The sequence below is a fragment of the Rhizophagus irregularis genome, chromosome 6 (genome assembly GCF_026210795.1).
Source record: "Rhizophagus irregularis chromosome 6, complete sequence".
NCBI classification, from domain to species: Eukaryota; Fungi; Glomeromycota; class Glomeromycetes; order Glomerales; family Glomeraceae; genus Rhizophagus; species Rhizophagus irregularis.
In genome coordinates this window covers 2,284,653-2,354,282 of record NC_089434.1, presented here as the reverse complement: position 1 = coordinate 2,354,282, position 69,630 = coordinate 2,284,653, and the positions used below count along the sequence as shown (strand labels likewise).

The 69,630-nt window shown below is 31.2% G+C and overlaps 17 protein-coding genes across 17 annotated transcripts; 3 read left to right on the top strand and 14 right to left on the bottom strand.

Annotated features, from left to right (window-relative positions):
* Window positions 1-4,903: 4,903 nt before the first annotated feature.
* Window positions 4,904-5,924, bottom strand: OCT59_026252 (uncharacterized protein; the record flags this gene model as incomplete). Its single annotated transcript, XM_066143052.1, has 2 exons — window positions 4,904-5,017; window positions 5,097-5,924. 2 exons carry the CDS (start codon window positions 5,922-5,924, stop codon window positions 4,904-4,906), a joined length of 942 nt encoding a protein of 313 aa, XP_065992609.1.
* Window positions 5,925-22,023: 16,099 nt separating this feature from the next.
* Window positions 22,024-22,384, bottom strand: OCT59_026251 (uncharacterized protein; the record flags this gene model as incomplete). The annotated part of the gene is made up of 2 exons (XM_025330215.2): window positions 22,024-22,080; window positions 22,187-22,384. The coding sequence occupies 2 exons, from the start codon at window positions 22,382-22,384 to the stop codon at window positions 22,024-22,026; spliced, it is 255 nt and encodes an 84-aa protein (XP_025182205.2).
* Window positions 22,385-23,422: 1,038 nt separating this feature from the next.
* On the bottom strand, window positions 23,423-24,340 carry OCT59_026250 (uncharacterized protein; the record flags this gene model as incomplete). Its single annotated transcript, XM_066143051.1, has 3 exons — window positions 23,423-23,613; window positions 23,683-23,936; window positions 24,117-24,340. 3 exons carry the CDS (start codon window positions 24,338-24,340, stop codon window positions 23,423-23,425), a joined length of 669 nt encoding a protein of 222 aa, XP_065992608.1.
* Window positions 24,341-24,939: 599 nt separating this feature from the next.
* OCT59_026249 (uncharacterized protein) lies at window positions 24,940-25,362 on the bottom strand (the record flags this gene model as incomplete). Its single annotated transcript, XM_066143050.1, has 2 exons — window positions 24,940-25,065; window positions 25,138-25,362. 2 exons carry the CDS (start codon window positions 25,360-25,362, stop codon window positions 24,940-24,942), a joined length of 351 nt encoding a protein of 116 aa, XP_065992607.1.
* Window positions 25,363-25,754: 392 nt separating this feature from the next.
* Window positions 25,755-26,338, bottom strand: OCT59_026248 (uncharacterized protein; the record flags this gene model as incomplete). Its single annotated transcript, XM_025331789.2, has 2 exons — window positions 25,755-25,815; window positions 25,911-26,338. 2 exons carry the CDS (start codon window positions 26,336-26,338, stop codon window positions 25,755-25,757), a joined length of 489 nt encoding a protein of 162 aa, XP_025182207.2.
* Window positions 26,339-31,319: 4,981 nt separating this feature from the next.
* Window positions 31,320-31,802, top strand: OCT59_026247 (uncharacterized protein; the record flags this gene model as incomplete). Its single annotated transcript, XM_025325199.1, has 1 exon — window positions 31,320-31,802. The coding sequence occupies one exon, from the start codon at window positions 31,320-31,322 to the stop codon at window positions 31,800-31,802; it is 483 nt and encodes a 160-aa protein (XP_025182210.1).
* Window positions 31,803-31,855: 53 nt separating this feature from the next.
* OCT59_026246 (uncharacterized protein) lies at window positions 31,856-32,086 on the bottom strand (the record flags this gene model as incomplete). Its single annotated transcript, XM_066143049.1, has 1 exon — window positions 31,856-32,086. The coding sequence occupies one exon, from the start codon at window positions 32,084-32,086 to the stop codon at window positions 31,856-31,858; it is 231 nt and encodes a 76-aa protein (XP_065992606.1).
* Window positions 32,087-32,125: 39 nt separating this feature from the next.
* Window positions 32,126-33,673, bottom strand: OCT59_026245 (uncharacterized protein; the record flags this gene model as incomplete). The annotated part of the gene is made up of 3 exons (XM_066143048.1): window positions 32,126-32,896; window positions 33,047-33,097; window positions 33,305-33,673. The coding sequence occupies 3 exons, from the start codon at window positions 33,671-33,673 to the stop codon at window positions 32,126-32,128; spliced, it is 1,191 nt and encodes a 396-aa protein (XP_065992605.1).
* Window positions 33,674-33,842: 169 nt separating this feature from the next.
* On the bottom strand, window positions 33,843-34,967 carry OCT59_026244 (uncharacterized protein; the record flags this gene model as incomplete). Its single annotated transcript, XM_066143047.1, has 3 exons — window positions 33,843-34,182; window positions 34,345-34,775; window positions 34,857-34,967. The coding sequence occupies 3 exons, from the start codon at window positions 34,965-34,967 to the stop codon at window positions 33,843-33,845; spliced, it is 882 nt and encodes a 293-aa protein (XP_065992604.1).
* Window positions 34,968-38,890: 3,923 nt separating this feature from the next.
* OCT59_026243 (uncharacterized protein) lies at window positions 38,891-39,351 on the bottom strand (the record flags this gene model as incomplete). The annotated part of the gene is made up of 2 exons (XM_066143046.1): window positions 38,891-39,135; window positions 39,210-39,351. 2 exons carry the CDS (start codon window positions 39,349-39,351, stop codon window positions 38,891-38,893), a joined length of 387 nt encoding a protein of 128 aa, XP_065992603.1.
* Window positions 39,352-39,430: 79 nt separating this feature from the next.
* OCT59_026242 (uncharacterized protein) lies at window positions 39,431-39,718 on the bottom strand (the record flags this gene model as incomplete). Its single annotated transcript, XM_066143045.1, has 1 exon — window positions 39,431-39,718. One exon carries the CDS (start codon window positions 39,716-39,718, stop codon window positions 39,431-39,433), a length of 288 nt encoding a protein of 95 aa, XP_065992602.1.
* A 4,207-nt stretch (window positions 39,719-43,925) lies between these two features.
* OCT59_026241 (uncharacterized protein) lies at window positions 43,926-47,168 on the bottom strand. The gene is made up of 10 exons (XM_025315705.2): window positions 46,645-47,168; window positions 46,238-46,582; window positions 45,966-46,175; window positions 45,707-45,883; window positions 45,414-45,640; window positions 45,178-45,331; window positions 45,001-45,105; window positions 44,808-44,921; window positions 44,327-44,733; window positions 43,926-44,246 (listed from the first exon to the last, which is right to left on the bottom strand). Exons 1-10 carry the CDS (start codon window positions 46,981-46,983, stop codon window positions 44,045-44,047), a joined length of 2,280 nt encoding a protein of 759 aa, XP_025182214.1. The 5' UTR covers window positions 46,984-47,168; the 3' UTR covers window positions 43,926-44,044.
* Window positions 47,169-47,815: 647 nt separating this feature from the next.
* Window positions 47,816-52,497, top strand: OCT59_026240 (uncharacterized protein; the record flags this gene model as incomplete). The annotated part of the gene is made up of 18 exons (XM_066143044.1): window positions 47,816-47,983; window positions 48,155-48,233; window positions 48,304-48,392; window positions 48,486-48,688; window positions 48,765-49,010; window positions 49,287-49,298; window positions 49,492-49,501; window positions 49,580-49,589; window positions 49,842-49,893; window positions 50,066-50,206; window positions 50,274-50,383; window positions 50,452-50,750; window positions 50,826-50,924; window positions 51,010-51,093; window positions 51,156-51,258; window positions 51,341-51,459; window positions 51,543-51,800; window positions 51,872-52,497. The coding sequence occupies 18 exons, from the start codon at window positions 47,816-47,818 to the stop codon at window positions 52,148-52,150; spliced, it is 2,361 nt and encodes a 786-aa protein (XP_065992601.1). The 3' UTR covers window positions 52,151-52,497.
* Window positions 52,498-52,730: 233 nt separating this feature from the next.
* On the bottom strand, window positions 52,731-53,033 carry OCT59_026239 (uncharacterized protein; the record flags this gene model as incomplete). The annotated part of the gene is made up of 2 exons (XM_066143043.1): window positions 52,731-52,964; window positions 53,028-53,033. 2 exons carry the CDS (start codon window positions 53,031-53,033, stop codon window positions 52,731-52,733), a joined length of 240 nt encoding a protein of 79 aa, XP_065992600.1.
* A 5,721-nt stretch (window positions 53,034-58,754) lies between these two features.
* OCT59_026238 (uncharacterized protein) lies at window positions 58,755-59,590 on the bottom strand (the record flags this gene model as incomplete). Its single annotated transcript, XM_066143042.1, has 7 exons — window positions 58,755-58,780; window positions 58,863-58,896; window positions 58,984-59,007; window positions 59,101-59,134; window positions 59,218-59,251; window positions 59,338-59,371; window positions 59,567-59,590. The coding sequence occupies 7 exons, from the start codon at window positions 59,588-59,590 to the stop codon at window positions 58,755-58,757; spliced, it is 210 nt and encodes a 69-aa protein (XP_065992599.1).
* Window positions 59,591-65,809: 6,219 nt separating this feature from the next.
* Window positions 65,810-67,335, top strand: OCT59_026237 (uncharacterized protein). The gene is made up of 5 exons (XM_066143041.1): window positions 65,810-65,911; window positions 65,982-66,063; window positions 66,143-66,336; window positions 66,411-66,515; window positions 66,587-67,335. Exons 1-5 carry the CDS (start codon window positions 65,849-65,851, stop codon window positions 66,947-66,949), a joined length of 807 nt encoding a protein of 268 aa, XP_065992598.1. The 5' UTR covers window positions 65,810-65,848; the 3' UTR covers window positions 66,950-67,335.
* A 1,487-nt stretch (window positions 67,336-68,822) lies between these two features.
* On the bottom strand, window positions 68,823-69,038 carry OCT59_026236 (uncharacterized protein; the record flags this gene model as incomplete). Its single annotated transcript, XM_066143040.1, has 1 exon — window positions 68,823-69,038. The coding sequence occupies one exon, from the start codon at window positions 69,036-69,038 to the stop codon at window positions 68,823-68,825; it is 216 nt and encodes a 71-aa protein (XP_065992597.1).
* Between the last annotated feature and the right edge of the window lie 592 nt (window positions 69,039-69,630).

Genomic DNA, 69,630 nt, shown 5'->3' with positions numbered 1-69,630 from the left:
TATCATATAAAAGATGGTATCATAATAAATATTTTCAAACAATAAAAATAATTATTTTATGTCAGAGTTTGTATTACCATCTTTAAACGCAAATATATCAAGATTCACTGATCTGTTTTCTATAATTTTAGGCTCGTTGGAAAGCCCTTGTTCTGGACTTTATAGGCGAAAAAAGAGCTCGCTGATTGAATCATTAGATCCGAAGATATTTACATTTAAAGTTGAGGTACGAATTTTTTAACATGCTTAAATGCAAATATCTTGGGATCCACTGATCCATTTTTTATAAATTTAGGCTCTTTGGAAAGCCTTTGATCTGGTCTATATGAACGAAAAAAGAGCTTGCCAATTGGATTACTGGATCTGGAGATATTTACGTTTTAAGTTGAGATACAAATTTTTAATATATATAGTAAGTGCTAAGAATTATATTAATTTAAAAGAAATATTTACCAAAATATAGTATAATAACATTAAATAAAAAATTTTTTAATACTCATTTCCAATTTACTGTATATTATATAGTATAAGGGTTGATCACCCTTGGCTCATTGGTTAGTCCGTGAGTCCCCTCGTGAAGCCTGAGTATAATGGGGTCGTAGGTTCGATTCTGCCGATCACAGAAATTAAAAGAATTTTACTGCGGACACTACTACCAATAGTGTGAAGGTACTAAAGATGTTAGCCTTAATTATTTTTAAAAAATTTTGAATTACGGCTATAAGATTTTTATAGCCTTAATTAATTACAGCATATAAAAATTTTGTATTACGACACTTTTTTGAATTACGGCTAACATCTTTAGAAAGTACAGGGATTAGTGTAGGCTGGACTGCATCATGGTGAATTAGTATGTACCAGTCGGCGGCATATTTCAACAAAGGGTCATGGTGTCCTCCTAGCGTTCCCTATGAGGCCATTGGGAAGCCTATTGTCCTGTCTGGATGGTCACCGCTTGCATACCATCTGGGTGAGCCTCTTGTCTTGGTGGTCACTCTACGATACCATTAAGGATGTGGTAAACTTTACTGTAGGGGTTTACTACGCTAGATGGTCCTCATAGATGGTAAAGTCTCAAGTGCAATGTCTTAGCAGTAGTTTACCTTCTAATAGGTTTAGACTGATTGGAGACGTTCGTAGGCTCAGGTATATAAGGTTCAAGGTGAGGTCAATTCCTCAGTGAATTTGACGTACTGGTGGGTGATCCCTAGGTAACTGGGTTGGTTACTTATAATAAAGGGGTGATCCCAGTACCCTTTAGCAGCTTACTGTCCTGATAGTCACTACTATTACTACTGGGGGATTTACAATTATGGTGGGCTGGTATGGTAATCGCGGCCTGTAGTGAGCTTTGAGTGAGGCCATATTAGTAGTCTTAGTATTGCAGTACCTCTAAAAATTTGGCTAACCATGCGTGGAAGGACTTACTAGATGTCCTCTTTCCGTTATATTTGCCGTACGTGGGTGGTTGCTGCTTCTGACGGGCGCTAGTGGGTAGTATAACTGTGTTAGAAAGCTCTACTTTGCTTACGATCTATCCGTTGTGTGGGTATAAGCTTGAGTCGTCTTGGCAGTGTGATATATAGGGGGTAAGGAGGATGTACATCCGGTTACTTCTAAATAATTAGAGTAGGTGCTTAGTTAGCTGTCGCTCAACGGTAAGAGTGCATTTTCGCAACTTTAAGTTGTAGTGCTTCCTTCATGTAGGCTCAGTGAACCGGCTATGCTGATGTCTCCTAAAACATATAAAAAAAAAAAAAAAAAGTATATTATATAGTATTTTGTATAATAAAAATATAGTAAAATTAATATTTTAATTAAAGGTAGACAAGATTTATTTAAAGATTTAAATTCAGATTACGTACTACCATCTTGTATTACTTTATCTAACTGACTATTAAATGATGAAGTTACACGTGTTAATCAGAAAATTGAATCTGAGTTAAAGGTGACAGATGGTTTAACTTTAAGTAAGAAAATTTATAGGTTTTTTTTATTTATTATTTAAAAAAATTTTGATAACTAACTTTAACAATTTATTGATTAGCATTAGATGGTTGGACATCCAAACACAGTGAATCCCTTTATAATTATATTGTAGTGACTCCTGAATGAAAAGAATATTTAGTTGCATTACACAACTATTCTATAGAATCATATACAGGAGAATTTCTTGCTTCAGAAATTTAGTGTAGATAAATTTGCTGCTATAATAACCGATAATGCCTCTAAATTGCCGAGTTATTAGGAAAAAAAGTAGAAGAAAAATATAATCATATTTGAGATATATGATGCATAGCTCATGCAATTAATTTAATAGCAGCTGATTTTGTAAAGCTTGACAATATTAAGGATTTGATATCAAATTGTGAAAAAATTACAAGATTTTTTAATAATTCACATTAAGCTTCTGCAATTTTATCTTAAAGCCTAAATAATATGAAAATTAATACTGAAGGATTGTAAACATGGTGTAAAACCAAATGGGCTCATTATATGCAACAACAGATTCAATTTTACGTGCTCGTCCTGTTTTTGACTGGGTAAAATTTATTATTACTTGTTTTATTAAAATAGTATTTATTTTTTAAATATTAACAAAATTTAATTATATATAGATATTATTAGAACATCATAATATAATTTCAAATTCTGATATTTACTCTTTGATGCAAGATGAAGAGTTTTTCACAACCTGTTATCAGATTCGTTCAGTTTGGACTCCTATTAAGGAATGCATCAATATACTTGAAGCAAAATCAGCTTCTTTAGCTGATTGTTTTATTTAAATGATTAAATTGGCTGTTGCTATATTTTGATTTCCTTCTTCAAATCCTTATAAATCTGCAGCAATTCAAATATTCAATCATTGCTATCTTAAATTTTAGTATCCTGCATATCTTCTATGTTATTATCTTTATCCTTATTATCAAAATACAGCATTTATTTATTAATAATTACTGTTTTTTTTTTGAAAAACAAATTATTAAAATAATTTTTTTTTAGGTTTTGGTATTAATGATGATGGATTCAGAGATGCAGCAATTACTGCTACAACTCTTTGGCAAAGTTTGGGTTAGTCTGAAAAAGAATGCAAGTAACTTCTCACTCAATTTAGGCATTTTGACCAAAAATTAAAACCCTATGATCTGGATTATGTATTGAATTTTAATTGAAATGCAAGATGTCATATATAGCATTTTTTTAATCTTATAGAATTTCACCAAAGTTCAGGCGTATCTTCACAAGCAGACTGTGAACGAAATTTTTCCATGCTTAAATGGATAATTGGAGATAGACGTGTAAGACTTGATATTAAAAAACTAGAAGGTATATCAAAAATTCGTTCTTATCATCTAGCAAGTATTAAAAATAAACTGTCATATTATATATGAAAAAGATTTGAGTAGTGCAGAATTGAGAGAAATTGCTAATATTTCTGCGGTTGGTAATATTATTTCTTTAAATGATAAAGATGATGACATCACTGATAATATATTATTAGAGGGAAGAAGAGAAATGGAAATACAGACATGTACTAATTTAGTATTGGAAGATTTTATTGATCTTTCACAAACATTTGATAATATAGAAACTGTAAATTTAGAAAATAATGATAATGTAGATAAAAGAAATGGAAATATGAATTTTGATCCTATTACTTGAAGTTTTGGAAACTGATCAATAATCACTGATCTAATATTGTATTAATCATAAATCATAATAATAAATAATAAACAATTATAATGAAATTTATATTTTCATATATCACATCAATTTTTTTAGTTACGTCATATGTTATAAATCATTATTTTAGAAATTATGTCAAATATACTCTAAGTTACATCTAATATATGTCTATGATGTGATGTAACTTGATGTTATGTCACGTCATTAAGTTTGCACCCTTACTCATTAGATTCATCTCATTAAGACCTATCGAATGATAACAAGATCATTTCTCTAGGATCGATAGATACGATTCTAGCACTAATTTCTTAAAATATATTTAGCATCGATTATTTCGTGATATATCAAAGCTAGAAAAATGATCTTACCACCATTTGACGCATCTTGATGAGATGATTTTAATGAGCTATTGCTCATTTTTATTATTTCAATTTTCACATTTTTTTTAAAATAAAATAGAATCGAATCGAACTGAACGGTTCCAGTTTTAAACCCGAACTGAAAACCAAACTGAATTTTTAGTCAGTTTCAAATCAGTTCCCAGTTCAACCCAGAACTGTTCAGAACTTTAGTCAGGTTTAACATTTTTAACTAAAAAAACATTTTTTTATATTTCTTTTAATGAGAAATACCAGATTAGAGTTCTGAACAGGTTGATCAAATTCAAGTAACCTGACAGATTGACCTGAATTTATCAGGTTAGGTTTAGCAATTGCAATTCAGCATCAGTTCAGGTTATAACATCTTATAACCTAAATGACCTGTTGACCTGAAACTATGATTTTATATAATATGAATGAGTTATGGTATTATAAAGTTATAATTCACTTTTTAATTTGATTTTATAATAAAAGTGAGTTGCGATATTGAGATTCACTTTTATATTGATTTTGTATATAAAAAGTGAATTGCGGTATCAGAATTCACTTTTTTATATTGATTTTATATATAAAAAGTGAATTGCGGTATCAGAATTCACTTTTTTATATTGATTTTATATATAAAAAGTGAATTGCGGTATCGGAATTCACTTTTTTATATTGATTTTATATACATTTCATGCATAGCGCCTTTGGCCAATTTTACTAGGCAGATTATATAGCAATTCATTTCGCAAAAAAATAAAGTATAAGTTATGGTTGGCCTTGACATAGTCGAGAGATATATAATGCTAATGATCAGTTGAAAGATATTGCGAAGTGCCTTAAGCCAGTTAGACAACCGTGATTACTCTCCCATCCCTTAATCTCAACATAGTGCCTTTTGGCTGTTTTGCATACTGAGACGAGATAAATATTCCGCCTGTATCACTTTTGCAATTCGATAACTGATAAGAAGTTAGTGAAATCATTTCGAAGTTAAGAAAATGAAATATAAATTACTAAAATTTGAAAGCATTTTATTACGATATAGTTGCATTGTATTTTATTTCTTGCTATGGCCAATCTATCAGATAATTGGCACCTCTTATGCTTTGAATAACTTATATAATCATAAAATTGATCTAGTGGAATATTAAAAGGTCTATATAATCCATCAATAGAATACCATATATCCAAGTTTACAGTGCAACGAGTATCTCTACTAGGCATACTAAGAAACTTCTTTTCTCTAGGAGTGTTATCATTTCTAACTGCCTCCCAAACTTGTTTTGCTAGTAAAACAGGCCTCTTCCTATAATTTCTATAAGCTTTTTGAATAAGCCGAGCACTTCCATCTGGGGTTTTAGCTTTGGAGCATTCATTATTCCAATGGTATTTCATCAAGTCCTCAGATTTAATCTCATATCCATATCTGCGCCATCCACTGAAATATGTTTTTTTTGGTTTTATATCAGTAATCTTTACCAATTTCCAGCAATCAAACCAAATAGCCATATTACTCTTATTGATTCTGGGCTGATGATAGTCAGAATTAACCATCTTGCCATTCCCAAATCCTGCAAATAAGCAATGTCGGTAATATACACTAAATCTCTGATTGGCTAATAATTTTTGTAATCGAATTCTGACATTTACAGCCCATGCAACTAGAGACTGACCTGGTTTCACAACTGATAATGTATCATACTCCCACTCTATTCCGATTATTTTTTTGAGGTCAGTACCATAACAGTAATTTACAATATATGCGCTAACATATTTCATATCGTATCCAGGATGATTATTAATAGGTTTAGGCACAATCTTATTAAACCACTCATCTAAAATAATATTAGAAGATAATCCGGACATATTTCTTGTTCACTTAAATGAACGAATTATAACGATTTATAGCAATTTATTGATTTATAGCATTTTTAGCAACTTTTTAGTATCTTATACTAATGGATAACATGTTTCAAATTTGCCGGTTAAGCAGTTTTAATGATTTATAGCAGTTTTATCGATTTGTAGCCGATTTAGAGAGACTACATACTACTAAACCCAAATTCGATTGGGATCATCTCTCAAGCTAAGCTAATCTTATATTTACATGCGTCTTCCACAAGTCAAAAAACGATCTATCTCACACATATCGGGTACCTATATATCGGTGACTAATTAGGTACATATCGGGCATTTTTACATATTAACAACATATCGGGTACCCGATTTGTCACATAATGCGCAAATTTCAAATATGGTTAAAAAAATGTAAATTACCAAGTGTCCGATATCCAAACTATTAGTCACCGATCCGTTATCTAATATATATCGGTCACCGATATTTGTACGATCTTTAAAAAAATTTGTGTGTTTATTTAATATTATCGTAGTATAGAAAATAGCTACTGATTTTCGCCTATTTGGTATTGGCTTTGTACGCTTTGTACTTTGTAAAAATGTAATACAGTGTACGAAAAAAGATAATTGCTATGGAGTGCTTGATTCAACTTCATACGGAGTTTTTCCAAATCATGAATACTTATAAATAGATGATGTTTATTTACTTTTTTAGGAAATATTGAATGATAAGATTATTATATAAGCAAGCCAACTCTCAGTGATCATAGTAATACAAGAGTGCGGCCAGAGAATACCTAAACTTCAAACCCGTTATCAAAAGCATATACAAATTATTCAAATTACTGCGATTTTCTGAAATCCACTTATTGTAATTAAATTTCTCATAGCAAAAAAATAAATACGTTCACCTTTTTTTCTTTGTAAACTATTACACTGAATTTGCAAAATGGCGTATAAGGTGTATTGTACTATTACCATATTAGGAATCTTTCCATATAGCCAGGATACCTGAAAAAAAAATAAATTTTAGGGAGATATTTTTTTTACCCAAATCGTAATAAAATTGTAATACAAACTAATTCCATATAAATGATGAATTTTATTTCTCCAACATCTTTAGTTCAATCGTTACTGATAAGGGTGATTATTGGTATCTTTGATTCTAGCGATCACTTCTAATGGAAGTTTGATAACCGGAGGCGATCGATTCAGTCATATTGAATTTGGATCCTATCTTTCAATTTAATTAATCTTTAAAGAAATACGTAAGCCAAAATGCCTGCGCTGATCCCTGTTCTTTTGGAGTTTATAGGATGACGATGAAGATCGGCTATTGCCCAAGTATACTCTTTATTGATTAATTTCTTTGAAAGACGTTTTCGTCGATGTGCTTGTACGATAACAATGTTGCCTCTATAATTCTGGGCTGAATTAGAGGAAAAAGTCCTGATTGCACCTCACCCATTTTGTCGTCAGGCACAGTCTGAAACTTCCGTTTGTAAACTTTTATTTCCATACCAACTGCGTGGGTTTAGGGTATATTTTATTCCCTAACCCTTAGACCTACTTGTTAGGTTAGGTAGGTTGCATTGCACTCTGTAGCCTACCTTTTTAATGAGTTTTATGGCCACGTTTGCTCATTTAAAAATGAATTAAACAGGTTGCCATATCATTAAACACATCGCAGCCATTTGGTGATGAAGCTATACTTGTCTAATAAGGGTTCGTCCTGTCTGGCAATTTATGGTGGATTCAAATGGATCAAATTACAAACAATAATAATTTAGTCAAATGAGAATTCCAGGAAGGAACGAGGATGCTTTGTCTAATTGAAAATATTTTTTTTATTTTATTTTATTTTTTATATTTTTATTTTTATTTTATTTTATTTTTTTATTTTTTATTTTTCTATTTGAGATTATTCATCGTATCCTATGTTCATTCATAAATGGTATTTTTGAATATACTTATCCTTATTATCATAGCGAGTTTTCTTAAAGCGTACCTGTGGCACCTCATCTGACTTGGGAAGTGTCGCTGAATCTAAAGCAAGGTACCTGGTTAATCCTCAACTTTGGGTTATGAGTTATGATTTAAGCATATAGTAATTTAATTTGACTTACATACCAAAAACAAAAATTTGTGTATATTTTCATTTTAATTTTTTTGAAAAAATAATATTATCGTATTTAGCTCATTAATCTAATTTATCGTATGTTAATATAGAAAATTTTATTAATCAGTTTTTGATATCTTATTAAATACCTTATCCGTAATTAAATTGTTACTGTAATAAAGTAATCAGTACCGTAACTTGTTTATTAATAAAAAATAAACTGTAATCTATAGCTTTATCAAACCATGATATTTTTAATTTAATCAATCAATTTTTAAAAAAATTAAATGAAAATGTTGAATTCTGATTTTTATTAAAGTCTGATTAGTATTTTTTACGATAAACCTATTTAGGCAAAAGTGTAATAATTGTAAAATTTATTTTTTTGATTTTCTATTTTTTGATTTAGATTTATTTTTCTTTTTTTTCCTTTTGTTGTTATTTTTGTTATTTACGACGTTATTATCAACATCATCATCAGCACCATTGTTGTCTTGAATAATACTTTCATCAGTATCATAATCATAAACTGGGATATTTTTGGTTAAATGGTTGAATTTTTCAAGTGCTTCTCTATTTAAACACCAGCTTGGTGCGCTGGCAGGTGGCACACTAGCTGTTTCTGTTTTGTCTAGAACTCTTTTACATTTTAAGTTTGGTGGTTTTTTTCTTAATAACTCTACCGTTGGATCAATACGATCATGTAATAAACGTTGAAACTTAAATAAAGAAATTAAACTATAAATTAGTGTTTATACTTTGATAAAAAATAATAAAATATACATACAGCAGGAGATCTCCACCATCTTTCATAAATATATATCGAATTTTTTTTTGTGACTACTTTTTCTTCATCATTTTCATCAACTTCATCATCTTCGTCGGTTTCCTCCCATTTTTCGGAATGGTAGCCTGAATCTTTTAAAATTTGAACTAGATCCTTTTCAGGATATCGGCAAATGTACTTATCTTTATTTTGTATTAGGTAATTGGCCGCGTTTATTATTCTTTTTTTTTCTAACAATGTTAATTATAAAGCACAATATAATTAATTTAAAAAAAAACTAAATTTAATAGCTTCTGTTAATTAAATAATTTACATCCTGCATCCTTGAATTCTTCATTGCTCTTCTTTTGTTACGTTTTATTTGGGCTTCCCCTTGCTTTCTAATATTACTAACGCGATGGCGAGATCGCTAACGTCCATATAACATCTTTAATAAATCACTATTTGAGACTTTATATTTTTTATTTACAAGTTTGTAAAGTGGTGAAAGCAACTTGGTGACTATGTTATCTTTTTGCTCAGCCCATGTGAGCTCATAGTTAATACTGTATACGTCTTTTAGCTCGGAGTCACTCCAAATAAACACTTCTTTCTGTAAAATAATAGATAAATGTAAATAGGATAAAAGCAGAAATAATATATAAAATAATCAAATACTTGCTTTTATCGTGTTATAACAACTTTTAGAAAAGGAAGAAGAAGAAGAGGAGGAGGAGGAGGAGGATGATGAAGATGATGATTCATCACTAGATGATACATTATCACTATTCATTGTTACGAAGTATAAAATCTTTTTGTTATTTTGTAAAATAAAAAAATCCCGTATAAAGTAGAGATTTCAGAACGCGAGAAAAGTTGATTGTGTGCAAATTTATAATAATTTCGGAGATTTCAGGATGCAGATCAAGGCTCAGAGGTAGCAACGCGTTTGCACAATTTTCACCAGGTAAAAGTAACGCGCTCATAAAATTCTTGTGCAATTCTTTTGTATGATAAGGATTATTAAAAGCTCGTTTCTGAACGTCTTGATTACTAACTATTAAAAGTGATAGAATAAAAAATATATTTTATACATTTTAATAAAAATGAGTAATAAAAAATGTAACTCTGTATCTGAATTAATAAAGAGTAATAAAAAACGTAAAGTTGAAACCTCTGAAACCTTTGTGGCTGATTTAATAAAGCCCAAAAAAAAGTATTTGTATATTTGCAATTGTGCTCGTTGCAAAGGTGCAGAAGTTGATTCTCATACTCAAGAGAAACATATGTATGATGATAGTTTGTGGGAATCGAGATCAAAAGATTCTAGAAAAAATCAGGAAAATACCATCATGATAAAAAAGAAAAAAACATCATCTGTTAATAATACATATATAAATACAGAAATAAAATTGAACATATCAAAAAAGCGAGAAAGAAATAATTACTCCGGTACATCTAGTCCGGATCAGGACTCTTCCCATCCTGGTCCCTCTTTCCAATATATTGAAGAAAATATAACATTATTTTCATCAAAACCTTCATGTTTTCGTATTTCAGCACCTACAATTGATGAAAATAATGATGAAATCAATTATTTTGGTGAGAATTATAATGTAGATAATATAAATGAGGGGGAAGAGAATGATGATGTAAATAATATGGATGAGGAAGAGAATGATGATGTGGATGAGGGAGAGGAGAATGATGATGTAAATAATATGGATGGGGAAGAGAATGATGATGTGAATGAAGGAGAGGAGAATGATGATGTAGATAATATGGATGAGGAAGAGAATGATGATGTGGATAAAGGAGAGGAGAATGATGATGTAGAAGATTTTTTCGCATCTCCTAAGATTGACAATGACAATGAAGAAGCATTTATAGTGGAAAGCTTAAGTGATTCTATTAATACTGAGATTATAATATGGCTATTTAAATTTCAACAAAGATTTCGATTGCCTGATATTGCACTTGAATTCTTAATAAAATTTTTTTCATATAATTCTTATGCGCTTTGATAAGTTGCAATTTGAAAATTTTCCTACCTCATTATATATGGCAAAAATATGGTTAAACATTTTTCAACCGAAAATGCAATTAGCTGCATGTACCGATTGCCATAAATTGCATAATGTTAAAGATATTATTGCATATAAGGAAGAAGGAAAAGTTGCTATAATGAATTGCCCGTATAAAGAGTATCCAAATAATCCAATATCAAGTCGTAATCACCAATGCAATAATCCACTTTCCATTCTCAAAAAAATAAAAATGCAACAATTGCGGTACTCACATGCTTTATCCTAAGCCAAACATTCGTCAGCAATTGAGCATTTTATATCAACGACCAGATTTTGAGAACATGTTAAAATTATCAGGGACTCAAAAAAACGAAAATAATATCTATTCAGATATTTACAATGGTAAGGTATGGAAAAATTTTCCATTTGATGGTAGTACCTTTTTTACAACAGAGACTGCCACAACCCATCTAGGTCCTTCCTTAATCTTGATTGGTTCCAACCATTCTCCTACACGTAGCATAGTACTGGCGCTATTTATGCGTCTATTTGCAATCTTCCAAGGTCAGGAAAGGAATAAGCCCAAAAATATTATATATTTGGGTTTCTTACCGGATTAAAAGAGCAGGGTTGGAACGCATTAATCATTATCTAGCTCCTATTGTAGATGAGTTATTAGAACTTTGGAAGGGGTGGAAAGTACCAAAAACTCACCAATTTTCCAATGGTTTAGAAATAAAAGTTGCGTTAATTGTTGGATCGTCTGATACTCCAGCTACACGAAAGTTATTTGGCCTCGTTGATCTGCAGTAATGAAATGCTATAGGTGTGATAAACGTATCACTTATAGCAAGGAATTTAGAAAAACTCATTACGAAGGAATGCAAGATTATAATGAATGGGTAACAAAGTCTGCAGATCTTTTATTACATAGGCAATATGCTCATGAATGGTTGCAATGTAACTCAAAGTCCTCCAGAGAAGCACATTTTAAAGTACATGGTATAAGATACTGAAGTTAGTTTGCCTACCATACATGGATCCTATACGATTTGCCTGTAAGATCCTATGCATTGTCTTTTCCTCGGTGTTGCAAAATGGATAATCAAATCCATTTTTGTAAACCAAAAAAATTAACTATGGAACAACTTCGTGTAGCACAAAACAGAATGGATAATATTGATTTACCTTCTGACATTGGTAGAATTCCTCCAAAGATTGCAATCGGAAATGATGGATTTTCTAACAAAACTGCGATCAATGGAAGACCTTTATTATGATTTATTCTACATCTATATTATGGGATATGCTAGATGATAATGATAGAAAGATCTTAGGGCATTTTGTTCGAGCTTGTAATCTTTTAGTAGCAAGATTTATTACAGATGATGATTTGAAGGAGGCGCAAGAGAGGTTAAAAGATATGGCCTACCTTATAGAATATACATATGGACTAGAATTTATAACAAGCAATATACATCTCGCACTTCATATCCCTGATTGCTGTTGTGATTATGGTCCTATATATAGTTTTTGGCTTTTCCCGTTTGAAAGACTTAATGGATATATAGGTAAATTTACTTCAGTGTTTTTCAATTGTCTTTAGTACCTTTATTAAAAAAATTCCTGTTATTTAGGATCATATCCTAATAGTAACCGACAAATAAAACCCGAATTAATGAAAATTGTTCTTAAAAACACTTTGGTGGATTATCACTTATCATGTAAATGGACATCTGGCCTTCTAGATGAATCTCTCCATCTTCTTGTACTAAAAAAAGCTGTAGGAAGTTTAGCAATCACAGCAGAAAGAGAGGAACTGCAGCATTTTCTATTCATGAGACATAATACGTCTATGATTTCCAAAATATATGGCACTGAACCATTACCTGGCCAAATGCTTAACCCATCATATATCAATGTCGTTATGCCTTTGGAGTTGCGAGGATTTCTATGTGAATGGTATGCAATATTATATGAAAGGGAAAAAGAAGATGTGTTAGGATTTATGGATTTGCATATGAATCAGCATGCAAGACTACAAATTGGCGCCGAAATATTTGGATCTATGATTTCTGGTCGCCATGATAAAAATGCGAATATATTTGCAAAATGGAAAGCAGCTAATGATGATTCAGTTGACACTTATCCGGGTGAAGTCCAATATTATTTCAAGCATGCCCTTAGATTTCCAGAAGGAACGAAAACTCACCTCCTAGCATATGTCAAGTGGTATAAACCTGCACCTTCTTCTAGTATTCGGTTTAAACTTAGTTTTATGGAGCCAGAAATATCAAATACCGAATTATGGAAAGCCGAATACTTTCAAGAAGGTTGTGATTCCCTGTTAGCGGTTCATAGGATATTATGTCGAGCTACAAAATTTAGAAATATTACGGTAGGAAAACAAAAATATTTGTCGATTATACCTTTGAATAGAATATTTAACTTGTAGTATGCCACACCAAATAAAGAAAATGATGACACATTTGATTTCCATTTCAAGCTTAGTGATAATCGTGTATAATATAAGCAAGAAGATAGTATGTCTCGTGACTTTCATCAAATGAAAAATTATTAATCGCGTATTATATAAGCATAATTTTTGCTCAACGAATTCGTTTAACGCGCTCAACATTAATTCAACATTTGAAAATTAACATTAAATCAATCTGAGATGTAAAATTAATAAAATTAATTAATTTTTTTTCGCATTAGTAAGTCGTAATAAATAAATGTTAATTTTTACGTAAGAATAATACCGGGCTTAATTTACAAAATTTTTAATTACTTTTAATGGCTAATTTTTTTTTTGTACGATGGAAAACAATGGAAGATTGACATTTTAATCACTTTTAATGGACAAGAGACGGAGTTTTACGAATTCTATATTTTGTGAATTTTATGATATAATATCATGAATCAACGAAATCATTTTGAAATGGTGTTACATTAAAAATTGTACTAATAATTAAAAAATGAAATAATGTAATATCATGATAATTGAATGGCATAATTAGAATTGTTACAAGAACTTTCTTGCATTTTTTTGATAATCAATACTAATTAATAATCAATACATATTTTTTTTTATAATCAATACATTTTTTTTTATCAAATATGTTTCCAAATATTCTAAACAATTTTTTAACAAAATTTCAAACAATGTCCTCATCTTCAACTGATTCAACCACCGTCAATGATACCAATACCATCAATGTCAATACTACCTCCATTTTCAACACTATAACTTATTCTTTCGGCCGGGTGGAGTGGTCGGATGACCAAATCGCTGCTTTGATTGAGCAGCAGAGGTCAAGAAACTTCGAGTACCATTATCAAATTGCAGGAAGAAGTAGAAAAAATTTCTGGAATTCTGTTGCGAATAAAGTAAATGAGAGGTGTAGGAGCAATTATTCGGGCAAACAGTGCCAAACAAAATTCAATGGATTAGTGACCAGTTATCACGTGAGTTAAATATTAATAAAAATTTGTTGTAATAGTAATTTTAATACTTATTTAACACTTAATACTTTAGGATCAATTATTAGTGATTGCAAACGATCTGAGAGGGGCAAGAAGCAGTGCTGGTGCCATTTTTTTTGAAGTCATAAATACACGGTTTTGGGAGAAATCAGGTAAGAACTTTTAAATCTAACAACATTACATAATCAACAAAATGATTATATTAAAGAGGTAAATTGTTTTATTTAATATGATTTAATATGTTTCTAGATGATCAGTTTGTACAGGCTTCAATTGGTGTTAATATAACTCAACGCAGACGAAACAGAAGGAATGGTATGTAAAGTATAAAAGTTTAATCAAATTATAAATTTTTATTGATTTTCTTAATTATTTTATAGCACGTAGGAGCCAGAATACTCAAAATACGAATACTCTAAATACAGAAGATCGAAATGGTAAGTACAAAATTTATTAATTTTTTTTTTCTTTTTTAGTCGTAAATACAAAATTTATTAATTTCTTTTCCTTTTTTAGTCGATAATGATGAATGAGTTTTTTATTTTCATTCACAGAATAATAATTCACATTCCGATATCCTTCAAAATTATAATAAATACATAAAATAATAGCATGTTTGTAATTATTATATTAAATAAAAAAGTCTTCAAATAATGCTAAACTTAATGATTTGATGCAAGAATCAAATAATACTTAATAATTAATACATGACTATCATCAAAATTTTCAGCGCCGCTAAAAATTAAAGCCTTTTCTATAAGATCCTTAAATGATATCCAATGCTCTTAAAAATTGTTTTCATTATGCTAATTAATTTATTGGTCCCTTTCAATTACTGATCATCTGGCAGACTGCCATACACCAATTTTTTTTCACATGTGGTTTATCCATAGTGCACAAATAATAGTGCACATTTTCGTGCACAAAAAATTTTATTCCGTGCACAAAAAAATTTGATATGCATCGTATATATATTCGTATTAGATAAACGATATGATAATCTAATTTTTCTTTTTTTTTAAGCGTAATAAGAATGGAAGATATCACAAAATATCTAAATAATTATACTCCTCAAGAGAAAAAAACTGACAAACCAACAAAAAAAGAAGTCGAAATGATAAAAATACAGAGGTTATTCAAATTAGTGATGTTAAAGATAATGAAATTAATAGTGAAGGAGAATTAAATGAGATTATTTAAGGCGAAAAATAAAAATAAAAAAAAATAAATATTTACGTTTAGAAAAAGATAACTTTAAATGGAATCCATCTTGGCCTTTCAAATATCCATGGTTATATTGTGAAAAAAGAAATGGAAAAGAAGTTATGTTTTGTAAAATATGCAAAAATGCAAATAGTTCTAGTGTGTGGACAACTACTGGTTTGGAGTGGTTAAAGGAAGATTGTATTGAAAGGCATATAAAAGCAATTAATGCAAAAAATTCAGATCAGTTGACAATTAAAGAAGGCTTTATGCAATAAATGAACCATAATCAAGCATTAATTATTTGTTGTATGCGTAATGTATATTATTTAACACAATGTAATATAGCACTTAATAATTATGGATCTCTTTGTGATTTAATTACATATCAAATTAATTATCAATATCAAACTGGGGATGAAAATTTTATCCAAAATCTTCGTCCACCTCTTCTTCAAAATCATTCTGAAATTACAACTTCATCATCTTCAACTAATAATTATACACTTTATAAAAATGCAGTTGCAGAAAGAGAATTACTTTTTTCTATATTTACTATTGTTGAAGAAAGCGTTGTTGCTGAGGTTAAAGAATCATCATGTTAGAGTTTACTTATTGATGAAAGCAATACAAATGTTATATCTGAAAAAACTATTGCATTAGTTTCGAAACATTTAGTAAATGGTGGACCTATTTTCGTTTTCTTGGATTGACACAAATAACAGATGCATCGGCTGATGGAATTATGAATGTAATAAACCTTTTTATAACTCAAAAAGAACTGGATATAACGAAATTAAGACATTTTGGTAGTGACGGAGCTGCAACCATGACAGGTAATTATTAAATAATAATTAATTAATCAAAAATATATAATTTAATAATATATATATATATATATATTTTATCATTTTACTTAGGCATTCGTAATGGTGTTGCAACTCAACTAAAAAAACTTAATAATTTTATTACATTAACACATTGTATTGCACATCGCTTACACTTAGCTTCAGAAGAAGCTGCAAATGAAACACCATATTTCGCACATTATAAAACTATAATTAAAGGAATTTATTCTTATTTTTCTAATTCATATAAGCAAATGTATGAATTAAAAAAAATCAAAGAAGATATGGAAGTTTCTGATTTAACAATTCTTAATGTATGTGATACGCGATGGCTATCATGGTCTAATGTAATTAACAATTTTCACCAAATAATTGAACCCATTCAAAAAGCATTACAACGTGATGTTAATTCATCTAATACGGCTAAATTCTTATTTAACGCAATGTGGATACCGAATTTCTTATTATTATGAAATTTTTTGCTGATATTTTTTTTTATTTTAAAAAAAATTATATTGGTTTTTCAATTTGATTATATTTCTTTATGATCACAACTCAAAATGGCATATGAATCTATAACTGCAAATTTTATTGGATCTGCAGATGTCTTACCGAAGTATGGTACCCATTTGCGAAAGTTAATAGATGAGTTAGAATTACACCCTGAAGATTTGCCAGGCTAGTTTATTTTTAACTTATTTATTAAATTAATTACTAATAAATTTTTGCTCAATTATGTTTGTTAATTAGATTTTATTAAACATTATGCTGAAAAAGTTATTACAAATTTGTGAAAAAGATTTCCTAATGAAAATTTATATTATTCTTTACGAATTTTTGATCCTCATGAAATGCCGCTTGATAAAAATGCATAAAAATGCTTTACAAAACTATGTGAAGAAGAGCTTTCGGATCTTATACATTTTTATGGAAAGAAAAAAAGAATTAATAATGATGAGCATTCATTAATTGATGACGAAGAAGTTAAGAAAGAATGGGATTTGGCTAAAAATCTAATTGCGTCATATAGATTTGCCAAAGGATGTAAATTTACTGAATGTTGGTATAAGATCTTTAATACTACTTATTTCCGAAACCAATTCCCTAATCTTATTATTCTTATTGATTTGTCATTAATTATACCTTTTTCTAACACTGTGGTGGAACGTGTATTTTCTAGGCAAAATTTAATCAAAACAAACTGACATTTGAAACAGAGTGCATATTGATACTCTTAATATGCATTTACATGTTTCTTTAAATGGCCCTCAAAATTTTGAAAATTTCAATTATTTAGCAGCTTACAATCATTGGGCTTCTAAAGATCGGGCAATTTAATAATTATAGTGATTTATTTTTCATTTTTTTGGAACATTTTAGTGTAATTAATTATATTTTATAAATAAAATCTATAATATAATTAGGAATTTAGGATTTAAAAGTTAGGACGTTGAGATCCCCCATTTCCCTCTGTCATCAATTTACAGAGTTGCCACATCGAACGGGCATTCTCGTGGTCGAACGAACGAATGAACGAATGAACGAACAATTGAACAAACGAACAAATAATTAACAACAATATATAACAACATTCTTGGTTCACGACATAAATAGCGTTAGTAATATAAAACGTTGAACAATATAAAATAAAATTTAACTTCTCTAAATTTTCCCCAAATTATATCCACTTTTACCTTTAATTTCAAACTTCGATAGCTCTCGCTACGAATTATTACTTTTCAAAAATGTATATTTAATTCATCTTAAAATTTCCATTTTTCAATTAAAATTAATTAAGCAACATTAATTAAAGTTTAGGGCGAACCTATTACCTTTAATTAATATTAAACTTTATTAACAAATAATTAAATGAAACTTATATTTTTATTGAGTTTTGTGAATGAGAACTGTGGAATTACTTTGAATTCCGTTCTCTATTTATACAAATTTACACTACTTTCTATTCTATCTATATACTATCTTTGATATTCTTTTTACATATTATCTTTGAACTATCTTTCTAATATACTATCTATATTTTAAATACGCTATCTTTTAATATGCTATCTTTTATATATATATATTATCTTTTATAATATCTTTGTATTATCTTTTTATATTATCTTTTATATTATTTTATGTTCTTTAATCTTTCTGACATTATTTTATATGTTCTTTCAATCCGCTTTATGTGTTTTGCTTATAATCTATCTTTTGTGGCTTATAATTATTCTTTCTAATCGTTCTTATTGTTAAAGATTCTAAGCCGCAATTGATTGACTCTATTTATCCTATTGGTTCTTTGTCAATCATTCAATAAATATTACATCATGTAGATCATTACTCTTCCTAAATGTTTATCCTTTTCGGCTAATTATTTATCCATCTACGCCAATTCATAATTAATTTGTTCATTCTTAACATTTGGCAATTACGTTTGGTAGTTGAATTTTATCATCTTTTCATGCTTGATATTCGACCGTTTACAACGTTTTATATTATAAATTAATATAGTGCACATTTTTGTGTACAAAAATTTTTAAAAATTGAGTTCGTGACGTGCACAAAAAAAAATTCTTATGTGCACATGTGCACATTTTTTTTTCCAGATTTTATACACTGGTTGGAAGGTTGGAAACGTATTTTTTGTAAAATAATTTTTATCTTTTGTATAGGTCACTAAAATCACATGACATTTATGCATGTATATTAATAACCAATTAAAATCGCTTTGATTACATACATGTGATATCTAAAATTAATGCGCGATTTTTTTTGTTTATTTTCAAAAATACACTTTTCTCTTCTTACTTATCTTTTATTAACGCTTTACGGTTCGTCTCTTTTTTTCTCTTTTATCCAAGTATACTTTACTTATCTTTTACAATATTAACAATACTTTGGCACTTTAGTTTATATATTTAATATAGTAAGACGTACTTATCTACCATATACAAAAGAAAAGAATAAAAAAAAGGAAAAAATGTACCCCTACCCACATACAAAAAAGAGAAAAGTCTTTTTTAAATAAATAGTGGAACTGTTAAGCAAGGTATGAAAATAGGATATACGCGTATTTTTCATATTTTTCTTTACAATAGTGGTTTGAGTCTTTCTTTGTGGTATAAGTGTGAATATATTTTTCAACTGCCATGTATCTATTGTTTGTTAAATATATTTGCTTTCTTTGTTAGACTGTGGTATTACAATATGAAGTGTGAATATATTTTTCAACTGCCATGTATCTATTGCTTGTTAAATATATTTGCAATTTCTTTTGTAATATTTGCTTTAGCCTGGAAAAAAATGTTATGAAATAGGGCTGGATATTTTATGACATTTTCTGCCTTCCAATTACTTTGTCCGGGAGTAGCCTGACAATTTGTCGTTGTCCGTCAGTTGTAGCAACCAGCATTTTTTTACGATTTTAAGAAACAAAACTTTTTCAAAAATTTAATAAAGAAAGAACTAACTTAAAAATATTATTTTATTATTCTTTACAAAACACTGGCGCTGGAGTTATTTTTTCTCTCACTTATTAAATCCCAACATGTCCAAAGACTAATCATGTAGTATGCTGTGATTTGGAACCACCTGAGATTTTTGACTACCTAGAGATGAAGTTGTAGGGTACTTGTACCTGATAGGCTAGCCTCCTCTGACTTAGGGTCTCATTAATCGGGAGACGAGGTGGTTCCTAAGTACCTTCCACATCAAGGGCAGACATTTTTTGATACTGTGCGTCAAGATGGTAATCCTATATCTGCGAATTCAAGAAAAAAAACTCTAAATCAAAAGAATTTGGAAGCAACACATATCAAGGTAATTTAAGCATTCTTTTTAAAAAAATTTAATCAAAAATTAATTTGGTTTATATATAGTAAACTCAAGAAAAAGAAGATCTAATCATATATCTTCAGAAGAATATGAGAGTAACGCACATCAAGGTAATTTAAATATTTATTTTTTTTATTTATTAAAGAAAAATAATTAACAAGATCTATTTTCTTTTTAAACAGCAAACTTCAAAAAAGAGGTGAAATAAATACAAAGGTATATTTTTTACTAATTTTTATTTATATTATACACTTCTTTTCTTTTTTTCTAACCTACTAACGTTTGTTTTTACTAATATATTTTACTACTAAACATACTAATAACATTTTCTATTACTAACCATTTTTTACTAACATTTTTTTAATACTATTCTTTTTCTTTTACGAATACATTATTCATATTAATATCTTTATTACTAAAATACTATTTCTTTCTTTTAAATATTAAACAGATAAAAATAAGCGCTATTTGTAGATAACAGATATCTAATTATTTATATAGCTATATAGAATAATATATTTTTTTGTAATCTTTTTTATTAGTTTAATTGAAAATAATAAAATTTGTGTAATAAAATTTTACTTTAGCCCGAATTAAAATTAAAAATTAATTTGAAATTATAATTTTGCCCAGATTAAATTATAATATTATATGAAAAAATTATCTATCGTATTGTCAGATAAATGTACGATATGTATCCTATATTTACCCGATATCTATATAACATGTGTCCGATATTATACCGACCAATATCTATACGATATTTATACGACACGTATAAGAGATGCTGCCCGATATTATACTACCCGATATATGTGTAATATGTGCACAATATCTATAATATATATCACCGAACTTCTGCATAAACATTACAGATATCAGGTACCCGATATGTGTGTAATTGTTGCATATCGTATACATATCATATACATATCCTACATATATCTGGTACTCGATATGCAACCGATAGCCTCGATTTTGACCTGTGTTCGGCTAAATCAGTTTGTGGCATGATGTACTGTATATCGTATCACATGACATCTCCACCAGCTCCCTCAATAGTTCTAGGGTTTCGATAAATCACGAGATGGTTGGTTGGCCAATCAGATTTAAGCTACTATTAAACGCGCTTTTAATGAATATAGTCTTATTCGAGAGTATTTATGTTATCTCAAAGATCAAGGAGGCACGAAACACTCACGACGCACATAACACTCTTAAAAAATCAAAGTAAAGCTCTTTATTATATTTTTCAAAGTACATTCATGGTATAATAGCACAGTATAGAAAAAATGCACTGATTAATGAAACAATAACAGTGGTGTGCGGAAGAGCCTAGCAAAGCACCTGGTTCAAAGAACCCCTCTGGCTAATGTAGTTATTGTATATTACCCCTCACATTTGATGATTCTTGAGCAGTGGCAATATCATAAAATGGTGGTAGATAAAGTGATAAGGACAGTTCTTCATGCGTGGAAGTTCTTCTCTGGCCAACTAACTGCTCTGTATCAGAAATATCCATTTCATCGTTGGTGGTTAATGAGCTAATAGGCGGAATTGCTGAGTGTCTTCGTTTAACGGGTGGCGATTATTTTCGACTTCTTCGTCCAATAGATGGTGATTGACTTCGACTAATAGATGAACTTCGACTTAATCGTCTTTTAGAGGATTTCAATTCGCGTTCAACTTCTCTGGTAGACGGTACAGGCATAATATTTCCACTTCCTCTACTTCATCTTCAGTTAAAAGTATTAATACTGCGGACCCTATCGAATTCATCTTCAGGTCTCTCCCAAAAATATGTACGAAATTCATCAAAATATTATACACCCAGCCGACTTCTACTAGATTTACGACCAGACATAAAATCACACATAGCCTAACAATAATATGATCAATATTAGAACTGGACACGTAGTGACCACATACAGGAGGGGACAGGTGGATTTATCCACCACATAGTTCTCAATACAGTGATAACTTACATTATAATCCTGGACAAGATTTGAGAATTTTTCTTTACATTGGTGGCCGTTGAATGATGTCCCATTCTTTTGATTGATTTTATCAGCAATACTATTCCAGAAGATTTTCCGATTTCTTCTAAGGTTATGAAACTCATCGTTTCTGGTTCTACATTCGTCAATAAGAGTACGAATTTGTGGATCAGTCCATTCAGCCATTTTTCAACAACAGAATTTTTTTTGAGATGGGGTGTTGGACGTGAGCATGAATCATAGGTTGTTTATATAGTCTGCCTTTAGCGCTTTCAGCAGATCATTGTTATATAAAAGGGGGTTTTCATTTGGTATAACTGGAGATCAACTGCACATCAACTGTACATCAACTATAGTTCAACCTGAGTTCAACCAGACTTCACATTTTTCGTTTTTGTTCCACTATTTGTAGCTTCCTTTACCTATCAATCTGCGGAAGATAACATATCAAACTTGTTTGCCCTGGTACCTTTTCTACTCTCGAATAAATATGAGAAAAAAGTGTGGTTAATGAGAGTTTACTTTCTGAAGCGCAGTCTCAACCCGACTTCAACCAGAGTTCAATCAGACTTCAAACCAATAATATCTATTTACAAGTAATTATGTACCTGGACCCCTTATTTTGTCATCGTACTAATCCCAATATGTTAAATAAAAATGTACCGTTTGTCCAGAGATCTGTGAAGCGCCTAGCAAAGCGCCTTAATAGCAGATTAATAATTATGTTAAATCGAAATCTTATGAATTACGGCTTCAGGTGTTGTCAAAAATTATACTAATGAAGAAAGGTGGTGTTTATCCATCCCATCATTAATAAGCTAATTAAATAATGTAGATCTGCAAATGGCTGATTCAAATCAATCCACAAATGGAGATTATGCCAGAACATTTTGGAAAAAAAGTGAATATCACTACCAGATTAATTATTGATCTGACACCACGATCTGACCCCAAAGATTTGCAAAATATCTGACGGCATCTTGGCCTGGCTTCATTGTTACAAAAATAGCACTCTGTTGATCGGCTATTATTACGAAAATAACACATCTGGATTTAAAAATAAAATCACTGCGGAAACAGTTGCAAAGCGTCTGCGTAGTGAAGTATAGAGATGACGTATTACTGCGCAATGCTGATATATAAGCCACCCACGTGATTCAAAAAAAGAAAGAAACTATAAAACAATCTAGCCTATACGAATATGCAATTCATCCAATAATTCTCTTAGGCGGTTACCAGAGAGATGATAGGGCTCATCGTTGGGGAGGTTTTTCTTTTATATCTTCCGCCACAGTAGTAATAACCTCTATCACGTTCACTATATTCATTATATCCACCGTAATCATTATATCCATCATCATTTGAATCGTCTGGCATCTCTTTTTCAGAATCATTGGGATCAGAGTCATCATCGTCTGAAGTGGTGATGTTCACTTTAGTGGGATTCGCCTCATTGAAAAACATATTTTCATCAAATCACGAACCCTCCTTTTCCTTGGAATTATCAGATGAATTAGAGGGATGGGCTAATGAAATAAGTGCAGTTGATTCCTTTGAAGACAAGACTTCCAATACATTATTCTGATCGGGAGTATTTTCAGACAAATTTTTTCTGGGACATAATGTCTCAGAAATTTTAGTTACATGATCAGTTACTAGAGATATTTTTTCTGAAGATACTCCATAATCTATAACCTTTTGAATTTGCTCATTAGTAAGCTCTGAAATAGAAGTCGCACTATAAGATTTAATATACTTGATTTTATCTAGCCCCACTTGTTCGATAAATTTATAGACTTTCTCGGCTCTCTGGATTTTTTTGCGCAAACTATCTCATGATACATCTCGAAGTTGTAACCCCGTTTCTTGGGATCTCTATTTACGAAGCAAATTAAGCTGTTTTGTAATGGAATCATACAGTAAGCCTCTTGCCTTCTTTTCACCGAATTTACCTCCCCTACTTTCTATAATTTCATTGAGCTGAATTATGAAATCTTTCGCATAGAGGCACCAGCATAAAATTTCTTCCTGATTAGCTCGATTGGTTTTATCTTCAGCATCAAAAGCTTTATCGCATAACTGAGCTAGATATTGTGAGGCCTCATCAATGCTGGATTTATCAGAGGTAATTTTTCTGGACATAATGTCTCAGAAATTTCGGTCAACGTGATTTTCGTTCTATTAATAGCTCTCGTGAATACGGCTCCGAAGCAAATAAATTCTGCTTAAAAGCTGTTCACAATTCTTCCCACCTTCTTGCACTTTGAATCCAGTTCACTACCTATCTTCTCTTTTGGAGTAGTGTTACAATCCGCGGATAATCCGTCATCCGTCATCCGCCACTTTCGGATATCCGTGATCCGTCTTATCCGTATGTACGGATATCCGACATGACGGATATCCGTGTGACGATAACCTCGGATATCCGTTGAATTTTAAATTGGGCCGAATTCATAGTGCTAGCCCGAATTATGTTGTGTAACATTTGTGTAACACAAAGTTGAAAAAAAAATTTTTTTATCATTCTGGCCAGCATTACAGATTTGACCAGAATTATGTAGTAAAAATCGGATTATCCAGATGATCCGTTTAATTCGGATGGGATCGGATGGGATCCGTCAATCTATCACGGATATCCGTGATCCGTCCTATCCGTATGTACGGATATCCGAAATGACGGATATCCGAAAATGACGAATATTCGACGACGGATACGGATGGGGGATTGACGGATTGGAACACTATTTTGGAGGTACTTCCCCGCCATCTGAATTAGCTGATACTTCTGATGATGCGCTATTGCATGGCTGAGTAATCGAGTCAAGAACTTGAGGCCTCTGATCCCTTTGGGACCCTATTGGAAGAGACTTTTGGGTTTGGCCGGAGGCGCTAAAGTAAAGTTTTTTTTCCTGATTTCTCTGCCTAATCTCATTACTAACCTTTTTCTTATGCACCTCACCCAAGAAAGCATCTGTTTCCTTGTCTTCAGGTAATGAAGTATCCACCAATGGTTTCTTGTGATGCGTTACCATTAGCACCTGATCTACAACCAAATTGAAATTAGATGAACTGTTGTTAGAAGAATTATAATTTGCCGTTAAGGCGCTTTGCAGAGTCTGCTTCTGTTCCACTTTCGTGATTCTATCTTCAAACTCAGATTCCATCTCCTCGATTCTGGCCTTGAGTTTGGCATTCTCAGCATCACGCCTCTCGTTATATTCCTTATTCGCTCTTAGAAACTCGATATTACTGTGCTTAAGTTCAGCTATTTCAGCATCAGACACTGAGAGCTTGATTCTAAGACCGGAATTCTCAGCCTCAAGTTCAGTGATACGCTGTTTCGATAATTCAAGCTCAGATGACATGATCTATATATAACTAATACACTGTATATAAACATTTAAAATAAAAATATGTAGGCCATTTTGGCTGATCGTGAACATTGTTCACGGTTTTGCCAAGAAATTTTTTTATTATTACATGCAAAAAAATAAATACAAAGGTTCAGGACTTTGCCCGAGATACATGGCGTCTATGCTATAGCTAATCCTACAGTCTAACTAACCACCTGACATTTACGTGACTTGGAAATTCGCCCCTCCTTCTTTACAAAATGTCTGTAAAATACATGATTATTAATTATAAGAAATTAGCCGTTAAGGCGCTTCGCAAGATTGCAAGAAATAGGAATTTGTGAAATAATAAATCTTACGTATTATATCTATCTAGCAAGTTAGAGTATTTGAGCTGTTCCTCCTCGAAAAGCTTTCTCTTCTTTTTTGTGTCCTCCCGACTTGCCATACCGAAGTCAATCAGATAGACGCCACCATCATCATTAATTAAGATGTTTTCCTTCCGAATGTCATTGTGGAGGATGCCATGCTTGTGGATCGCTTCTAATCCCTTAATAGCCCTTGTCTTTTGCCGTTTCTTTATTTTTTGCTCGCTCAACGAAGTGCTGACAATGGTCATGCCGATAACGAAGCTCATACCTCTTCCATAATATCCATAACAGATCAGCTTTGGGATATACTTGCCTTGAATATCAGCTAGATCTTTATAAATCTCGACTTCTTTTTGCATTTCTTCCAGGACATACGATGGAGCCTTCGATAAGTCTACACTCTTCAAAGCAATCATTTCACCATGAAATTCGCATAGGAGCGTTTTTCCACTTAGTATGCTCTTAAACTTGAAGTCTGCAAAGCTAAACTTTTGCTAATTTACTGGGACGTTAGAAGATGATTGTTGATTCGAAAAGGTGCTGGAAGCCTGATTAGTTAATGAAGAGCTGGATGATAATTTTGAGTTTGATTGAAGAGTATGTGAATCATTGTCCCCTTGAGCTGGCACTAGTACTTGAAGTTTAGGAGAGTTGGGATTCTCTTTCGCCTGTCGAGTTAGATAAGCATATGCCTTGAGTACGGGTGGAGATTCGGATTCTAGTGAAAGGGTTTTTGAGATCCAGAGCTTCGTGTGTTCTCAGCATAGAAACCAGTGATTATCGTAGGTAGTAAGAATATCGTATCTAAGTTCGTTTTCTCCCATATAATTATAAATTTGTTGAACTACAGTCAACTCTCTATAAATGCACCCCTTGGGACCAGCTATAAGCGTGCACTTATAAAGGGTGTGCATTTATAAAAAAAAATTTTTTTTTTAGATTTTACATTACAGAAACACTAAAAATCAGAAAAAATGCATTATATTATATGTTAACATTATTTATTATTCAATTTAATTATTTAGCATTTATTATAATTAATAATACAGTTATTAATTAAAATACTGATCAATTGTAGTCTGCTGCATCATATGTACCTATTTTTTTCTAATAAATTTTTCAATTTTACCTATTAATTTGATATATTCTTCAGTATTTTCTTGTTGAAGTAAGAACATATTCACAGTTTCTAAGCTTTTTAATGCTATATTAGTGCTTATAGTTACTATCTCGTCACTATCATCTATTTCATCCAAATCTTCAGTATTTTCGTAAGAATTTTTAAAAATGTTTATAAGTTCCGTAATGATTTGTTCATCTTCAAAAATTTCATATGTAATATCTTCTTCAGGAATATTAAGAAATTCCTTTACTCGCATTACATTAGGAAGATTAAGGGCTTGAATTGTTCTAGAAAGTTCATCAATCATCTGATCATCGTCTTCATTATCAGTTTCATCATATTCGTTATCAGGAAGAATCCTGGTTTGATTCCAGCAGTTTCAGATTGTTTCAACTGTAACTTCATTCCAACTTGGAATGATATACCGAATGGCTTGCAAAATATCTATCTTTAGATCCTGTATGTTTTGTCCAGCCTCAACTTGTTCTAACAACCAACTAAATAAAATAATAAATTATTCAGTAAAATAAAATATAAATATAGTTAGTTACTTACCGGATATGATGATGACGATAATGTTTTTTAAATGACATGATGATTCTAGCATCCATTGGCTGAATCTTTGATGTTGTGTTTGGAGGTAAAAATTGAATTTCAACATGCAGAAGGGCAAGATTTTCCACCTTGTGACTTGTACAATTATCAAGTAACAACAAAACGCGTTGACCTCCATGTTTTAATGCAACTTGATGATCAAATTCATGAAGCCATTCTTGAAAAATTGTTATGAGCATCCAAGCTTTAGCATTATTTCGGTATGTCATGGGTAAGTTGTAAATATTGATATTTTTAAAGCACCTTGGATTTGCATATTTGCCGATTATTAAAGGAGGTAATTTATGTGATCCATCAGCATTTGAACACAAAGCTATAGAAAGGCGTTCTTTGCTTTCTTTCATCCAGAAAGACGTTTTGTAGCTAGTGTTTGATCTGGTTCTAATCTGCAAAACAATAAAAAAATTAAATAAATAATTATAGTCATATTTGGATTCTGTTCAAGCCTACCACCTTAGATAATAAAAAAAATTAAATATACTGGTAAAAAAGCCCAGTTTCATCCATATTATAGATACGTTCAAGAGGGTAATTGACACACTTATTATGTAATAATGGTAAGGCTTCCATAATAGCAGTTTCATTAGCTGATGCTGTTTCTCCTTGAAGCTTTTCTTGACGGATTCCATTACGTTTTTTAAATCCTTGAAGCCAACCGGAAGAAAATTGTAACATATTTTCAGGAACTCCCAACCCATTTGCCAGTAACTTGGCCTTTTCAACTAGTATCGCATCACTTAGGATTGTTCGGTGCTGATAATTTAACACAAACTCCTTGAGAGCAAGCTCAAGTTCTGGAAAGGTAACAGGTTTGTGCCGTTTTTGCTCTGGGTAAATGACTTCAGTGATAAGCCGCTTTTCTTTAGTTTATAAGATTCGTGTTATAGTAGTTTTGTCAACTCTAACTCCCCACTTTTCTTCAACCCAGTCTATATACTGAACTCGAGTTTTTTTATTATTACTAGCATAAAGACAAAGTTCATATTTTTGAGAGTCTGTTAAAGTGACTTTTTTTTGGGAGTTTTAGGAAGCATGTTGACTTATTTTCCGTCAAAAAAAGATGAAATTCCCACAGTAACGTGTCTATAAAAACCGCAGTACATCACGTGAAAATCATCTAAAAGTCACGTGAATGCATTTAGGGAGATTATTACTGATATAGGTGGGACTTTTAAAATCATTGCACGGTGTATATATAAAGGGTATGTATTTAGCACTAAGTCCCAAACTTGGGACTAAGCAAATGTGTGCATTTAGAGAGGGTGTGCATTTATGGGTGGTGCATTTATAGAGAGTTGACTGTACATCCTTGCCTTTACTCGTCTGATAAAACTCGGGAAATATTTCTTCGCCCATATCTTCTAAAACATGCTTTCTTTTTGCCTCAATCACCAAGATCAACGAACCCACAAGATGACAGGTGAAATCCGGTATGCCAGGAGTATCAGGTGAACATCTTGAAAATTTATGATCAGATCCCAAAAGATAATTCAATGTCTGACAAATATTGAAATCTAAAACACTTCGAACATCCTCTTCATTTTCTATCTCTTTCACCACAAATTTTGGCCTCTCTAATATCGGTTGTTGGTCGAAGCGGAATTGATTCACTTTATCAAAAAAGTCGTCCCATAGTTGTACACTCGTCAGTGGGCCACCATTAACCTTTGTAGTGGTCTTCGATTTAGTACAGTCCGGAGAATATGTTATGGGTGGTGGAATACACAACAAAGCCTCTTCTAAGCTGAGAACTGAAAACGAATGCGTGTTAATATTACAAGGGCAAATGACGAAAAATTAGACTATACCAGACACTCCAGACACTTACGTGGCAATTTTACAATAACATGAATATGTTCTTCGAGAGGTGAGTCTGGAAAGTATTTCAAAATCTTTCTTGTTGCAAGGAGCTCGTCCCCGTCATTGAGTGTGAGATTGTTTAAGAGATCGTTCTGATCGTCAGATATCGACACATTCCATAGCTTGAGCTTGTCTGTGTCTATTCCAGCGAAGTCATTTTGCTTTTCTGCCTTAATAACTTTCTTGAGGTAGCCTACAAGCTGGTCCTTATTAATATCGACAGGAAAAGCACTAGCGGTCGTATTTCCTTTGACAAGACATAGTAAAGTGATAGACATGTTTTCGGCTTATATAGTATTTTTTGCGAAATGTTATTGGCTCAAAGTGCGGTATGTGAGGACAAGAGTAAAAAGAATTTTATTTGCAAAAAAATACTATATGTGAAAAATTATTCTATTTCACAAGCCTGCCGTATAATCGGTCAAGTGCAACGATCACCTAATCACTGCGCCTCCCTAACCATGAAGACTCTTCTCACTTATCACCTGACATTTTTTATTAGGCTAGATTAGTTCAGATAAAAATGTTAGATTTGGACCGCACCATTACACGTGACCCATTTCTCATATACAATACAATAATAATACTTTATTTATGAAATAAATTATTGACAGAAGTCGGCCTACATTACATAAAAAATACGAATAGAGGTCTGACCGGGACCGCTTTACATGATACGAATGAAAATATTAATCATCTGTAGGAGGATATACGATAATATTGACCCCTTTTCGCCTTGATATTTAGGAGAGGGTTGACCATTAAAATAACTTAAAATGGTGTTTTCATGCTTCATCAATTCCGTACCATTCAATATAGCCCCTTTATCATTTTTTAAGCCGAGAATTACGACACTATCAGCTTCAGCCTTATTCATATATAAAATTAGCTTGCTCGAATCAGTATCTTTAAATAGATCTAGACGACAGTTTCTGATTTTATCTGCAAGAATAGAAACTCGATTATCATTTGAGTTTGATACTCCTTCGCAAGATATTTTTATTCCAAAGACATCGTTTGCTTCCTCGCCGGAGATGAGACAGTTGAGAGTAATAATACTAGCTTTATCAGACATCTAAAAACAAGAGCCCGTAGTGAGAAAACTCGTCCCCATAAATACACAACTTCTGGCATATACATACCTTATTTGCGTTAGCTACGCTAGTGAAACTATTTTCTCTGGGAAAGTTTTTTGAGAAATGTTGGCTAAACTTCCACATACCATTACATGCTTTATATCTTGCTGGGAAAAAGAGCGCCAAGCCAAAGATAAGGAGATATAAAGCGTAATTAGTATTGTTGTCTGATGCCAAGAGTTCTATGAAGGCACATGCAAATGTAATTCTTATACCCTTTCACATGTAGATCTACCAGAAAGACACAGTTGGTTTTACGCCTAGCGATCTCAAAATTCCAAAGTCCTCAGCCTTTCATAACATATGCTTTTGTCGCACTATTTACTTTTAGAGTTGGTTTTGTGTTGCATGTAGACTTCCTTTCAAGCGAAGCGCCTGTGAAGCAGGCCATTTTTCTCATGATTGTTCAGGAAAAAATAAATAATAAAGGTTAATATGTTTTTTGATATATATGCGAAAATTATGTTGCACATGAGGCTGACTGCTGATCCACTTATTTTTCTGTCACACAGGAGTGGCATGGCAAATAATAACCCTGAAACGCTTGCTCAGTTTTATGGACTGTTTTTATATAAGAAGAAGGATATAATAGCTATTTAGGAGAAACTCGGTATTGGCCCTGGCAATGCAAATGAATTAGTAGTGCCTCTAGATTCCGAGCTCATGGGAAAAACACTTGCCGATTCTTACGAGCTGTTGTTAGAATTGGTAGGGGATTTAATACCGATTCAGGAGAAACTCAATATTGATGGTAATCCCATTCTAGAAGAAGCACTCCGAAGCAATAAAGCTTCTACAGATATTCCATTTAGTGAAATATTTAATTTGTTTATGTGTTTGAAAGAGGATATAATAGCAATTCAGGATAAACTCGACATTGTTGGCTATTCTAATCAAGAAAGAGCAGAAGAAGTTGATGAAAATATGAGAGCATATCTCCGGAAGCTTAAGGAGTTTCATGGTCCCTTAAAGGATGATCCAGGTGTGATATTTCCGAAATATGGTGAAATAGGTGTAAAGAAAATTATGTTTACTGGAGAGGGGCTTCCATTATTTCTGAAGCTCTCTCCTCAACAATTGCACGAAATATTCATCAAAAATCCATCTAGTGCCGGTCAATGCCCATGTCTAGAACAGGTTAGCTAATCTATATTTTTTATCACACAGACTATAACCCAACAAAAAATCTTCTGAGCTGATCACTGCTCCGGATTAGTTAGATCAATAGAGTACCAGCATTTTGCTTGATTAGCTAGTATTCTATCAAAATAATTCCTTAGTGACCGTCTGTTAGGTTGCCAGTGTATCTGAGATAGAACTGAATTTTGATTATTAGCAACACTATGCCGGGTGTTATATAACCGACCACCACTCTGAACTGTTGATCTAGCCAACCCTGGATCGGAATACCACTGCAAATTATCTCGCATACTTAAATCTAAGAGGCGCTGAAGACCCTGAGCTAAAATTTATCTATTAAAAACATTATTCTGTATAAGATGATTTCTAACTGCTCTAATGAGATCGGGATGTGATAAAGTTTCCTCGAAATTCTCTATGTGGATATTTGGATTTAGCTTATTTACGACTCCTTTGCTAATTTTATAACACCCCCTTAAATTAAGATATTTTAAAATATAACATGATCTAGCAATTTCTTCGATAGTTTTATCAGTAATTCCACAAAAACTAAGGTTGAGATGTTGGAGATTTGGACAGGAATGAATGGCATTGCAAATTGAAGTCTCAGCGATGTAAACACACCTACCAAAATCAAGATACTCTACACTAAGATGTTTCTCTACATTAAGGTATTTCTCTATAGTAAGAAGTTTTTCTACTAATATATCACATCTATTTTTTCTTCGACAGCTACCCGGAATACTGAATCTTAGTAAATTTGGGCATGAGTTTAAGATGTAACTTATAAATCTTTCAGAAATCAAATGCGCACAAGCAAAATGAAACTTTTGTAAAGCTTGACAACTGTCCGCAATTTTGATTAAAGATCTATCAGTAATGCCTTGACAGAAAGAAATATTTAGATATTCTATTTTACGACATGATTCCACCATTCCACATAAAGCTTTATCACCCATAATACCACTACTACATAAATTGAGATATCTCACATTGGGATATGCTTTAAGCTGATTTAATGCTCTATTACTAAAACCCACACAATTTTCGAAATTCAAATGAATTATGTTTGGGCATGTTCTTACGATGCCTTCAATTTTCTTACTTGAAAGTAGATTATAGTATGGAATTTCGAGATGGGTTAGTTTCAAGCTATAAATTGGCTTTTGCTTTCCACATACTAATTTTATGAATTTCTTTGCTTTGGGATCATTCCCTTTAGCTCAATGCATCTCCATAGAATAGGGTACCGCATCTGTATCACAATTGGGAAACATATAGAGCAGGGTAGATGGATTTATCTATCAATAAGAAATGTAAAATATGTTCTAATACTTCTGGTAAATAAAAGATGCTTGATTGCGTCATAAATATTCCATTTTATATGTTGTATCTTTAAACGAAAAAATAAAATTCTGGCTCGGCCCACTTCAAACTACCACCCGCTTAACTTTTCTTGGTCACGCCTTCCTTCGTTGCTTATGAGGGACAGCTTTTCGTTCTCTTACCATCTCAACTAAATCAGATTCTTTGGAAGAGTCAGACGAATAGGAAGAACCCTTACATTCTTTCTGCCCTGCTTTACCAATCAGCGAAAGAACTATTTCATGAATTAAGTCGACCACAGTCTCCCTATCCACACATTCGTCCAGATCATCCAATTCAGCTTTCAATAAATTGACCTTCTTTTTAAGCTTTACATATTCGAAATAATAATCTTCCAGTCTTTTTTCTAACGCCCAAATCTGTCTAGAGAGTGCTTTATATGCTCTTGTATTCTGCTCATCCAGTCCTAATGACTGGGGTAATTTCTCTGTATATCTGATAACTTCCTGCTCGCTGGATATATCAGATGAATACTTTTGATCAGCTACCATTTTCGTAATATATTCTATATGCTAGATCTTGTCTCGAGCGAAAAAATAAAATTAATAAATGATACCAGGGTTACCAGAGGTAATGCCTCCTGATCTGATCTCTCTAGGATCCCCTCTAACCCATATATGTGATTAGTTTTCATCAAAAATCTTGATTGCCTTTGCCTGATCAGTGAGGTTGTCCTCTTTTGCGATAATTTACTATAGTATAGTTTTTTGCAGGAGAGGCATGGTTGTCAGGACTGTAGCGAAGTGCTTCACTGGCAATAGTCATAGCCTCTGATAAATTCTTCGCACAATTCGAAACGACTGCAAATACCGCCCTTAATTTGCGCAAAGAACTAGGAAGTAGTGGTTTGCCAGTTTCAGGAAGGAACTCATCTTTTTTCAGAAATGTATTAAACCATAACACTCCAGGATTTCCAGGGTCTCGTAAGTGTCTGGAAGAAATTGCTTCCTGAATCCACATAAGCAATTGACTAGCCCGCTCCTCGTTCTTTTCTAGTAATCTAAATACTCGAGAAATGTCTTGTTGTTCCCGGTTTTTTGCATATCCAGTTACACCTCCATTAGATATACGCAGGGTTTTTATTTCAGCAAGACGGATGCAGAGCATTATTATTTATATATCGGCAAGGGTTTGCAAGCCAGGAACTTTGGATACATCATACACATCCAATCTTTTCTTAACTGATTCTAACGCAAAGTAATCTGGGTAATCAATGCCTTCATTTTCACATAGCAAACCTTTTTCCTTTTGAATTTTATTAGCTAAGCGATTTATGTCTGGAATCAATGTAGCCGAAATAATTTTTTCTGAGACTTTGAGATTTCGCAACTCTCTTCGAAGCCTAGAAATTCGGGATAAACCAGTGCTAGCATTAGAGGCAGATTCAGCTAAGGCTTTAGCTATAACTTTTACTTCTGCTTCACCAAGATTATCCCGAATGATACGCTGGGCCAAATCTCTAATAGTCTCTTTTTGCGAAATTTGGCACACATTTACCGTGCCTCCCTCCACCGGTTCTACTTCTTGGAGAACATTGGGAGTATCTGGAGTATTATGGGATATAGCTTCACCTTTTTTTCGACCAGCCATCAGCTTAAGAATCAATGCAAATATCTACTCTTTGCTAAAGTTGTATCCTTTTTGAAGACATCGACGTGCCTGATTTCTCTTAACTTTATCCGTCAAAAGGATGTTAAATTCTGGCGCATGTTGAATGAGCTCTTCGATACTTATTTCGTTATTAAGCCCATTTTCTGTTACATACTTAGTAGCGATGCCAGCCATGATACTATTTGGTAATATGTAGATTGTTTGGTTATACTATGCAGAAAAAAGTTCAATTCGAAAAAAATATTCCGACATTTCACTATCTCATAGTCGGTGAAAGATATCGGGGATTAGAGAAAGGGAAAAAAATATATAACTTACGCAGAGATCTCTTTAAGGCTACCTGCTTGGCCTGGGATAGATTTACATCGATTTTAAAATTGCAGGTTGATAGGATAAGCGAAAAAATAATAATAATAATTTAGAATTCCCCTTGATCTATCGACCTGTGGGATGAGAAAAAAGATTTGAAGATATCCACCTCGAAGTTCTTGAACGAGAGGGCCGGCTTTTTATTCGCTCTTTACCAAAGCATACCATTCTTCTGGAGTATGCTTACTGTTTTTTTCCATTTCTTATCGGTATCGAGCCATGAGGATATGATCTCATCTTCCTCGAGAGAACAACAGATTATTTCTTCTCCTATTAATCTTTCTCGTATTGTCATGTCCATATGTTCTTTGGAATTATCCTCTAGCTCTATAGCCCAAGCACACATTCGTGAATCAGTTACCATTCTATCACGGAATGTAATGGAATCGAATCGGTCTTTTTCGGTGATGGTCACAAAGGCATCTGGATTCTCACCGAGTTCGACTGCCTTTTTTCTGAGGCGCTCTTCACGCTGTTGTCTAGCCAGGAGTATAGCAGACGATACTTCATTAGGCTTTGGAGAATCATGCTTAACATTTGTTTCTTTAGGAGATAAATTCACCACTTCGTTGCTAGACTCGTTAGATTCAGGAGGCTTACCGACTTTGGGCTTATTGATTGGTGACTCAGGCGTTTTAGAAGTCTCAGATGTGCCAGATGTGGTCCCTTCAAGATCTGTTGAGGCGACCGGAGCTTCAGTTTGTTCTGTTACGTAGTCGAAAAGGTCTTGAGTCACATCGCTCTTCTTATCCGCCTTCTTATCTTTACTAGTATTAAGTGGAGGCGTATTCTTTTCTAGAAGAGTCGGGATTATTTTTGGGGGAATAATTTCTGGCACATTGAATATGGGTATGTCTGCTGTCTCATTTTCGGGTAAGTCATCTTGAGATATATCAGAAAATTCTTCCATATCGCCTAGGCCAGATTTACGAAGCTTAGCTACAATCTTGGAGCGGCCAAGAATATACTGATTTACTCTTACTCCATTATCTCGTGAACGCACTTTATCAATGCTGATTTGTGCAAACTTCTGGCCGAGAATATTGTTAGTTAATGGCTTTTCTCCATTCTCTTCACACCATTCAAGATAATGTTGATATAGAGATGTACTGCTTAGCTTAGCTATTTTATTCACATCCTATAATGAAATATAATTTATTATAAACCGAATAGGATTAGGGAGATGATTGCGCATTGTTTCTACTTTCATTTTAGTATTAGGAATTTTTTCCAGACTAAATTTTGATAAATCAAGATTAAGAAAGTATGTCATAACCATACCTGGTGCATCAGGATGATCTAGAATTTCTCCTAGCTGGTCAAAATACGGTATATTACTCCTACAGCATGCTGAGACTTCAAAACAGACTACGCAAGAATCTCCTATATCTATCTTAATTGGTGCATCCTGATTGCTTGTAATCATATATCCAGCAAAATCTTTTAATCTCTTAGTTTCGAGACCTTTGCGTTCTATGGATACCTTCCCTTCTGTTATAAGAGATTTAAGATGCCCATTAAATCTATGCCATTCTCCACTAGACATCCCAGTCTCATTCATAACAATAAGTTTTCGAGCTTGGATGACGCTATTAAAGCGCCTAAGCATTTTTTCCAAATCCGATCCTGCATAGTGAAGATGCTCTCCTAGAACTTTATCACCAATAAAATCAGTGATAATATTTTTCCCATACTGTTGTAAAGTGGATTTTAGTACTAAGATTGTTCGAGGCTTCTTTTCTGGCTTTTGAACTAAATATGCCCACCAGTTCCAGATATATTCATTGAGTTTTTCATCTCCATTGCAAATTATATTCTTTACATGTCAGAGAATCAGATCCATAATTTCTTTATTAACCTTTATCACTGGTAGTGCTTTACACGAGCCAAGCTGGCTTATGAGCTGGCTCAAGCTTTTCAAGCTGAGCCAAGCTAAGCCATGATTAAATTGGCTTGGTGGCCCACGAGCCAGTTTAGAAGAGCTCGAGCCAGTTATTAGGCTCAGCTCAAAAAGCTCGAGCCTGTAACAGACTTGGCTCAAAAAGCTTGAGCTGGCTCACGAGCCAAACGAGCTATTATACAAAAAACATTGCGAAACGTTTTTATATAATAATGCATGCATAAACGAAACGTTTTCGCAACTTTTTTTCATTGTTTATTAAAGAACGTTGCGAAAATGTTTATTTAAGTTTTTACATGTAAAATTGAAAAAAAAATGCCGGAACTAATGATTCTGGCGTTTTTACATGTAAAATTGAAAAAAAAACGCCGGAATTAATAGTTTCGGCGTTTTTATATGTAAAATTGAAAAAAAAATGCTGGAACTAATGATTCTGGCGTTTTTACATGTAAAATTGAAAAAAAACACCGGAACTAATAGTTTTGGCATTTTTACATGTAAAATCAAAAAGAAACTGCCGGAACTGATAATTCTGGCATTTTTACATGTAAAATCAAAAAGAAAAATGCCAGAACTAATTATTCTGGCGTTTTTACATGTACAATTGAATAAAAATACCAAAACTATCTGTTTCGGCATTTTTACATGTAAAATTAAAAGAAATACGCCAAAACTATCAGTTTCGGCATTTTTACATGTAAAATCAAAAGAAAACCGCCAAAACTATCAGTTTCGGCGGTTTTACATGTAAAATCAAAAGAAAACCGCCAAAACTATCAGTTTCAGCGTTTTTACATGTAAAATCAAAAGGAAATACGCCAGAACTAATTATTCTGGCGCTTTTACATGTAAAATCGAAAAAAAACGATGAAACTATCAGTTTCGGCGTTTTTACATGTAAAATCAAAAGGAAAAATGCTGAAACAAATAGTTTCGGCGTTTTATATAAATATAAAAGTAAAAAACGTTTTGCAACGCTTTTTTTAATAATTTAAAGTAAAAACGTTGCGAAAACATTTTTATGATAAAACTCGAGCCAGCTCGAGCCCAGCTTGGCTCAAACCAGGATTTTCATGGCTCAGCTTGGCTCGAATTGAGCTGAGCCAAGATTTTTTGTGGCTTGGCTCATTTCAGGCTTGGCTTGGCGCAAATCTTCAAGCCGAGCCAAGCCAGACTGTAGCTCGGCTCGAGTCCCCGGCTTAGCTAAAAATTCTAGGAAAAGGTTAAAGAAATCTGAATCTGGTTGAAGAATGCTTATGGGATATGGGAGGAAGTAATAATCTTCGTAAACGATTAGACCTTTAATAACTGCCTGGTCTATTAACGATTTTAACTTTACCGATTCACCCCTATATTTGATTATTTTAATCTCAAACTTGGCAAGCTTTAGCTCAGCTCCCATATTGAAGTAAAGCCCATTTTCTGGATCCTTATGTTTTAATATTCAGATTGGTATTTTCTTTTGAATATAAGCAATGGTTGATTGGATTGCTTCATAAACTTCAGCGCAGGAGAATTTCTTACTTAAAGTACACATACGTATTAAATTCCACCATACAAAATGGTCTTTTGGGTTTGAAATTCTAGATTGTTCTAATTTTACTGGAGCCGGAAGGTTCTTTTCTCAGCTCAAAGCTGTCTCACTAGGAGTAAGTTTTATTGAAGGCTTTCTTGACCCAGGTGGCTTTTCCTGGTCTACTCGATAGTAATGAAAACTATATGATTTTTTATTTCGTATAATATATGCATTTTCGTTGGTATGTTCTTGGTCACATAATGAACAATATGATTGGGCCATGCATTTAAGAGGAAAGATATCAGGAGATTGTTAAGATGGGAACGAGAGGTTAAATCCTTCTATGCTGGTCTCTTGGAGCAATTTCCCAACTAATTCTAATTCGACTTCTGTTACATCAATGCCCATACTACTATGACTTATACTTTCTGACTCCGGAATGACTAAGAGAGGACTTTCTATGACTTCTGATTCATCATTGGGTGGACGAAGCATGAAGTCGAAGATTGTTCCATCTTTGGGAGAATAGTTTTTTTCACACAAATGTGTTTTCCAGTCTTTTCATCAAACTTAGGTGTTTCAATCATTCGTAAGGAGAATGATCATTTGTTTGCTATATTATCGATAATACCTTTTCCTTGCAACCCTTCTGGAAGTTTCTTACAGACAAGCTCAGTGAACATTGTGACCTGAGCGATATTTGGGAGTCTCATGCCAGAAGTTAAGACATGTAGAGATATTTTTTTCTCATCATTACTATCAGCAATAGACATAGTATTTTTATCCCATTTTGGGAATATTTCTAGGCAAGTATCTCTAATCTCTAAAGCTACGACAAAGTATATTTTTTGCCTAACCACCTGAAAGCTTGGGAGTAATAGCATTTAATGTTTCTACTGGCAAATCAAAATCTATAATAGGCCGGAGTGGCTCATCACCATCAATGAATTCATGTAAAGAATGACCTTCACGATCTGAGAGTATGGCTTCTATTTCATCCTCATTGTCTGCACCAAGAAATTCTTTTGGCCTGATACTATCATCACGAATTTTGTAAAAGTATTGTCCTATGTTGGAGACTTTAAACCCATAATAGTACGGGACGGAGGGCGCGTCTTCGAAGAAGTCAGATTTGGTCATTTTTTGGGATATGATATCTAAGTATACCCTTTAGTATATTACTATAGTAAAAAAGTTTAAAATGAAAATAATTATTTATTATAGTCATCAAAAAGCTATCTGAGAATAATGGGAGGTGAATACATTTGCCAATATCCTTCCAATGAAGGGATGGTTTGTGGAAATCTTGCAGACTGACCACAAGGGTGTCATATTCACTGGAAAAGACGTCAGCGACATCCGTGCAAACAAGATGGGTGTGTAAGACCGATAGCATCAAAATATGGATATTGTAATTGGCATGTAAATAAGTGCCATTCAAATGCATATTATCACCAGAAAAAGTTAAATAAGATGTTTCAGAGCGGGCAAAGCTCCAGAGGCGATGAGAGGAAATCTCGATAAAATTAAAAGGTTTGATACGATACAGAACTGGTCTTAGAAAGTTGTCGTAGAAAAAATTGGACTATAAACGCTTATGGACGTCGAAGTAGATTTTGGGCAGTTTAGATTCCTGGAAAGCCGTCCAGATGGGTGACCATAGCGACCATAGAAAAAATCAGACTATGGACGCTTCTGTGGATGTCGGAAGTAGGGTTTTTGATGCTTTTAGATCTCTAAAAGGCTTTACAGATGGGTGACCATATTGACCATAGTGACCATAGAAAAAATCGGATCTCTTAACTTTTTTTTTTATTTTTTAGCATAGCATATATTACACATATACCACCCATATCGCATAAAAAATAATCGCATATAATGGAACATATATAGCATAGGAAAAGTTTCAAAAATTTTCCTACAACTTTACTTTTACTAGGGACACTATAGACACTAGGGACAAATATAAAAGAAAATAAGCAATAAACTTAAAAACCCTAAAAATAATACCATGGTTGTCCATAGAAGCGTCCATAGTGTTCACAGAAAAATGTTCATAGCGTCTACACTCTACAGAAAAATTTCGATTTTTTCATTTATATCCTAATATGCCTGAAAATATGGTAAAATATAATATAAATGCGTTCTAATGATTCAAATATTGGGATACGAAATTGGCATACATATACCAGCAATAAATAGTCAATAGTTAGATTGTAGGATGGCGCACTTTTTGGTAATCAAATGGGCTGGCCATAATAATGCATATCATACTTCTGAACTGGTGAACTAATAGAATTAACCGAATTTGCTATATTATATGGCAAAGGGTGTTCAGTGCCAGAATAGGATCATATGACCATGATGCAGTAAGGTGCAGTATAAATTCAGTCAACACTATTTCACAATTTTGGCCAGATCTTTGGGCATAATATTTCGGCATCCAAAGCTGGTACTGAAACTGGCAAATTAATAGAAACACTCCAGTACCCTGCCAGTTCGATAAAAGTTCCAGGAAAGTCCCAAGGCACTGCCAGGTCGCTACCATGGCACTGAGTTGGACCCTCAAATCACGTACCCAAAAGATCAGCCTGAATTATGCCATAGTGTCAGCCGAAATTAATCACAAATCTACTGCGCCACCCAACTAGGGATGGTTAGGTCGGTCCTGGTCCGGTCCTGGTTCTGGGACCTATAAGTCCTATTGAACGGACCTGCGGACCAGGTCCTATTAGGACCAGTCCTGGACCTGGTCCCAGGACCTGGTCCTGACTAAGTTATTTATAGATTTTATGAATTTTAGTAATAATTAAATATAAAAAAAGTGAGTTGCGATATCGGGATTCACTTTTTTATATTGATTTTATATAAAAAAAGTGAGTTGCGGTATCGGGATTCACTTTTTTATATTGATTTTATATAAAAAAAGTGAGTTGCGGTATCGCGATTCACTTTTTTATATTGATTTTATATAAAAAAAGTGAGTTGCGGTATCGCGATTCACTTTTTTATATTGATTTTATATAAAAAAAGTGAGTTGTGTTATCGCGATTCACTTTTTTATATTGATTTTAATATAAAAATGTGAATCGCAATATCGCAACTCATTTTTTATATGATTTTAATAATATAAAAATTGTATTGCAATATTGCAGTGCACTTTTTTATAATTTATAATTACTTAAAATCAAATTTACAGCAAATTATACATATCACAGGTCGAAATGCTAAAAATCGGCAAAAAAAATGGCGCGAAAAGCAGTGGCTATTCTTGGCTATTCTTGGCTGTTTTTGGCAATTTACGAATTAACCTATACTATTTGTAAATAGTTTATACAAATTTGCGAATAGTTTATGCGATTTGCGCCATTTTTTTTGCCTATTTTTGATCATTTGACGTGTGTATATAATTTAAACATATAGATCTCTTATAACCTTATTGGCTAGGACTTTTTAGGACCTAGTCCGCTTCTGGTCCAAAATTTGGACCTAAAGATCTGCAGACCAGGTCCTAGGACCAGGTCTTTAGGTCCAGGACCTAGGACTTTACCATCCCTACACCCAACGCGATATTTTTTTACCATATTTTGACATCTAGAGAGGCAAACCAAATAGGCTACATTCTTATCATAGAACCAGCATCCAAATTGACACAGAAGGCTAACATTTCCAATATAAAAGCCGGCCCCCAATCAGGTAGAGATAAGTATAAACAGGAAGGTATCAAATTGGTAATGAAAAGGCTGTAGAACATAATCAACGTAAATTATATCAAAAAGTATTTATAATACCGCAAACACTAATAAAAATAGGCGTATTCAGGTTATTTAATCATGGTCATAATTAGATTATTTAATCACATGACCACAAATGATAAATAGGAAATGGAAAAAGAAATTCGATTTCAAAGGCAAGAAATATAATAAGAAAAATAGGTAGATATAAAAAATTATCACAATTAGGTTATTTAATTAGATTATTTAACCATAATTAGATTATTAACTTTAGATTATTTAGTTATATTTAGATTATTTAGTTATATTTAGATTATTTAGTTATATTTAGATTATTTAATCATATCTAGATTATTTTATTACTAAATAACCTATTCTAAGTCGTTTATGACTAAATAATATAATTATATTATTTAGTCATAAACGGCTTGCAGGAATGCAGAATTGCGCCAATGTTGCAAATCGAAATTGTCTATTTGATACTTGAATATAAACCTGAATATTTTCAGATTACAGGTCAGATTAGTTTATACCCGTTTACCTGATTATACCTGACTTGATTCGACCTGAAAAAAAAATCAGGTCAGGTTAATCGGTTGACCTGATCTGACCTGATCTGTTCGGAGCACTAATTGAACTTACAGACTTGAAAATACTGCAGTTAGATAGGATCCGCTTACTTATAATAAAGGTCACTGTAGAAAATTAGCCCTTTACTAATAGTTTTTACCTTACTTTTTTCTTAAATTCTATTGGTTAATTAGCTAAAAAGGAAAAAAATCATAACAATGTAACATAAAATTTCCTTTTATAGTAGGATTTGCAAAGAATTTTATATATGATTTTTACCTTAGGCCTGGGGGTGATCTATCTTATAAGTAAGCAAAGTCCTGGTTAGATGTGCTACAATTAGATGAATCCAATGAATCATAAATCATTAAATTCTGATCACTGGATGTCAAAATAATGTGATTTAATGATTATTTTTTAGAAGTGTCTGGATACTTTTGGCAGATGGATGTATAACATTAAATTGACCTATATTTAAACAACTTTATTCATTAGAACTTTTTACATTAAATGTGGCTAAAAAAAATCTTTAATACAAAAATTTAGACTAGTTTCAATTTTGACTAAATTTAATCAATATATTTAAATTACAGATTTTTAAATAGCTAAAACTCAGCCAAAATTTAATTTAGAAAAAAATAACCGATAATTTTTAAAGCTAATGGTCATATCTATAAAAATTATTGGTTAAATTTTTTACTTTAATATAGAAAAATTTTTTTTTAGGAATTTATAATCAATCAATTGTTACTATACATAAGTAGTTGAGTATAGAGGTTCTGTATTATACGCGAGACAGACTGGTCCGTCTTTTTGGGGTGTAGAACCACGATCTTCTACTTACGCAGCATGTGTACGATATTAACGTACGCACCGGCCGGAGTTAAGTTTAATGCTATCACGTGTAAGTGCATAACTCCTAAACTCTGGTAGGATGTCCTGTACGTATGCACATGAACACAGCAAGTAGTTCCCGGCAGCAAAATTAAAGAATTTATATATTTTAATTATTGCATATATATAGCTTAAATTTATATTTTAAAAAAGGTCAACAAAAAATTTTCATTTTATTTATATTATTTATATTATATTTTTTTTTAAAAAAAAAAATAAAAAATAAAAAAGCAATTCAAAGTTTCTATAAATAATTACAAAAATAGATTTACCAAATAAAAAATGCTTTTTCTCTTAAGCATCTAACTCCCAACTCTTCCCATTCTCTCGAATTAATCCATGATTCATTTAAAATCTCCAATTTGCTCATTACAGATCCACCTTTCCATACTAATAACCTTGGATCTAAATCTCTAGATGATGTTAGGACTTCAAGTTTATCCGCATTTTGTATTTGTCGGGATGACAATCTGACGTAATGATTAATGAAAAGTATATTATTAGGTATTAATATATCCTCTTATTTTATATAAAGAAAAAAAAATCATACCTTTCTTCCAACATTTTATTCACTCCTGGAATAAGTCCACCTCCGCCAACCACAAGTATACTTGAATAAAATTTTTTAGCTCTTTCTTCAGTTGCCGCAGTATTAATGCTCTGGATTATGGCATCATCAAGTGGTAGTGTAGACAGAGAATCTACAAGAGGAGCATTTTGAGTACGTGCAACTGTATTTGATGATATTGATGGAGATGCGGGCTGGGTTGTAGGCAACACAGATGCAGGTATAGGCGAAGGTGCAGGGACTGTGTTGTTATCTATTCTAAGAGGTGTAGTTGATCCTGGACTATCTCGTGGTTGAGGTGATGGGGAAGGAAAAGAAGTTCGAATTTGCGTTGCTGCTTGTGTTGCGACAGAAAGTTTTGGTTTTTGCATAACCAATCCTGGTTGAACCTATAAAAATATTATTATCATATTTGCGATTTGTGATCAGAAAAAAGAAACTTTCAGTCTATTGTCATCCTTACTCCGTTATTTGTAATAGCTCCTTCTGTAATATCGTCAATCGTGTAAGATGTAAATTTTTGGGGAAATTCGGCTCGTTTCTTGTTAAAATTGATTATGTGAGGGTAAAATAGCAGCTAATAAAACATCAAACTAGGTCAATAATTATATTTAATAATAGAAGGATTTAATCATATATTGCTAAACGATTCTCACCATTGGCGCGATAATCGCATCATCATACGTCTTAATTTGATACTTCAATGTGGGTTTATTAGGTGCTCTCACGTAAAACTCGTTTAATTGAATTGTGAGATTGGCCTTCGTTTTGAAAATGTTTAAATATTTAAATAAGTTCATACATGCTAAGAAATGCAAAAGTAAAAAACATACTTCATCCAAAGTACAAAATTTCTCTTTCATTTCTTCAGCCAACAACCAATCATATACACGAGTTAAATCCATTTCAGAATATGGGAACTTGCTTCTTCTTAAGAGTTTAATGAAGAAATACGTGATATCATCGCCTCCATAATGAAGATATACCCTATAAATAAACATGAACATCATCAAATTTAATTAATTAATGAAAAATACATCCTCAAATTGAAATTTATTAAGGTTGCAACCTAGAGTCAGGAATACACATCCCATCTTCAACACACGTAACAGTGGAAGTTTGAGCTCCAATATCAACAATGCATGCTACCGACATGCCGGCTCCAAAACTGACACATACTGATTCCTGCGCTATAAAAACGCGACGGAATTCCATGTATCGTAGTAACATTGTGATCATTTCCAACACATATAGTCGATTATACACATCAGGAATTACAAGAATTACGGAATAATTCTAAAAATAAAAGAAGTGATAAGTAAAAATATAAAAAGTGAGCTTCATTGGTAATAATTTAAATACCCTGAAATTTTTCCGAGAAATTCCAAGTTTTTCTCGAATCGACTCGGTCCAAATTGTTTCTAGATCTCCGATTATAGCTTTAATGGAATCATAATCACTGGTATTAAATTCACCGTGCTGTATCGGATAAAACAATTTAAAAGAATCTGCTGAATCTGAATCAGGAAGTCGAAGTGCCTGTAATGTTAAAAGACTTTATAAAAATCCTGGCAATGATAAATTGATATAAAGGATAAGAATCTTCATATCTTAAACTTACCTTTTCTCCTACATAATACTCAGCATCATCATCTACTACAGTCCAATCGATTCTATAAGGGTCGTTATGATCCGCGATCGTCTCTGGATGGGCAGATTTATTAAACGAATGAACTTGTGATTGTGCATTAGCAACAGGCCTTCGTTTCGAAGCCTTCATCCTTTCTTTTAATTCTTTTTTTATTTCACCAACAGCATGTTTAAAATATTCCTATTTATTGTACAAGATTAAGAATAATTGACATAATATATAATAAGAGTTAAAATTCTAACCTCATCTTCGTCTTCCTCTTCAGTCACGATTGAAGAGCCCGCCGAATTTGAACAAGTTTCAGCTTCTTTAGCATCCTCTTCGTCTAGCCTCATTTCTTTAATTTCTTCACTTTCATTTTCCTTTTTGATTTCATTGTTATTAACAGGATAAATATCTTCAGTTTCTCGCTCGACCTTAATCTCTTTTTTACTCTCATCTTGCCGTGCTTCATCTTCCTTTTTATTTCTCATTCTCCGTGCAATTAAATGTGGTACAACGCTAGGAAATGCTTCAGAAGCGCGACCGATCCTTAGATACCTTGATCCTGGATGTATCACCAATACTTTCGATCCTTCGACATTTGACTACGGAGAGATTAATTTGGGTAAATAAATTATCTTTTTTTAAAAAAATTAAAATAAAATACCTCGAGTTCTTCTTCGCTAGTTGTTTCCTCTTCCTCTTCGTCTTCATAAACGTCTTCCTCTTCACTTTCCTTTTGTTTACCAGCCAAATCTTTTTTTGCTTCATCGCGAGTGAAGTAAGAAATCTCGTGTCTTAAAAATTTGGAGGTGACATATTTTGTTACAATGGATGGTTGGGCTGCAAAGTTGGTAAATTTTAGCTGTGGTGTATAGTGTCTGTCTATCTTATTAAAATTAGAAACGGGTTGTGTAGTTTGCATGTGTTGAAAATTGAAATTTATTTGTGTTTCTGAAAGTGATTGTGGTGGTCTTGCTATATTTATTTCTTGTTTAACCTCCATGGTTTAAACACAAAACTTTCTTAAAACTAATTGGGTAAAAATAAGATAAGATAAAAGTTTTTTTTTTAAAAAAATATTTATATGATTATTTTTATTTATTTGAGTACATATTGAATTCCTTTGAGTTGCGCTCGTATGAAGGTGGCATCATCGTCATATCTGTATCTGAATCACATTAGAATGTCAAAAAACACATATATTGCTATAAAAACATGTGTCGAACAAAATTCAATAAAAAAACTCATTACAAGAAATCTGCAAGATCGGAAAATGTAACGTTCTGATTTTAAAAATGGAAATTTTGTAAAATTAATGTAACGTTATATTGCATTTTGTGTTACTTTTCTAGATTTTAGGAAATGAATTTATTTTGTGATTTTTTTCATGGGAATAATATCCGCTGAAAAATTGCTCTTTCACGAAGATTTAAGGTTATTTCATGAATAAAATACGGACAACACGTGAAAAATTTCACAAATCTCATTATTTAAAAAAATAATTTAACAAGACGGATTACATTAATAGGTTTATAAAAAAAGTTAGAAAGTAAATATTATTTGTAAATCGCGGTGCTGTAGTTATTTTTATTTTTATAGCTGAACGAGAACCATATATTGTCGTGGAGTCGGAAAGAATTACTGTATTATCACAATCTTAAAGACAGACAAAATTTTAAACAATGTAACGTCGCCCGAAGACAATCTCTCATGAGTCTCGTCGTGCCTAAACAGTTCCATCAATTCATTCTTGTCACGTGCAATATATCCAATCGGGTGATAAATATACATCAGTTAATACTGTGATCAAGTCAGACTCTAATCCTCAAGTAATTATGTCTGAAGTCGTATTAAGCTCTTCGGCTCGTCAACGTCTAGAACCTTACCTTCTGCTTTCTAAGTCTGCTAAAGGTGGTGCATGTGTACAACTGATTAAAGACGCACTGGCTGCACCAGGTGTTTACGTGTTTGCCGAATTATTAGAAATGCCAAATGTTGCTGAGGTATACTTCAATTATAAGAATTGTCTTAGACTAACATGTATGGCGTTGAGCTTTTTGATTAGTTTGTAAAGACGTTTTTATACTTTTTTGCTTGTTAGTCCTGTATAATAAATTAAACCGAACTAAGGGTAATATTTAAAGGTTAATTAATATATATTTAAATTCTTTTAGCTTCAAAATAATGAGCAACATGTTTCATACCATACATTATTAAGATTGTTTTCTTATGGCACATATAAAGATTATAAAGGTAATTCATAAATTGCTACGATTTGTATTTATCAAATTTGACGTTTGATTAACTATGATCTATTTTTTAGAAAATGCATCAACATTGCCTCAATTAGAAGCTACACAACTTAATAAATTGAAACATTTATCCATCGTTTCCTTATCCGAAGAATCAAGAGTTTGTAATTTTTTTGAATGAAGTGTCAAGAGTTATTGTCATCGGATTGAATGATTATTTATCTTTTTTCTTTAAAAAAAAAATCCGTGCTAGACAATCCCGTATGACATACTTTTGCAATACCTTGATATACCAAATGTCCGTGAACTTGAGGATCTAATTATTGAGGCAATCTACCAAGATGTAATTAAAGGTAAATTAGATCAAAAAAGGAAACAACTCGAAATCGAGTATACAATGGGTAGAGATTTACGACCGGGGCAAATCGATCAAATGTTGGAAGTATTAAGTGCTTGGTGTGTTTTAAATTTGTCTTTAACTGATATATAATGTTTAGCTATATCTCACTAATTTTATTTTTTTTATATAAAGGTCTCAAACTTCAGAGGAAATTTTAAAAGTCATAGATACCAAGATCGTACAAGTTCGGGATGCTGCTATTGAAAACAAGAAACAAAAAGAAGAATATGAAAAGGAAGTAGAACGCCTTCGCAAAGAAGTAAAATCCAATTCAAAAAATGTTGACCATATGGAAATTATGGCAGGAGGCGCGATTGATCAATACGCTAACATGGATTACCACGATGAGAATACAAAGGGGGGTAGAGCTGGAAAGAGGTATGTTGTCATTTCTAAATTTTACTCGGTTGATAATTTGGAGTCGTTCGGCTTTCTTCGGCCAAAAGCCGTATGATATTCGGGAATTGGGCATGATTTTTTACGAATAGCTTTATTTGATACCAAATCATTTCTCGGAAATGATTTTTTATATACTCGTTCCCAAAAACGGCGCTAAAATGCGTGAACAGTAGGAAGCGTAATCGACGACATTGAACCAAGAAACGTTTCCATTTGTCAATTTTTTTTTCTTTAATATCACTATCTTTCATCTAGGGGCCCAAAAAGGTCTTTCTTGACTGGCCGAAGATGAAAACCAGTGCAAGAGAGCGAAGTTCTTCAGGAGGAAACTGTCAAAATAAAGATTTAATTTCACCTAATTACCTTAATTGGCTTTTTAGTTTCCAAATGATTACACATATAAATATAAATTCTATATCTTGTCTACGATAAATATTATATATCAAGCTTATATAGATAGCATTTGTAAGGTAAAAAGAATTGACAAATTTTTTTCAACAATACAAATAAAAGTGTCCGAATATTAATATTAAAATAATGATTTCTAGTGTGATATTTGTCGGAGCCATATCCCCTCTATAATCACATTCACTAACCTCCTTATAAGCACATTTACTTTAGTAATATTATTAGTCATTTCATATATCACAGGATTTACAGGATTTGGCGCTGTGATTTAAACTACTGTCATCTGTTATAGATAATCAACCAACACGTTCAAAACTTTTATAAATACAACTTCTTTAATAACTATTCGACACGTTCTCTTACACTCATTACTAAAACTTACCAGCACTATAATACTATTAGTGACATCAGTTACTATAAAAGTATACTGCAACTGTTATAGCGAGTATCAACGGTAAGCTTGTAGAAGCTGTTTTAACGACACGTCGAAAAACGTAATAAACAAATAAAATATCTTCTCGGGCTTTGACGTTTCAATTTTAATTTATTCACCTTCGCTTTATACCAACTTATTTTATGTAGTAAATACAATATATTTTCTTTTACTTAATGCCGTCATAATACAGAATGTCGCAACACACCGGAAACCATTCTGATCAGGCACATCAAAACAGTCCTGGTGTGCGGAGAAGTGAACAGAATTCCACAACTGTTTCGCCTGTAAGAACTATCATAAACACAACTACTCAAAGAACTACTTATGACCGGTAACTAAATATACATAAATATTTGTTCCTTAATATAACACGCATTAATAGATCGATTTGTTTCTAGGCACATACCTCAAAGAACTCCTGATCCGGTCAATGATTATCGTCAATTGCGTATTGATGATAATACAAAAAAGCGAAAAATTTCAGTGATCGAAGAAGATGCACAGCAAGGTAAATGACAATTGCACTTTACATTCTTGGTCTTATAGTGTTATAACTTGGTTCTTTATAATTATTAGAAGAGGACGGTCGTATCTATAGAGCTGTGCTTGGAAAGTCGATGTTTCCTCTTAAGGATACAACGGATGAAATTATTCGACGTATAAATAATAGTAGTCCATCCAAAGTACAGAAAACAGTATTACCCTACAGCACACCGACAAAGAGACGATCAAACGCTATTGATTCGCCTTTCAGAAATTCTTATTCATCAAGTCCTCTTCCATTTGAAGCGCAAATGATTCTAACTAGTCCACGCAAACCACTGAGGTATATTAGTAAACATCCATATAAAGTACTTGACGCGCCAGACCTTCAGGTAGTACCTTAAATTAGAGTGTCATTCTTTGTTACAAAAGGATTAATACGTTTTCACTCTAAACAAAATGTGTAGGATGATTTTTATTTGAACTTAGTTGATTGGTCCTCAAATAATGTTTTAGGAGTAGGTCTGGGTACTTGTGTTTATCTTTGGAGTGCAGCTACATCAAGGGTAATTATCTATTTAATTGGGGCATTATCATACAAAATGGAGAAGGAATCATCTAATTTTTTTTTAATTTTTTTTGAAACATTAGGTCATTAAACTATGTGATATGGCAAGCCAAGGAAATCATAGGAACAGCGCAGAGAACGTTACATCAGTTAGTTGGATGCCAACGGTAAATTCTCGACCACTGTAGATTATGTTTAAATTCATATATCTAATAGTTTTTATTTACAGGGTTCGCACATAGCTGTTGGTACAGCTTTAGGTCCCGTCGAAATTTGGGATGTACAAAAAAGCAAAAGAGTTAGAAAAATGAGAGGTCATACCCAACGAGTTGGTTAGTATTTGAGAGTTATCTTGACTACTTATTACATTGATATTAATATATATTATTTTCACATTCTCTTTCACTTTAAAAGGTGCCCTGGCTTGGAACCAATATACAGTCAGCTCAGGAAGCCGTGACAGACTGATTTACCATAGAGATGTAAGAGTACCAAATGAGTTCACAACAAAATTAACAGGACATAGACAGGAGGTGTGAACATTTTTTCCTTTTTTTATTTTTGTTTTTATTATGAGTGAGCATATCTGATATATCTAATAACTTATTCTAACTAGGTTTGTGGCCTCAAATGGAATCCGGAAGGAACACAACTTGCCAGTGGGAGCAACGATAACAAACTCCTAATTTGGGACAATGCAAGTGACATTCCTATTTATAAATTCCTTCATCATACAGCAGCTGTTAAAGCAATTGCTTGGAGTCCACATTCACATGGTCTTTTAGCAAGCGGTGGTGGTTCTCAAGATAAACACATTAGATTTTGGAGTACCTCAACTGGCGAAGCGTTGGAGTGTTATGACACCGAGTCACAGGTGAGGCTCACATATTATATTGATTTATTAATTAATAGGCTTGGTTTATTAAATATTATTATATTTTTTAGGTTTGTAACCTTGCATGGTCTAGACATTCAAACGAACTTGTTTCAACTCATGGATATTCTCAGAATCAAGTAATCCTCTGGCAATACCCTTCCATGGAACAATTGGCAGTTTTGAGAGGTCATACATATCGTGTCCTGTATCTTTCCGTTTCACCTGATGGGCAAAATATAGTTACTGGTGCTGGAGATGAAACATTGCGTTTTTGGAACATTTTTAATAACGGCGAAAAAGAAAAGAGACGTGAATCTGTTTTTGACATTCGCACACAAATTCGTTAATACTATATGATTTTCAATGGTAAAAAATACTTAATTACAGTAATTCTTATATATTAGCCAGTAAAATTAATAAAGCATAAAAGTTTTTTGAAAAAAAATATTGAATTATAATAATTATAATCCTTTTTTTATAAGTTTAAAGATTATTATTTAATTATGCAAATCAATTTTTTTTCCTGCAAATTTATCAAGTATATATGTATAATTTACCATTATAGCCAAATAATTTGATGATTATTTTTTGTATAAATTTAATAAGCTCACTATTCTTGTAATTACTAAGTTTTAAAGTGTCAATTAAAAGAACTTTATATTTTTAATAGATTTATCTTTATTAAGATAATATATATAAGTTTAGTTATTAGTTTAAAGAATTACCATATTTGACCAAAAATAAGCAAGTATCAACATCGTATTTATATAGTACCCAAAAATAAGCAACTTGTAAAATTTTATTGAAAATTCTTTATAAAATTTTAACAGACAATACAATAAATGTAATTATAATGTTCAATGATAATAATATGCAATTTTGTCATTAAAATCAAAGAAAAAAATACGCTATTAAAGTATTACCATTCTAATGACTTTCATCATCAGTTTTATTGATTACCAATTTTTCAATTTCTGATTCTATATCATTAATACCATTTTCCCACTCCTCAATTTCTGATTCTCCATTATTAGCTTCCAATTCTACTTCAGTTTCTGATTCTTTTTCAGTTTTTAATTTTACCTTAATTTCTGATTTTTCAGTTTCTGATTCTTTATCAATTTTTACATTTTCATTAACCAACAAATCTATTATGCCACACTTTAAAAGATTCAATTATAATTTCATCAGTAATTTTATTCTATAATTGTTTGTTCCAACTACAAACATCACTTATTTTAGCATACTAAAGGTTTCCATTAGCAATTACTCTAGCATTATCACTTACTATCTATAGATGCTATTCTTGGTAAATTAAAGGTAATTCTTGAATGGCTTATTAATTGCAATGTTAAAAAGCTGGCAGATACCTGTTAGTCTTCCAGAAATTATTACTAAATAAATATCACTTGCATAAAATTTATTTTTAACTGATGCTTCCAATCAAGTTAATGTCTATCCACCTATTTTCTTGAAATCAAATGATCATATCAAAAGAAATTTTTTCTTTTTTCATGTATATCAATTTCTTTTTCTTGAATATATAAATCAGAGGTAGTTTAGTCTTATCTTATTAAGTAAATTCAAATTTTAGTAAAGATATTACAGTCAACTCCCTCTATAGTCACTCCCATTATAGTCACATTCTACTATATAGTCACACCAGTTGAATGTTCAAAACACTTTATTATTAAAATCTATCCTATATAGTCACAATCTATCTATAGTCACTATCACACCTATCCTCAAAAATCTTATATTAAAAAGAACCGTTTATAATCACAGTTATATAAAGAATATATTAAATAACTTGGCATCTAATAATCGTACAAAGATGTATCATAGCTTGTTGGAATCGTCTCACTGAAACGAATCGAATGGTGGTAGTTTTATCCCTTTCCTTTGCAAGTGTTTACGGCCAGACCACCCATTGCCTCTTATGAGACTAATCTCGGGTCTGTGTCCTATCATCTTCAATGGGCAACCATTAAACCGAGTACTTAATTCCTCAGGTAACAGCACCACTATAGAAGACATCCCCCATCAGGCCATTTAGGCTGATCTGAAGCCTAGGTACACGCCGCCTACTCATCCTATACCCATTGCATGATACTGATACTCAATTTATTTAACGACCTTTAGAGAGCATCTACTTTCATGGAGGACTTTCGACAGGTAACATCAACCATCTAACACCCTTCCATACCACCATTTTAGGTACCAAGTCTCACTCAAAGCCACTACAGCCCGCGATTACCTAGCACCGATAGTACAGTTGTTTACCCCAAGTGGATCTTTTGTAGTGACCAACTCAGACGGGAGTAGCAGGCGTCTGTTCAGGATCGCTCATATGGTGGGTATCGCCACCAGGGATCACCAACAGGGGACCCAGGAGTAGGGAATCGAGCTAGCCATGCTACCTGTTCTGTGCACGAACACCTTGGTCGTCCTAAGACCTAACAGAAGGTCTAACTACCACTAAGACATTGCACCCTCAGCTTTACCATTTAGGGACGACCATCATAGCCATTACTGACCCTAGCGGTGGCGTAGAGTGACCCGACAGAAAGTCCCCCTGAAAGTATAGTAGTGACCTCAAGGACAGGACTGCGCACATGCCAATGGCCTCATAGGGAACGTTAGAAGGACACCATGACCCTTAGTTGAAATGTGCAGCCTAATCGTCGCGTGAATTCGCCATGATGCAGTCCTGCCTGCTAATGCTACTGTTGCGCTATTGGTTGTAGCGTCCGCAGTAAAATTCTTTTTATTTCCGTGGTCATAGGAATCGAACCTGCGACCTCACCATACTCAGGCTTAATGAGGGCCTCAGTGACTAACCACCGAGATAGGGTGACCAACCCTGCTTTTATCCCTTTCCTTTGAAAGTGTTTACGGCAGACCACCCCCATTGCCTCTTGCGTAACTAACTGGGTCGGGTCGCGTCCTATCATCTTCAATGGGCAACCATTATACCGAGTACTTAATTCCTCAGGTAACAGCACCACTATAGAAGACATCTCCCATCGGGCCATTTTAGGCTGATCTGAAGCTAGATACACGCCGCCTACTCATCCTATACCCATTGTACGATACTGATACTCAATTTATTTAACGACCTTTAGAGAGCATCTACTTTCATGGAGGACTTTCGACAGGTAACATCAACCATCTAGTACCCTTCCATACTACCATTTTAGGTACTAAGCCTCACTCAAAGCGCCACTACAGCCCGCGATTACCTAGCACCGATAGTACAGTTGTTTACCCCAAGTGGTATACTTTGTAGTGACCACTCAGACAGGAAGTAGCAGGCATCTGTCCAGGATCACCCCTTATGGTGGGTATCAACCACCAGGGATCACCAACCAGGCACCCAGGAGTAGGGAATCGAACCCCATAGCCACGCTACCTGTTCGCGCACGAACACCTTGGTTGGTCTAAGACCTAACAGAAGGTCTAACTACCACTAAGACATTGCACCCTCAGCTTTACCATCTAGGACGACCATCTAGCCATTACTGACCCCAAGCGGTATCGTAGAGTGACCACCCGGACAGGAAGTCCCCACTCCAGGTATAGTAGTGACCTAACGAGGACAGGGGCTGCGCACATGCCAATGGCGCCATAGGGAACGTTAGAAGGACACCATGACCCTTAGTTGAAATGTGCGGCCTAACCGTACACACTAATTCACCATGATGCAGTCCAACTACACTAATCCCTGTACCTTCACGCTATTGGTTGTAGCGTCTGCAGTAAAATTCTTTTTATTTCCGTGGTCATGGGAATCGAACCTGCGACCTCACCATACTCAGGCTTAATGAGGGTCTCAGTGACTAACCACCAAGATAGGGTGACCAACCCTAGTTTTATCCCTTTCCAATCACTGGCTGACGAGTTATTCAACAAAATGTTAAACATCAGCATTATAATATTTCTTGATTTACGTTTACTGCGCCATTTAACATTTTGCTAGATTTCTCAGTACCTAGTGATTGTAAAAAGACGATTTATAGCTCGTTGGAATCGTCTCATCGAGACGAATCGAATGGTGGTAAGCTCATCTCTCTGTGATCAATATTGACGGAGTTATTACTTAAAAACCATTTAATATTTTTTAATTTCGGAAATTGATCTAGTGATTGGATTTCGATGTATCTTATACCATTAGATTCGTCTCATCAAGACGAATCGAATGGTAGTAAGATCGTCTTTCTAGGATCAATATTGGCAGAGTTATTACACAAAAACCATTAATATTTTTTTAATTTTGGAAATTAATCTAGTGATTGGATTTCGACGTATTTTATACCATTAGAACCGCCTCATCAAGACGAATCGAATGGCGGTAAGATCATCTCTCTACGATTAATATTGGCGAAGTTACGATACAATAAAGTTTTAAGTATAATTCTGGCTAAAATTATGTTAATTTTTGGCCGAAATTATGATATACAAATATAAGAAATTTTTTATATAGTCACATCTCTTTATAATCACCAAATATGGACTGTCCCAAATGTGTGACTATAAAGAGAGTTGACTGTATTCACATGATCCTACATATTCTCAAATCTAATTTGAATTTAAAATTTGCAATTTGTAGAACCTACTAATACAGATTGAAATATAATATACCAGTCATCAATCGGTTATATAACCGATTGGTACCTGATTGGTAGCTGATCTGTTACTGATTCATTCATTTAGATACTCAACTGGTCATCAATCAGGCATTTATTTCAATTGACTACACATCAGTCATATGACCGATTAGTGCTAATTGGTGACTGATTGGTGCCAGTTTAACAATCAGTAAATAATCAGCTATCTGTCATCTATATTGAACGTTAACTGATTGGTTGCCGATTGAATATTGTTGACCATAAGTCATTAATCAGCTGGTCAAATTGTTGTCAATCAGGTATCAAATTAGTTATATGTTGATTGATACAGATTACAGCTATTTGCGAAAATAATAAACCACTTAATTCATTTTCTGACTATATATGAAATTTTCATATACAGTCATCTTTACAGAAACTTTAAGTTTTCAAGCAATATTATTTTAATATTATTTTGATATCATTTCAATATCGATTTAATATCGATACGATATCAAAATAAAATATTATCACTTTAATATTAAAATGATATCAAAATAGTATTAAAATGATATTAAATGATAATAGAAATGATATTGAAATAACATTTTTAAGTTTAATTTAAAGATATCATTTTAATGTCATTTTAATTATCATTTCAATATCATTTTAATATTAATTTAATATTGAAATGATATCGAAATAATAATACTTTATTTCAATATTGTATCAATGTTAAATCGATATTGAAATGATATTAGTTAAAATGATATTAAAACAATACCATTAAGATAAACTTAACAATATCAATTCTATATTGATTAAAAATGTTAAATTTCTGTAAAGATCATACACATGATAATATCTGCCCAGACCGTCAAACTTATTTTTTAAATTTTTCATATGCAATTATCTGCAGTTAATACATATCATTGGAATCCTCTCGATGAGCTGAATCCAACTGCACAAGATCATAAAAATCGAATCACTGAATGCAAAGATCATTAACTTTGAATTTTAATATCATCACGATGTTGGACCAACTGAAACCATATGTTTATTGAATAGCAATATTTAATAAGTATTAAAATTTTATATTTATTAAGCAATAAATGCTTAATATATTAAATAAGTACTAAATTTTAATATTTATTAACCATTTAATTTTTTAAGCATTTTATTAGTATTTTAAGTAAATACTTAAATGCATTTTACCATATTTAATAAATGCTAATAATAAATATTAATAAATTACTTTGACTAATATCATGATGATTATTGTTTACTATAAAATCATATGATTATAACGTAATTTTGACCATTTCGACTTTTAGAGAGGCTCAAATCGAAATCATTTTGACCATTTTGACCATTTTGACTATTTCGAAGGCCAAAATTAACCAATTTCGGTTTCATATATAGATACTAAAAGTAAAGATATAGAAGCTGATAAAAAAGTTAAATTTATATGAAAAGAAAAAATTTCTTTATGCCAACGATTTACTGATTGTACTGATAAAAATGTATCATCAGGTTTTCTTGTAATAAATTCATAGAATAACTTAGCTTCTTTCACTAGTCAGAATAGTCCATTTCGGCAAAATTTTAAATTGCCGAATGTTGGACGAAATTTAGTCTGACCTTAGCCGATCAGTACCAAAAAAAATCAGCAACTAATTTTATAGGCGATTTGCACCCAGTGTTAATTTTTTGATAAAAGTTACTGTGCAGATGTTACACAATTTATTGAATCTTACTGTGCGGCAAAGTGGTATGGCTATACTACTATAATAGGTACTGTAACATATATGCGTCCAATCACATAAAGATATTTCAAAATTTTTTGTGTGCATGCTGCACATCCTTTCTAAAAAAGGTGTGCGTAAAATTCTGATTATGTGCGCTGCGCACATGCCGCACAGTGAAAAATAAACACTGTTTGCACCATAATGCCTGCTACTTGTCAACAAATCGATCAGTAAAATTAGTAATAAATTGGTAAAAACCAAATTGACGATTGTTAATAATCAATCTAATTATTACCGATTTTGTATATTTAGTATATTAGCTAATTTTAATTTGTAATAACAATTTATTAATTAAATTTTATTAATTTGCTTTACATATTAAAATTACATATTAAATCTATCTACTATTTGTCATCCACCATTCACTACCATTCACTACACACACCCGCCATATTATCTACTATTTACCACCATCTTTACTAACCCAATAAAAGTCTAATTTACAAAGATCTGAAAAATCTACAAAACAAAAAAAATAAAAAATGATTAGTAAACTATCTTTTAAAAAAATTTAATTTCAAAAATAAACTTACCACCTATTCAACAAAAATCCAAAGAAACCCTAAATAAAAAATAAAGAAACGATTAGTATACTGATTCTTTAATAAAAAAATAAGTTTCAAAAATTTTTTTTGAAACTTTACCTGGAATATCAGTATTCATGTTGGAACTGATTTCCTATAAAAAAATATAATAAAAAAAAAGCTTTTTGGTATAAAAACTTGTTTTTGTAAAGAAAGTTTTGAAAATTTTTCAAAACTTTACCTGGAAAAGGTATTCACGCTGGAACTAATTTCTTACAAATAAATATAATAAAAAAAAGTTTTTTAGTATAAAACTTTTTTTTTTAAAAGAAAGTTTCAAAAATTTTTAAAACTTTACCTGGAATATCGACATCCATACCGGAACTGAATTTCTACAAAAAAAAAATAAAAAATAACGTTTTTTATATTAAAAAAATGTTTTTTTAATAAAGTTTCAAAATCTTTGAAACTTTACCTGGAGTATCGATATCCATACCGAAACTGAATTCCTAAAAAAAAATAAAAAAAATAATATTTTTTATATTAAAAAACATTTTTTTAATAAAGTTTCGAAATTCTTTTGAAACTTTTTTACCTGGGAAAACGGTATCTACATCAGAACTGATTTTCTGTGAAAAAAATATTAAAAAAAATGTTTTTTAGTTAGAAAACGTTTTTTTAAAATAGGTTCGAAAATTTTTTGAAACTTCACCTAGGGAAATAGTATTTATGCTGGAACTGATTTCCTATAAAAAAATATAAAAAAAATCATTTTTTAACTAAAAAATGATTTTTTTAAGTAAGTTTTGAAAATCTATCAAAACTTTATCTAAGGAAATGGTATCCATGCTAGAACTGATATCCCTAAAAAAAATGTTAAAAATTAACGTTTTTTATATTAAAGTTTCAAAATTTTTAAACCTTATCTTTGAGATTTGGTATTCACGCTGAAACCGATATCCCTATATAAAAAATAATAATAAAAAAACGTTTTTAGTATAAAAACGTTTTATTAAAGAAAGTTTTAAAATTCTTTTTTTGAAACTTATCTTTAAGATTCGGTATCCACACCAGAACTGATATCTCTATAATTAAATATAAAAAAACGTTAAAATAAACGTTTTTTTTTAAAGAAGTTTTGAAACTTCTAGTTTTAAAACTTATCTGAAATATCAGCGTCTACGTTAGAGCTGATTTCCTATACAAAAATAAAAAAATGTTTTAGTTAAAATATTTTATTAAAGATGTTTCAAACCTTTAGTTTTAAAACTTACCTGGAATATCAGCGTCTACGTTGAAGCTAATTTTCTATACAAAAATAAAAAAAAAAATGTTTTAGTTAAAACGTTTTATTAAAGATGTTTCAAAAAATATCAGCGTCTATGTTGGAGCTGATTTCTTATACATAAATGAAAAAAAAAACATTTTTAATATTAAAAAACGTTTTTTTTATAAAGTTTCAAACTTTAGTTTCGAAACTTATCTGAAATATTAGTATCCATGCCAGAGCTGATTTTCTGCAAAAAAAACAAAAAAAAAACATTTTTTATGTTAAAAACATTTTTTTAAAAAAAAGTTTCAAAAGAGTTTCAAAACTTACCTAGAAAATCAGTTTCTACGCCAGAACTGATTTTCTTTGCAAAAAATAAAAAAGAAACATTTTAGTTAAGAAATGTTTTTTTTAAGAAAGTTTCAAAATTTTTTTAGGAAAACGGTATCCAAAACAGAACCAATTTCCTAAACAAAAAATATTTAAAAAGACGTTTTTTAGTATAAAAACGTTTTTTTTTTGAAGAAAGTTTTAAAACCCTTCAAAATTTTACCTGGACATATGGGCTGATTTGTCTACCTTTAATTAAAATATTAATTTTATTACATTTTTATTATACAAAATACTATATAATATACAGTAAATTGGAAATGAGTATTAAAAAATTTTTATTTAATGTTATTATACTATAATTTGGTAAATATTTCTTTTAAATTAATATAATTCTTAGCACTTACTATATATGTTAAAAATTTGTATCTTAACTTAAAACGTAAATATCTCCAGATCCAGTGATCCAATTGGCAAGCTCTTTTTTCGTTCATATAGACCAGATCAAAGGCTTTCCAAAGAGCCTAAATTTATAAAAAATGGATTAGTGGATCCCAAGATATTTGCATTTAAGCATGTTAAAAAGTTCATACCTTAACTTTAAATGTAAATATCTCTGGATCTAATGATTCAATCGGCGAGCTCTTTTTTCGCCTATAAAGTCCAAAACAAGGGCTTTCCAACAAGCCTAAAATTATAGAAAACAGATCAGTGAATCTTGATATATTTGCGTTTAAAGATGGTAATACAAACTCTGACATAAAATAATTATTAAAATATCTATTATGATACCATCTTTTATATGATATTTTTATTATACTTTTATAAACATTTATAGCTACTAAGGCTATATACATTTTTATTTTACTTTATATTTTATTAAAATATACTTACTTTTTAATAATATATGTTAAAAATTCCATACATATGAGAAATGGGTTTTTTATTAGTGAAATGGGTTTTTTCACAGCTCTTTTACATTTAATAATTTAAGTTTCGCAAATGTAAATTTTTGTTCAACTTATTATGTAGTCAAGTGATCATCAATCAGATGATTTTTTGGTATTACAAAACAATTTTGAATAACAAAAATTGTGAAAATCAATCAATAACTCTTTTTAATGCAGAGTAAACAAATCAGCCCATATGAAAACAGTATCTATATCGGAACTAATTCCCTATCAAAATAAATAAAAAAAAGTGTTTTTTAGAATAAAAACATTTTTTTTGAAGAAAGTTTCAAAAATTTTTTGAAACTTTATCTAGGGAAACGGTATCCATGCTAGTGGTAGGCTCTGAATCTGGTCAATCTGATCATCCTAAAATCAATTCATCAAATAGGCATATTCAGATTGATCAGATGAATCCATCAAATAGACCAGATGGATGACCGGATATCCGATCAATCCTATACGGGATCGACAAAAAATTTTCCTTTTTAGAAAATTTTGTGTTATACGACCGAAAACTAAATTTAGAAAAACTGGTTTTTGTGGAATGGGTATCACCATAAATGGAAACGATTGACATATTTGTGCGTCACGTGACAATAATTAAATATCTAATCATAAATTCCGGCTGAAATTAAATGATCAGTGAAAAATTTCCTTTTTAGGATTATTGTGAAACTCAAAATTTCATTTTTGCTGGGAAACAAAATTGCTTTTTTGGATTTGTGTAATGTTACTCACTTACTTACTCATGCCCTAAAAAGGATAATTCCATGCTGATTACTTAATTCTGGCCAGAATTATAATCAATCCGGTCAATCTGCAGATAATCTGATGATCCAATTTTTTTAATTCAGATTGATCCGTCACGTGATCATCTGGATGACGGATTGAGTAGATTCATTCAGAGCGCACCTCTAATCTATGTCAGAATTAATTTCCTAAATAAAAAATATTTAAAAAAGATGTTTTTTAGTATAAAAACGTTTTTTTTTTTAAGAAAGTTTCGAAAACCCTTTGAAACTTTACCTGGGAAACGGTATTCACGTCAGAACTAATTCCTATCAAAATAAATAAAAAAAAGCGTTTTTTAGTATAAAAACATTTTTTTTTGAAGAAAGTTTCAAAATCTTTCAAAACTTTACCTGGAAATAAATAAAAAAAAAATGTTTTTTATTGTTAAAAAAATGTATTTTTTAAAGAAAGTTTCAAAAATCTTTTGAAACTTCACTTAGAAAAATGGTATCGACGTCGGAATCGATTTCCTGCAAAAAAAATATTAAAAAAAATGTTTTTTTTATAAGAAAGTTTTGAAAATCTTTTGGAACTGATTTTATTCACTAAAAGTATAAAAAAAGATGTTTTTAACATTAAAAAACGTTTTTTTAAAAAGAGTTTCAAAACTTTTTTGATTTAATAAAAAGTTACCGAATTCAATGTGTATATTTACATGAAGAACTAAGGTGTAAGAAAGGGAAGGAAAAAGGATAAAAGTTTAAAAAAGTTTGTTTAAAAAAGACCTGTAAAATGTTGATTTGAATCATCTGATGATTTCAGTTATTTATCAACTGATTTGCCAAATTATTGCCAATTAGTTATTGATTTTTACCATTTGGCAAATTTGGCAAAATTGTGTTGATTTATATGACCAATCAATATAATTTTACTGAATGATCTTAAAGGAACAATTTTTCATATAACAATTAGTATAAGTTAGATTTTACCGATTTTTGCCATTAGTCAAAAAATGTGATGAATCATATGACCAATCGGCAAAAATTATGCTGAAAGCTCTTAACAGTCGAAAGTTTTGATTTTGACCAATGTTTTACAGTACTTCTTATTGATGTTATTCCAGCCTGAATTATTTGTATATAGTTAATAGTTTAAATTCTGGTGAAAATTCTTTTTTATTTTCCTTAATTATTTTTGTTATTACTGATTTAAGTTTTGCATTATTAACAATTGACAACTTTCTTCCATAAGAATTGACTTTTGATATATGCTTTTTATGTAATTTTGTTACCTTAGAATTTAAGCTGCAAATTTGTTTAAGAGATTTATCTTGAGCTTTTTTTTTTTGAAGGTATTCTTTTGTTTCTGTATACTTATATAATTCAGATTTAAGTAATTCTATGCTTTATTTTGTATATAAATTGAAAAAATTTTTCCTTAATTTTTTCCTTTTTAGTATTTCATATTTTGAAAAAGATAATATGCATCTTTAACTTCATTGGCAGGAAGATTTCTAATATTTTCAACAAGTTTTTCTCACAACTTTTCAATTGAAAATTTACTTTGATAATTATTATCATTTGTTGACTCTAAATAGGTAACAATAATTAGCTGTTGTGAGCTGTTATGTTTTTCAGCCTGAATTTTATATGTATTTGATAATTGACGAGCTCTAGCATTTTTTTTGCTCATTTTAATTGCTATAAAAATGATAAAAGAAAAATGCCTTAAAAACTCTCTTTTTTATAGGAAATTTAATACTTTTGAATTTAAAATAAAATAATAAAGCTTAGATTATTAAATTATAATGCACTACTTTATTGATAAATTTTTAATCCCTTACTTTACTATCATTATTGATTTATTTGTTATTTTAAATTTTAAAAGTTCATTGTTATAGTTTAAGTTCATAAACAAAATAAAGCTTTTATTAATGATATATTAAACTAAGTATTCTAATACTTTAAATTATTAATCACTTACTTTATCACCATTATTGAATTTTTTGTTATTTTTAATTGGAATTTATTGTTATAAACTTATAGTTTAAATTCATAAACAAATAAACTTATATGTATATTTTTTATTATTAATACATTAAACTATACGTTTAATACTTTAAATTATTAATCCCTTACTTTATCACATTATTGATTTTTTGTTATTTTTAAATTGGAATTTATTGTTATAGACTTATGTTATAAATTCATAAACAAAATAAATTTATATGCATATTTTTTATTAATAATACATTAAACTATACATCCTAATACTTTAAATTGTTAATCCCTTACTTTATCACCATTATTGATGTCTTTGTTATTTTTAATTTTAAAAGAGCTCATTGTTATAGTGAATTAAAATTAACTTTAAAAAAAAATAAACTTATATTATTAAATTATGCATGCTTTTTATTAATAATACATTAAACTATGCATTCCTAATACTTTAAATTGTTAATCCCTTACTTTACCACCATTATTGATATTTTTGTTATTTTCAATTTTAAAAGAGCTCATTATCATAGTGAATTAAAATTAACTTAAAAAAAAAAATAAACTTATATTATTAAATTATGCATGCTTTTTATTAATAATACATTAAACTATGCATCCTAATTCTTTAAATTATTAATCCCTTATTTTACTGTCATTATTATTATGTATTATTTTATAAACTTTAAAATAGCTCATTGTCATAGTGAATTAGGTTTAAGGCGTGAAAAATACCTTAAATCAAGGCACCTTTATTTTTTAAGCCTAAAAGTAAAAAATCAAAAGGCTTATATAATAAAAGATCAAAAAAATCATATATTTTTTTAATTACATAGCATTTTTTTTCCACAAAATAATATAAATTTCAAAAAAAAAAGGTGTCACTTGAAAGAGCATATTTTTATGAACAATTTGATATAAAAATTATTGTGGTTGTACTTTTTATTATGATGATGAATTCAATAATAATATGCTATTTTATTACTAATTAATCTATAGATTGATGATCGGCAACATTACAGAGTGAAAAATCCGCACTAATTAATTTTATATGTAACATCACATATGATTGATCTACATATAATTTGGAACACCGTATAACCAGAGACCCGGAAATATTCCAACGGAATTTTTGCTACATAATGGAATAAAACAGAATTTTAGTGAATTTTGATAATTTTATTCCGACACGTGACAATTAGCCAATCATAAATGCAGATCATCGGAATAAATTTAATGTCTCCGAAAAATTTTTTTTAATGTTAAAATGCCACAGTTACTGCTTTTTCACGTGCGCAAGAATTTTCTGAAGAGAGAAAAATATTCATCAAATTTTTGAAGTTATTTTTTTGCAGATAATGGAAAATTTATGTGCCGTTTTTGTGATCATAGTATCAACTTTTTGGGATAAAGTTTCATTACAGCTTCCTCTTTTAGAAAAAATTGCGCGAAATTATATTTGGTTACCAATCTCTTCCTGCGCAGTAGAAAGAAGTTTTTCCGCATATAATAAAATTTTAGATGATGATAGACAAAATTTAAATCTAGAATCACTTAAATTCCTTACTATTATGTACTTTAATAATCAAAATAGCAATAAATAACTATAATGATTAGTAAAATTTATATCGGAATAAATCGGAATTTTTACTGTTATCGTGATAAATATTTGTGATTTGATATCGGAATTTTTCCGGGTCTCTGCGTATAACATGCATTTTTATCACGTGAATAATTTTCCGGTTTTTTTTGTAACACACTAACAATTTTTTTTAGTACATAATATTTGAAGAAAAATTTACTTACAAATTTTTTTTTATATCGACAATGACTTTCGATAATTCCGAAGAGCAGTTACAATTAGACGAACAAGACCTTTCAATTTTTGAGGTTTGGTTCTTTTTATTCGTTGGTCAAATAACAAAATATTTTAGAATAACATTTATTTGATATTAATAAGGAACCTGAAGGATATCTACCACCTCAACCAAAACCAACTTTTCAAACGTTTTCCCGCAAAGACGAACATTTATTGCAGTCTGGTACAAATTAAATTATCAAGCTAGTTAAAATAGAGATAAAAGTAAAAAGAACTTACATATTCATGCATTTTTTGAATAGATAATTTTAAGACTTTAAATATAAGATTAGTTGGATCACATCCATTATGGGCACATTTATTATGGAACGCAGGCAAATGTTTTGCATGGTATTTAGACGAACATAAAGAATTAGTAAAAGGAAAGAAAGTTTTGGAACTCGGTGCAGGTGGAGCATTACCTTCATTAATAGCAGCCGTAAATGGAGCAGAAAAGGTATACTAAAGAGAAGTAAATTAAGTGAAATTATTGGATATTATTTATTAATTTAGTTTTTTTGTTCTTCAAAGGTTGTTATTACGGATTACCCGGACGATGATTTAATAGATAATATTCGACATAACGTAAATACGAATTTGAGCACAGATATTTGTACGGATAATATAAGAGTTTTGGTAATTATGATTATGTTTGTTAATTTGATTTAAAGTACTTATAATTAATTTTATACATTATTAATTTCCAGGGGTATATATGGGGCAAAGATACATATCCTTTACTAAACGCGATTTCAAAATCGGAAAAAACATCCAATTTATATGATCTTATAATATTATCTGATCTAATATTTAATCATTCTCAACACAAAGCACTTTTAAAAACATGTAAAGAATGTCTTGATCCTATTAATGGACAAATATTGGTTTTTTTTACTCATAACCTACCAGATCTAGCACATAAGGACATGGAATTTTTCGAAGAAGCAAAAAATTTACAGTGGAAAGTTGAGAAAATTTTTAAAGAAATCATGAGTCCAATGTTTAAAGAGGATCATGGATGCGAAACCGTGAGATCCACCGTTTACGGATATAAAATAACCATTAACTAGCGAGAATATATCTTATATTGTACAAAAAATGTAAAACAATTTTAAATTAATGATATTGTAGTAAAAGAATGTTTCAGGTTTAGGCTTATCCAGAAGTTTTTTGAGAATTTCCCTCGAGATTTTTTTTGTACAGACCTCGGCGAAAATAATGGCGGTAAGTTTTATAAAAAAATTAGAATTAAATATTAAAAATTTTTTTTATATATATTCTGAAAGAGGGATGAAATTACATGTATTTTATTATTTAACTTGTAGCGTCAAAGTATGATTCAAAATAACCTGATACTGAATTTTTCTATTTTCTCGTTATGATATCCTGCTGGTGATCTGTGTAACGAGATCGCACGTGATAAACCGAAAATAAAATTAAACCTGTACGTTAAAGCTAACTATTTTTCAAAAGCATAGGATTTAATAATTTATATTTTATCTCTTTAACACCTGCTTTATTAGGATAAATTTTTACAAATATTAATTTAGATAGCAAAATGCTGATTTATTTTCAAAATAATAAGTATCATTTTTACTACTACCATTATTTTTTAAAGACTGTACTTCTAAAAAAATACTATAATTTCCAGTATGTGAAGTCACCAGATTTCCAAGACTGCATGTAACAATTTATCATGCCAATTACTTTTGCCAAGAAAAATTTCTTCTTTTAATATACATAATATATTATATAGCATGATTTCCTTCAATATACTTTTAACAATAAAATATTAATCTTTTATTTCAAATCTTTATAGTTGAAAGCTTCCAATATTATTGAAAGATTTTTGAAGCTTAGATCCAATTCCAAATTGTAAGTAAAATTGGTAAGCATTAATTTTTTTAGCTCTTTTATTTGTTTTTTAAGTCTATTTTGAAAATAAAAATATAATATGATATTCATAATATATATATATATAAAATACTTACTATTAAAGCAAAGACTTTTCTAATTTTTTAACTTTATTAAAAAAAAAAGAGTTTTATCAAGTTTTGAAGTTTTACTTAATTTTACCAGTTTTAAAATAGTTAAAACTAAAATTAAACATTTTATTAATCACAAAACAAATCTTATTTTTGTTGTTCATATTAATCTTGATAAGTAGTATTTTATAAGATTTTGCAAATTAAGTTTGTTATACTACTATATAGATCAAAAGAAATTATAGTAACGCTACTATTTATAATACATTTGATACTGCTTAAATATATTACTTTTATATTGCACTATATATACAGAACCTCAGACATCACATATATAACTCATAACTGATCTGCTTGAGTTTAGCACTTTTTGCTCCTGCTAAAATAGATTTAATTTGCTAAAAATCAAATTATCACATTTTAAATTTATACTAATTTGCTAAAACTTAAAATATGAGTTATAGTAAAATCCTAAATAATATAAGTTTAAATTTGCTTAATAAAATATAATTTCAGTTTATTAAAATTATTTGTAGATCGGTAAATTTAATTGTCAATTTACCAAAATTAACAATTTTTTTTTTATTATCAATAAAAAAATAAATAATTAAGTCATGGTCCGTGAAAGATCAGCACAAAATTACTATTACATTTTGGGGTAAAAATTTGCCGATCATAATTAAAATTTTTATAATTGCTAATGATAGCAATAAGACAAAAATCATGAAAAACGTTTTACAGATCCTCCAAATCACATGGCAAGCTGCATAAACAATGTGAAAATACAGTTCAACAAAAAAAAACTATTTTTCCTTATATGTTCTGTAGATTTTGGAAAAATATGTATATATATAATATATTAATTTCACCTTTAACAAAACACTCAAAGTACAAAATTTTAACTTTTATTAAATGTTATTTATATTTCTTTCTTTACAAGTACTTTCTACAAGTATTTTTATGAATTTTTAGAGTTCGTTTTTTCTTCTAAAGAACGCAAAGCCATGGCCTCTTTCCATTTACGTGAAAAAGTTGAAATCCAGTTTGTTATTGTAGATACTTTAGGTATGTCACTTTCTTCAATTTCGCCAAGTTCTGTACGTCTCAGCAGTTCTTCATGCATCTGTTGTACATTTAATTTTTGATGAGGATTTGCTGTTCCAGTATGGAACATTGATTCTAAAAGATGCTTTACTTATTGAGATATTCTTTTTATTGGTCCACGTTGACGAGTCTTTTCATTTTCTTTTAGAGCCCATCCACTGATAAATACTTGTTAACTTCAAAAAAAAAATAAAAAAATAAATAATATAATATAATCAACAATTAAAATGCAATTATATAATATTTTACCTCTTAGTTTCTGGAGATCCATTATTTACATTATTTTCCAGATTAGTCAGATCAACGAGTATTTGGTTTTGTAAATAATTGGATTGATTTATAATCAAGAAATTCATATAATAAAAATTCTAGAATTAATATCACCTACCGATTCACCCTGTATTGGATCCTGTTCGTCTAACAAGCAAATATGTTATCTATATTTAGAAATAAATATGGCAAACAGGTAAACTCACTTTCTTTATTCAAAATTGGCATGGTCCATTGTTTGGTAAATTGTGTATGTGGTGTAAAAGTAGGATTTAGTTTTTCAATTTTTCGCTTTTTAACAATCTTTTCTATATTTTCAGTGACCATTCCTTCCACTCTCCTATTCCCTCAGTTACATTATGCATAAATATAACTAACTTTCACAGGTCGAA

What these genes read in the sequence shown, in the direction of transcription:
- OCT59_026241 (XM_025315705.2), bottom strand. Translation starts at nt 46,983, where the DNA reads ATGGAGGTTAAACAAGAAATAAATATAGCAAGACCACCACAATCACTT. An exon ending in CTAGCGAAGAAGAACTCGAG is followed by an intron (nt 46,583 to 46,644) that starts GTATTTTATTTT and finishes ATCTCTCCGTAG; the next exon opens with TCAAATGTCGAAGGATCGAA. An exon ending in ATGTGTATTCCTGACTCTAG is followed by an intron (nt 45,332 to 45,413) that starts GTTGCAACCTTA and finishes GTTTATTTATAG; the next exon opens with GGTATATCTTCATTATGGAG.
- OCT59_026237 (XM_066143041.1), top strand. Translation starts at nt 65,849, where the DNA reads ATGACTTTCGATAATTCCGAAGAGCAGTTACAATTAGACGAACAAGAC. An exon ending in AAGACCTTTCAATTTTTGAG is followed by an intron (nt 65,912 to 65,981) that starts GTTTGGTTCTTT and finishes GATATTAATAAG; the next exon opens with GAACCTGAAGGATATCTACC. An exon ending in CGAACATTTATTGCAGTCTG is followed by an intron (nt 66,064 to 66,142) that starts GTACAAATTAAA and finishes TTTTTTGAATAG; the next exon opens with ATAATTTTAAGACTTTAAAT.